The sequence below is a fragment of the Oncorhynchus mykiss genome, chromosome 16 (assembly GCF_057628025.1).
Source record: "Oncorhynchus mykiss isolate SJ-2025 chromosome 16, ASM5762802v1, whole genome shotgun sequence".
In the NCBI taxonomy this organism is placed as follows: Eukaryota; Metazoa; Chordata; class Actinopteri; order Salmoniformes; family Salmonidae; genus Oncorhynchus; species Oncorhynchus mykiss.
This window is the reverse complement of record NC_143037.1, coordinates 73000285-73071821: the sequence shown is the minus strand read 5'-3', so window position 1 is coordinate 73071821 and position 71537 is coordinate 73000285. Positions and strand designations below refer to the sequence as shown.

The following is a 71537-nucleotide window of genomic DNA, read 5'->3' as shown; positions in this document are numbered from 1 at the left end:
CTGTGTGTGTGTGTGTGTGTGTGTGTGTGTGTGTGTGTGTGTGTGTGTGTGTGTGTGTGCGCATGTGTCTTTTGTGTGTGTGTGTGTGTGTGTGTGTGTGTGTGTGTGTGTGTGTGTGTGTGTGTGTGTGTGTGCGCATGTGTCTTTTGTGTGTGTGTGTGTGTGTGTGTGTGTGTGTGTGTGTGTGTGTGTGTGTGTGTGTGTGTGTGTGTGTGTGTGTGTGTGTGTGTGTGTGTGTGTGTGTGTGTGTTTTTGTGCATGTGTCTTTTGTGTATCTGTGTGTTTGTGTGTGTTTTTGTGCATGTGTCTTTTGTGTATCTGTGTGTGTGTGTGTGTGTGTGCGTGTGTGTGCATTATCGTGACCAAACAAACCCCATATGAAGGACAAGGACATTTTACTGATACCAATAATTACGATAAGTAGTCTATACTCTAGAAATATTAAATAAGTCTACTAATATGGACGATTTCTAACGGTAAAATTGAAGTAATAGTTTTAAGAGTAATGTAAAAAGTAATTGAAGGACACATGTATGTATATGTGTGTGTGTGTGTGTGTGTGTGTGTGTGTGTGTGTGTGTCTGTGTGTGTGTCTGTGTGTGTGTGTGTGTGTTTAGAACCACCAAGACTTCACCTATAGCTGGCCGCCTGGCCAAACTGAGCAATCGGGGGTGAAGGGCCTTGGTCAGGGAGGTGACCAAGAACCTGATGGTCACTCTTACAGAGCTCTAGAGTTCCTCTGTGGAGATGGGAGAACCTTCCAGAAGGACAACCATCTCTTCAGCACTACACCATTCAGGCCTTTAGGGTAGAGTGGCCAGACGAAAGCCAGTCCTCAGTGAAAGGCACATGACAGCCCACTTGGAGAAACAAGATTCTCTGGTCTGATGAAACCAAGATTGAACTCTTTGGTCTGAATGCCAAGCGTCACATCTGGCACCATCCCTATGGTGAAGCATGATGGGGCAGCATCATGTTGTGGGGATGTTTTCCAGCGGTAGGGACTGGGAGACTAGTCAGGATTGAGGGAAAGATGAACAGAGCAAAGTACAGAGAGATCCTTGATCAAAACCTGCTCCAGAGTGCCCAGGACCTCCCATTCAACCTGACAGAGTTTGAGAGAATCTGCAGAGAAAAATGGGAGAAACTCCCCAAATACAGGTGTGCCAAGCTTGTAGCGTCATACCCAATAAGACTTGAGGCTATAATCGCTGCCAAAGGTGCTTGAACAAAGTACTGAGTAAAGGGTCTGAATGCTTATGTACATTTTTATATTTAACACATTTGCAAAAATGTCTAAAAACCTGTTTTTGTTTTGTCATTATGGGATATTGTGTTTAGATTGATGAGGGGGGGAAAATTGTTACTCATTTTAGAATACGGCTGTAACGTAACAAAATGTGGAAAAAGTCAAGGGGTCTGAATACTTTCCGAATGCACTGTATACAAAGTATTAACCCCTCTTGGAATTAAATTGGATTTTTGGGGGGTTTGTATCATTTGAGTAACACAACACGCCTACCACTTGGAAGATGCAAAACATTTTTTATCGTGAAGCAAACAAGAAATGAGACAAAAAAACAGAAAACTTGAGCGTGCATAACTATTCGCCACCTTTTGCAGCAATTACAGCTGCAAGTCTCTTGGGGTATGTCTCTATAAGTTTGGCACATCTAGCCACTGGGATTCTTGCCCATTCTTCAAGGCAAAGCTGCTCCAGCTCCTTCAAGTTGGATGGGTTCCGCTGGTGTACAGCAATCTTTAAGTCATACCACAGATTCTCAATTGGATTGAGGTCTGGGCTTTGACTAGGCCATTCCAAGACATTTAAATGTTTCCCCTTAAACCACTCGAGTGTTGCTTTAGCAGTATGCTTAGGGTTATTGTCCTGCTGGAAGGTGAAACTCCGTCCCAGTCTCAAATCTCTGGAAGACTGAAACAGGTTTCCCTCAATAATTTCCCTGTATTTAGCGCCATACATCATTCCATCATTTCTGACAAGTTTCCCAGTCCCTGCCGATGAATAACATCCCCACAGCATGATGCTGCCACCACCATGCTTCTCTGTGAGGGTGGTGTTTTTGGGGTGATGAGAGGTGTTGGGTTTGTGCCAGACATAGCGTTTTCCTTGATGGCCAAAAAGCTCAATTATAGTCTCATCTGACCAGAGTACATTCTTCCATATGTTTGGGGAGTCATGCCTTTTGGCAAACGCCAAACATGTTTGCTTATTTTTTTCTGGCCACTCTTCCATAAAGCCCAGCTCTGTGGAGTTTATGGCTTAAAGTGGTCCTATGGACAGATACTCCAATCTCCGCTGTGGAGCTTTGCAGCTCCTTCGGGGTTATCTTTGGTCTCTTTGTTTCCTCTCTGATTAATGCCTTTCTTGCCTGGTCTGTGAGTTTTGGTGGGCAGGGCTCTCTTGACAGGTTTGTTGTGGTGCCATATTCTTTCCATTTTTTTAATAATGGATTTAATGGTGCTCTGTGGGATGTTCAAAGTTTCTGATCTTTTTTTATAACCCAACCCTGATCTGTACTTCTCCACAACGTTGTCCCTGACCTGTTTGGAGAGCTCCTTGGTATTCATGGTGCTGCTTGCTTGGTGGTGCTCCTTGCTTAGTGGTGTTGCAGACTCTGGGGCCTTTCGCAACAGGTGTATATATACTGAGATCATGTGACACTTAGATTGCAGACAGGTGGACTTTATTTAATTAATTATGTGACTTCTGAAGGTAATTGGTTGCACCAGGTCCTATTTAGGGGCTTCATAGCAAAGGGGTGAATACATATGCACTCACCACTTTTCCGTTTTTTTAAATGTAGTAATTTTTTTTAAACATGTTTTTGTTTTTTGAAACAAGTTATTTTTTTAATTTCACTTCACCAATTTGGAGGAAAAAACGCCAAAGGGGGGGGTGAATACTTTTGCAAGGCAATGCATGTGTGTATGTTTATATGTGTGTCTGTGCGTGTGTGTGTGTGTGTATGTATGTGTGTGCATGTGTGTGTGTGTATGTGTGTGTATGTATGTTGGTGTGCGTGTGCATGTGCGTGTGTGTGTCATTATGTGTTTATCTATGTGACTGCATGTTCTGTATGTCACTCTGGATCAGTTTGATGTAGATGTACTGTACAGTACCCTGACTCCTCCCCAGTATTCACTCTCTCCACTTATTGGATGTCCCAGTTTGTCAGGATGCCCCATCGCAGCCACAGAGAAGCTGTCCAAGAGCCACAACCTTGACAAGCAGCATCTCTCCCAGCCAATCAGAGAGCACCTCAAAGAAAGTCCCAACAACAATGACAGAGTTTTAAGGTAAGGAACTGCCCTGTGATTGGTCACACCTCTTTCTATCTATCTATAGGAAATAAAGAAATACAAGTTGAGAAATTATTTAATGCAAATCCAGGAAGTCCAAACAGCCTAATTCCAATTCGAACTTGAAGATTGTTGAAATTCCAATTGAATTCAACATAAATTCTCCACTTCATGAGTGAATTCAAGAATTTAATTGGAATTTCAAATGAAATTGGATTTGACCCCAACCCTGTGTGTTACGCTCGTTGATAGAAGGAGACCAAGGCGCAGCGTGGTAAGCGTACATCTTATTTTATTTAGATGAACACCAAAAAACAACAAAAGAATAAACGAACGTAACATTCTGCAGGCTACACAGTAACTGAACAAAAACAAGATCCCACAAACTCAGGTGGAAAACAGGCTGCCTAAGTATGATCCCCAATCAGAGACAACGATAGACAGCTGCCTCTGATTGGGAACCATACCCGGCCAACAAAGAAATAGAACACATAGATTTGCCCACCCAAGTCACACCCTGACCTAACCAAAATGAGAATAAACAGGCTCTCTAAGGTCAGGGCGTGACACTGTGACCTTGCAGTGACTGAGCAGCACCACTCGTGTTGTTGTCGACCGCTCGGCAGGCGGAGCCCTTGTATGATGTGTCAATCAGGACATCCCAGTTTTAATCAGCACTAGTGCAATGATGTTTTTGTCATGTCACCTCAACATCCTGTTCTCTCCATTCACCCTCATCACGCTCAAAAGAATGATAATTACATTTAACGACTAGACAGAGGTATTATGCTAAGTACATCCTCATTTCTTGGTATTTTAATTAATAATGCCACCCGATAAGCTAATTATGCGAGTTAGAGGGTATTGTGAGGATAAGGGAAAATAATTGCTTTTCTTGAGGAACCTCGTCTGTGGTCCGACAAAGTGCCCAAGTATTTAAACATAATAAAGCTAGCCTTGTTTTTTCTTCATTGTCATTCAAATGAGATGGCCTTTTCTGGCTAAATAATCGACATGATATCATTGTTATAATGCTATCCACAATGAATAAAGAGAAAGGTTTTCCCAGTGCTCAATGGCAGAAAGCACACAGCTCAGTTCAACACTGTCTGTCTATGTGTCTGTGAACATGACAGAAGCCATTTCCTCCCAGACAGTCTGTGAGCCATGCGAGAGAGCATGTTGTTTGAGCCATTCCAGGCTACTGTCTGTGACCAGGGATATGGGATTGTACATGGTAGGAGCGGTGAGGGATGGGGTACTATACTCTGTGATAAGTAGAGGGAAATCACTGGACTACACTATCCCCTCCCAGGACCATTTGCGTGTGTCAGTGGATTTAACCCCAACAGGTCTGACAAAAGCCCTGGCACTCCAGGAAAACGAGAGGGTTTAAAGCTAATCAATTCCATGCTCTACAATATGCAAATGTGCCCTCTGCTGATAAGAGAGCTTTTAATCCTGCCTCTCTCCTCCCAAGCAGACTGTTCCTCTCACACACACACACCCCCTTTCTCTCTCTCTCAATTCAATTCTCTCTCACACACTCTCTCTCTCTCGCTCTCTTCTTTTCGCTCTCTCTCTCGCTCTCTCTCATTGTCTCTCTCTCACCCTCTTTCTCTCCCTCTCTCTCCCTCTCTCTCTCTTTCTCTCTCTATCTCTCACTGTCTCTCTCTTTCTCTCTCTTTCTCTCTCTCCCTCTCTCTCTCTCTCTCTCTCTCTCTCTCTCTCTCTCTCTCTCTCTCTCTCTGTCTCTTTGTCTCTCTCTCTCTCTCTTTGTCTCTCTCAATTCAATTCAAGGGGCTTTATTGGCATGGGAAACGTGTTAACATTGCCAAAGCAAGTGAGGTATATAATATACAAAAGTGTAATAAACAATATTTGTCTCTATTTGTCTCTCTCTCTCTCTTTGTTTCTCTCTTTTTGTCTCTCTCGCCCTCTCTCTCTCTCTCCCTCTCTCCCCTCCAGGCCCATGTGTTTTGTGAAGCAGCTGGAAGTACCTCACTATGGGCAGTACAGGCCCAATATGGTGCCTGCCACACCTCGTGCCAACCTGGCCAAGGAGCTGGAGAAGTACTCCAAGGTCTCCTTTGATTATGCAAGCTTCGACTGTCAGGTGTTTGGGAAACGCATGCTTGCTCCAAAGATACCGACCAGCGAAGCCTCACCCAAAGCCTTCAAATGTAAGGAAACGTTGTCCTATAGCCGTATATATCTTTAGCCCACACAGACAACCCCCCCCCCCCCCCCCAGACATACAGACACAAATACAGACACACAACAGGACATGATTATATAGCTAACATCTCTGTTTATCTTTTTTCTGCTCCCTCAGCTAAACTCTCGTCCCCCAAGTCTTCTTCTCCCAGCCTCAGCCTGCATGGAGGTTATGGAAAGACTGCCTCCTCTTCTGCCTACGACTACTCCCATGAAGCCCAGGCAGCCCACATGGCTGCCACCGCTATCCTAAACCTGTCCACACGCTGCTGGGAGAGGCCTGAGAACCTGAGCACCAAGCACCAGGACCTGGCTAGCAAGGTAGGCAAGCCCCCTATCTTTAGCCCTGCTTATACCTGCTGCTAACATGTATTCTTTGTCCTGATTGTGTCCACAAGTTACCCCCTAGACTCCTAGAGCTCACCTACTGCCAAGTTACCCCCTAGACTCCTAGAGCTCACCTACTGCCAAGTTACCACCTAGACTCCTAGAGCTCACCCACTGCCAAGTTACCCCCTAGACTCCTAGAGCTCACCTACTGCCAAGTTACTCCCCAGACTCCTAGAGCTCACCTACTGCCAAGTTACCACCTAGACTCCTAGAGCTCACCCACTGCCAAGTTACCACCTAGACTCCTAGAGCTCACCTACTGCCAAGTTACTCCTCAGACTCCTAGAGCTCACCTACTGCCAAGTTACCACCTAGACTCCTAGAGCTCACCTACTGCCAAGTTACCAACTAGACTCCTAGAGCTCACCTACTGCCAAGTTGCTCCCCAGACTCCGAGAGCTCACCTACTGCCAAGTTACATCCTAGACTCCTAGAGCTCACCTACTGCCAAGTTACCACCTAGACTCCTAGAGCCTACCTACTGCCAAGTTACCACCTAGACTCCTAGAGCTCACCTACTGCCAAGTTACTCCCTAGACTCCTAGAGCTCACCTACTGCCAAGTTACTCCCTAGACTCCTAGAGCTCACCTACTGCCAAGTTACTCCCTAGACTCCTAGAGCTCACCTACTGCCAAGTTACCACCTAGACTCCTATAACTCACAAACTGCCAATTAGCCATATATTTCGAGAGCTCACCTACTGCCAAGTTACCCCAAGACTCTTAGAGCTCACCTACTGCCAAGTTACCACCTAGACTCCTAGAGCCTACCTACTGCCAAGTTACCACCTAGACTCCTAGAGCTCACCTACTGCCAAGTTACATCCTAGACTCCTAGAGCTCACCTACTGCCAAGTTACTCCCCAGACTCCTAGAGCTCACCTACTGCCAAGTTACCACCTAGACTCCTAGAGCTCACCCACTGCCAAGTTACCACCTAGACTCCTAGAGCTCACCTACTGCCAAGTTACTCCTCAGACTCCTAGAGCTAAACCTACTGCCAAGTTACCACCTAGACTCCTAGAGCTCACCTACTGCCAAGTTACCAACTAGACTCCTAGAGCTCACCTACTGCCAAGTTGCTCCCCAGACTCCGAGAGCTCACCTACTGCCAAGTTACATCCTAGACTCCTAGAGCTCACCTACTGCCAAGTTACCACCTAGACTCCTAGAGCCTACCTACTGCCAAGTTACCACCTAGACTCCTAGAGCTCACCTACTGCCAAGTTACATCCTAGACTCCTAGAGCTCACCTACTGCCAAGTTACTCCCTAGACTCCTAGAGCTCACCTACTGCCAAGTTACTCCCTAGACTCCTAGAGCTCACCTACTGCCAAGTTACCACCTAGACTCCTATAACTCACAAACTGCCAATTAGCCATATATTTCGAGAGCTCACCTACTGCCAAGTTACCCCAAGACTCTTAGAGCTCACCTACTGCCAAGTTACTCCCTAGACTCCTAGAGCTCATCTACTGCCAAGTTACCACCTAGACTCCTTGAGCTCACCTACTGCCAAGTTACCACCTAGACTCCTAGAGCTCATCCACTGCCAAGTTACTCCCTAGACTCCTAGAGCTCACCTACTGCCAGGTTACTCCATAGACTCCTAGAGCTCACCTACTGCCAAGTTACCACCTAGACTCCTAGAGATCTAACTCTGTCAAGTTACCCCGAGGCTCCTAGAACTCACCTACTGCCAAGTTGCTCCCCAGACTCCGAGAGCTCACCTACTGCCAAGTTACATCCTAGACTCCTAGAGCTCACCTACTGCCAAGTTACCACCTAGACTCCTAGAGCTCACCTACTGCCAAGTTACCACCTAGACTCCTAGAGCTCACCTACTGCCAAGTTACCACCTAGACTCCTAGAGCTCACCTACTGCCAAGTTACTCCCTAGACTCCTAGAGCTCACCTACTGCCAAGTTACTCCCTAGACTCCTAGAGCTCACCTACTGCCAAGTTACCACCTAGACTCCTATAACTCACAAACTGCCAATTAGCCATATATTTCGAGAGCTCACCTACAGCCAAGTTACCCCAAGACTCTTAGAGCTCACCTACTGCCAAGTTACTCCCTAGACTCCTAGAGCTCACCTACTGCCAAGTTACCACCTAGACTCCTATAACTCACAAACTGCCAATTAGCCATATATTCCGAGAGCTCATCTACTGCCAAGTTACCCCCTAGACTCCTAGAGCTCATCTACTGCCAAGTTACTCCCTAAACTCCTATAACTCACCTACTGCCAAGTTACCACCTATACTCCTAGAGCTCACCTACTGCCAAGTTACCACCTAGACTCCTAGAGCTCACCCACTGCCAAGTTACCACCTAGACTCCTAGAGCTCACCTACTGCCAAGTTACTCCCTAAACTCCTAGAGCTCACCTACTGCCAAGTTACATCCCAGACTCCTAGAGCTCACCCACTGCCAAGTTACTCCCTAAACTCCTAGAGCTCACCTACTGCCAAGTTACCCCCTAGACTCCTATAACTCACAAACTGCCAATTAGCCATATATTCCGAGAGCTCATCTACTGCCAAGTTACCCCCTAGACTCCTAGAGCTCATCTACTGCCAAGTTACTCCCTAAACTCCTATAACTCACCTACTGGCAAGTTACCACCTAGACTCCTAGAGCTCACCTACTGCCAAGTTACCACCTAGACTCCTAGAGCTCACCTACTGCCAAGTTACCACCTAGACTCCTAGAGCTCACCTACTGCCAAGTTACTCCCTTAACTCCTAGAGCTCACCTACTGCCAAGTTACATCCCAGACTCCTAGAGCTCACCCACTGCCAAGTTACCACCTAGACTCCTAGAGCTCACCTACTGCCAAGTTACTCCCTAAACTCCTAGAGCTCACCTACTGCCAAGTTACATCCCAGACTCCTAGAGCTCACCCACTGCCAAGTTACTCCCTAAACTCCTAGAGCTCCCCAACTGCCAAGTTACATCCCAGACTCCTAGAGCTCACCCACTGCCAAGTTACCACCTAGACTCCGAGAGCTCACCTACTGCCAAGTTACTCCCTAAACCCCTAGAGCTCACCTACTGCCAAGTTACATCCCAGACTCCTAGAGCTCACCCACTGCCAAGTTACTCCCTAAACTCCTAGAGCTCACCTACTGCCAAGTTACATCCCAGACTCCTAGAGCTCACCCACTGCCAAGTTACTCCCTAAACTCCTAGAGCTCACCTACTGCCAAGTTACTCCCTAAACTCCTAGAGCTCACCTACTGCCAAGTTACATCCCAGACTCCTAGAGCTCACCCACTGCCAAGTTACTCCCTAAACTCCTAGAGCTCCCCAACTGCCAAGTTACATCCCAGACTCCTAGAGCTCACCCACTGCCAAGTTACCACCTAGACTCCGAGAGCTCACCTACTGCCAAGTTACTCCCTAAACCCCTAGAGCTCACCTACTGCCAAGTTACATCCCAGACTCCTAGAGCTCACCCACTGCCAAGTTACTCCCTAAACTCCTAGAGCTCACCTACTGCCAAGTTACATCCCAGACTCCTAGAGCTCACCCACTGCCAAGTTACTCCCTAAACTCCTAGAGCTCACCTACTGCCAAGTTACTCCCTAAACTCCTAGAGCTCACCTACTGCCAAGTTACTCCCTAAACTCCTAGAGCTCCCCAACTGCCAAGCAAATAGAATGTAACATCAGGTGGCGTTCATTAACAGGAAGAGGATGGTGTTGAGGTATTGTTGCATCACCTATCTTAATTTTTTCCCCTATCCCTTCATCCTTTTCATGTTGTTATTGAATTTGGCTGGCTGCCAGTTCCCTGGATTACCCTCCACCAGGTAGTCTATTTTCATTATCTGCCGGCCGAATCTCTCTGTTCCTCCCTCCCTTCCTCCCTCTGTCTATCTGTGCACAGGAGATGTAATTGGAGCAGCACTCTCACCCATACTGTGTTTTTTTAAAAGCTTTTTGCCTTTGCGGGGAGAGTGACTGTTTCATACTTTTTTGATTTCCTGACATGGTGTTGGGCGATAGAAAGGGAAGATAAATGGCCATAGTGGCTCAGTAGCAGTGCTCGTCAGCCAGGGACCGTTCTGGGACCAGGGCCCATTTTTTCTTGCTCCCCACAGCCAACGTGCCCGCGGCGCGTAACTCTTTGATTTCTCTGGCTCCTCTACAGCCAATATGAATACCATTTCAGATTAATACTAAAGAGAGGTTCTGTTTCCCCGGTCTTATAGATCTGACAATACAAACGGAGCCTGACCAGCTCTGTTGGCAATGTATGTCCATTCAAACGTGTTTAAGAGAGACAGGTGGGGCATTAAGATAACAGGCGCTGGGAATAGACTTGTCGTGATACATTGTGGTGTGTATCACATGAGACAATGTAATGTTATTGTGATTGTCAGCATTACCATAATTGCCCTCTGCAGAGCATGGACATCGAGGTGGACGAGAATGGGACTCTTGACCTGAGCATGAAGAAGCCCGTCAAACGAGAGGGCACCAGCCCTGGGGTATGTTCCCCGGACCCCTCCTCCTCTTCCTCCCTGCACCACGGAGGCAGCAGTGGCATGACCTCGCCCCACACGGGCCACGCCTACAAACAGGAACACTGGGAGGAGCCTCTGGACTACACCAAACCTAACCGCCAGCGGGAGGAGGATACAGAGGAGGTCTGTCCTCTACCTTCTTCTTCTCCTTCATCTGTCCTTGTCTCTTCTCCTCATTATGATCATTGAGGCTCGTTGCCATGTGTACACTCATGCGTAACCAACCATTTAAAATGTACTAAAGGATTCGGTTGTGTTTTCCACTCTTCTTGATTCCGTTTGATTGCACAGATGGAGCACCACACAGCGCAGTCGTTTGCCTCGTCCGACCCTGAGGACATGGACCTGATGCAGGACTACCCCGAGGAGAGGAAGTACCCTGGAGAGGTCACCACCCCAAACTTCAAGGTCCAGTTCCAGCAGCCAAAGGATTGCAAGAAAGATGTGCTCCTGTAAGTCAATGGTCTGTCTATTCTCCCTGGAGGAACGGCTTGTACAAAGCATCCTTTAAGTCCACCACGACAGTCTCTCTCTGATTTTCTGATCCCCTTTCCCCTGAGATACTGTCATTCACTCTCCTCTCCTCTCCTCTCCTCTCCTCTCCTCTCCTCTCCTCTCCTCTCCTCTCCTCTCCTCTCCTCTCCCCTCCCCTCCCCTCCCCTCCTCTCCTCTCCTCTCCTCTCCTCTCCTCTCCTCTCCTCTCCTCTCCTCTCCTCTCCCCTCCCCTCCCCTCCCCTCCCCTCCCCTCCTCTCCTCTCCTCTCCTCTCCCCTCCTCTCCTCTCCTCTCCTCTCCCCTCCCCTCCCCTCCCCTCCCCTCCTCTCCTCTCCTCTCCTCTCCTTCCTTTCCTATCCTCTCTGTTGTTGTCTCCAGGTGCCCCACTCCTGGCTGTGACGGCAGTGGCCACATCACCGGAAACTATGCATCCCATCGCAGGTATGGTATGCCCCTCTATATAGCACAAGCCCTGAGCCAATGATGTAGTCACACTGTATACCATAAACATAGCAGATAACTTAAATAACAATTTAGATTAAGATTGCATCAAAAATAGAATGTTTTCCTTGCTGGCTGTTTTCTATTTCCAAAGACTTTCTCAATAACCTTGAACTATATTTCGTCTTTGATTATTTTCCTCCCTCACTTTCTCTTTCTCTCTCTCTATCTTCTCTTTCTCTCTCTCTTCTCTTTATCTATCCTATCTATTTCTCTCTCTTTCTCTTTCTCTCTCTCTATCTTCTCTTTCTCTCTCTCTTCTCTTTATCTATCCTCTCTATTTCTCTCTCTTTCTCTTTCTCTCTTCTCTTCTCTTTCTCTCTCTCTATCTTCTCTTTCTCTCTCTCTATCTATCCTCTCTATTTCTCTCTCTTCCTCTCTCCCTCTCTCTTCTCTTTCTCTCTCTCTATCTTCTCTTTCTCTCTCTCTTCTCTTTATCTATCCTCTCTATTTCTCTCTCTTTCTCTTTCTCTCTTCTCTTCTTTCTCTCTTCTCTTTCTCTCTCTCTTCTCTTTCTCTCTCTCTTCCTCTCTCCCTCTCTTCTCTCTCTCTTCTCTTTCTCTCTCTCTTCTCTTACTCTCTCTCCTTTTTCTCTCTCTCTCTTCCTCTCTCCCTCTCTTCTCTTTCTCTCTCTCTTCTCTTACTCTCTCTCTTATCTTTCTCTCTCCCTCTCTCTTCTCTTTCTCTCTCTCTTCTCTTTCTATCTCCTCTCTCTCCCTTCAGTCTGTCTGGGTGTCCTCTTGCTGATAAGAGTCTTCGGTCCCTCATGGCGACCCACTCTGCTGAACTCAAGTATGTCTGTCTTCCACTGGGCTTTCTCCTTGGTTCTGTCACTACTGTATGCTACAATGATCCATTCTATTCACTTCTATTTCTGCTGTTTTTACTGGGACTGCTAACATCACTGTTACTGCATCTGCCCTTGTTATTCTCCTGCACCCATCTCCGCTGACAAACCAGAACTCATACAGCCTCACACCCATCAGTTGCTATGGTGCAAATGTGATGGTTCTAGTTTGTCGGTGTGCTTACATTTAACCCATTCCCCTTGATTTTCCCAGGTGCCCCACTCCAGGATGTGATGGTTCAGGACATAACACTGGAAACTACGCCTCCCACAGAAGGTACAGAGCTCATCAGTGGACTACCAACCTACGTTCACCATCCCTACCTACTTTCCATCTTGTATGGGAGACAGTCGCAAAACGACCTTCTCTCTCCCTCTCCCTCGCTCCTCCTTCTCTCACACACAGACACACAAGGCCAGTGAAGCTTAGAAAGAGATCATGGTAGTTTCAGGCAGGACTCATACACTCATACACTCATCCGCAATTGTGAAAAATCTAGTTTTATCAATTTTTGATATGCTTATCCTTTTAGTTTGGTTTTACTACGTTGTTGGATTTACTATTTAAAATAGCGTTTTTTTTTTTTTTTTTTGGTTTCTTTTATTTTAATTTAAAATGTTTCACTTTCTTTCGGGCATTAGAATAAAAAAAATAAGATGCTTCCATATAATGTTCCATCCCTGTTGTCAAACAGTAACGTCTCCACCATAAAAGACGATTGTTCAAGGTGTTTTTTCCACCCTTTTTTTATCAGCTTCATACTTTCTGTTTTCAGTTTGTCTGGGTGCCCCCGTGCCAAGAAAGGTGGATTAAAAACATCTCCCACCAAGGACGACAAGGAGGACTCCGAGCTCTTAAAGTTCGTACCACTAAAGAAAGCCACGGCCCTTTTTTCTTCCAATTAAGATTTACGGTAAAAGTCACATCCAAAATAGTAAAGGCAGTCACCCTGACCTCCGTGCAGAGGCAGGATGACCTGTCCCCAGTCTGTCTCCTAGAGATGACATCATCACAGCAGTACCACACCCAGACCAGCCTGAGACGCACTGCGCTGCCTGTGCTGACTCATAGTACTGTAGTTCATCGTAGAGTATTGCAGTGTAGATCATGTCTCAAAAAATATTACATTAATATTTCTCTGAAATTGTCTCTTTTCAACTGACGACAGCTAAGAAAAGACCTGGGTGTCTGTGTTTGTTGAATGTGCTTGCTTGGCTATGCTACCACAACATGATGCCAGGCAACAGGTACAGTACCTATAGCGGGGTACCAATAATATTAAACCTACAGCGATGAAGTAACACTTTGTTTTTAGTCGGGCAGGTTTTTGGCCTCACAGTGAAAGAGTGTTACATAGTGTTAAATAGTGTTACATAGTGAAATAGTGTTACACAGTGAAATAGTGTTACATAGTGAAATAGTGTTACACAGTGAAATAGTGTTACATAGTGTTACATAGTGAAATAGTGTTACATAGTGAAATAGTGTTACATAGTGAAATAGTGTTACATAGTGAAATAGTGTTACACAGTGAAATAGTGTTACATAGTGTTACATAGTGAAATAGTGTTACATAGTGTTACTTAGTGAAATAGTGTTACATAGTGTCACATAGTGAAATAGTGTTACATAGTGAAATAGTGTTACATTGTTACATAGTGTTACATAGTGTTACATAGTGAAATAGTGTTACATTGTGAAATAGTGTTACATAGTGTTACATAGTGAAATAGTGTTACATAGTGTTACATAGTGAAAAAGTGTTACATAGTGTTACATAGTGAAATAGTGTTACATTGTGAAATAGTGTTACATAGTGTTACACAGTGAAATAGTGTTACATAGTGAAATAGTGTTACATAGTGAAATAGTGTTACACAGTGAAATAGTGTTACATAGTGTTACATAGTGAAATAGTGTTACATAGTGAAATAGTGTTACATAGTGTTACTTAGTGAAATAGTGTTACATAGTGTCACATAGTGAAATAGTGTTACATAGTGAAATAGTGTTACATTGTGAAATAGTGTTACATAGTGTTACATAGTGTTACATTGTGAAATAGTGTTACATTGTGAAATAGTGTTACATAGTGAAATAGTGTTACATTGTGAAATAGTGTTACATAGTCTTACATAGTGAAATAGTGTTACATTGTGAAATAGTGTTACATAGTGAAATAGTGTTACATAGTGAAATAGTGTTACATAGTGAAATAGTGTTACATAGTGTTACATAGTGAAATAGTGTTGTATAGTGAAATAGTGTTACATAGTGTTACTTTGTGAAATAGTGTTACATAGTGAAATAGTGTTACATTTTGAAATAGTGTTACATAGTGAAATAGTGTTACATTGTTACATAGTGTTACATAGTGAAATAGTGTTACATAGTGTTACATAGTGAAATAGTGTTACATTGTGAAATAGTGTTACATTGTGAAATAGTGTTACATAGTGAAATAGTGTTACATAGTGAAATAGTGTTACATAGTTTACATGGTGAAATAGTGTTACATAGTGTTACATAGTGAAATAGTGTTACATAGTGTTACATAGTGAAATAGTGTTACATAGTGAAATAGTGTTACATAGTGTTACAAATTGAAATGGTGTTACATAGTGAAATAGTGTTACATAGTGAAATAGTGTTACATAGTGAAATAGTGTTACATAGTGTTACTTAGTGAAATAGTGTTACATAGTGAAATAGTGTTACATAGTGAAATAGTGTTACATTGTGAAATAGTGTTACATAGTGTTACTTAGTGAAATAGTGTTACATAGTGAAATAGTTTTACATAGTGAAATAGTGTTAAATAGTGTTACATAGTGAAATAGTGTTACATAGTGTTACATAGTGAAATAGTGTTACATAGTGAAATAGTGTTATATAGTGTTACATAGTGTTACTTCGTGAAATAGTGTTACATTGTGAAATAGTGGTACATAGTGAAATAGTGTTACATAGTGAAATAGTGTTACATAGTGAAATAGTGTTACACAGTGAAATAGTGTTACATAGTGTTACATAGTGAAATAGTGTTACATAGTGTTACATAGTGAAATAGTGTTACATAGTGTTACTTAGTGAAATAGTGTTACATAGTGTCACATAGTGAAATAGTGTTACATAGTGAAATAGTGTTACATAGTGAAATAGTGTTACATAGTGTTACTTAGTGAAATAGTGTTACATAGTGAAATAGTGTTACATAGTGAAATAGTGTTACATTGTTACATAGTGTTACATAGTGTTACATTGTGAAATAGTGTTACATTGTGAAATAGTGTTACACAGTGAAATAGTGTAACATTGTGAAATAGTGTTACATAGTGTTACATAGTGAAATAGTGTTACATAGTGTTACATAGTGAAATAGTGTTACATTGTGAAATAGTGTTACATAGTGAAATAGTGTTACATAGTGAAATAGTGTTACATAGTGTTACATAGTGAAATAGTGTTGTATAGTGAAATAGTGTTACATAGTGTTACTTTGTGAAATAGTGTTACATAGTGAAATAGTGTTACATTTTGAAATAGTGTTACATAGTGAAATAGTGTTACATTGTTACATAGTGTTACATAGTGAAATAGTGTTACATAGTGAAATAGTGTTACATAGTGAAATAGTGTTACATAGTGTTACATAGTGAAATAGTGTTGTATAGTGAAATAGTGTTACATAGTGAAATAGTGTTGTATAGTGAAATAGTGTTACATAGTGAAATAGTGTTACATTGTGAAATAGTGTTACATTGTGAAATAGTGTTACATAGTGAAATAGTGTTACATAGTTTACATGGTGAAATAGTGTTACATAGTTTACATGGTGAAATAGTGTTACATAGTTTACATGGTGAAATAGTGTTACATAGTGTTACATAGTGAAATAGTGTTACATAGTGTTACAAATTGAAATAGTGTTACATAGTGAAATAGTGTTACATAGTGTTACATAGTGAAATAGTGTTACATAGTGAAATAGTGTTACATAGTGAAATAGTGTTACATAGTGTTACTTAGTGAAACAGTGTTACATAGTGAAATAGTGTTACATAGTGAAATAGTGTTACATAGTGAAATAGTGTTACATTGTTACATAGTGTTACATAGTGTTACATAGTGAAATAGTGTTACATTGTGAAATAGTGTTACATAGTGTTACTTAGTGAAATAGTGTTACATAGTGAAATAGTTTTACATAGTGAAATAGTGTTAAATAGTGTTACATAGTGAAATAGTGTTACATAGTGTTACATAGTGAAATAGTGTTACATAGTGAAATTGTGTTATATAGTGTTACATAGTGAAATAGTGTTACATAGTGTTACATAGTGAAATAGTGTTACATAGTGAAATAGTGTTATATAGTGTTACATAGTGTTACTTAGTTAAATAGTGTTACATTGTGAAATAGTGTTACATAGTGAAATAGTGTTACATAGTGAAATAGTGTTACATAGTGAAATAGTGTTGCATAGTGTTACATAGTGAAATAGTGTTACATAGTGACATAGTGTTACATAGTGTTACATAGTGACATAGTGTTACATAGTGAAATAGTGTTACATAGTGAAATAATGTTACATAGTGTTAAATTGTGTTACATAGTGAAATAGTGTTACATTGGGAAATAGTGTTGCATAGTGTTACATAGTGAAATAGTGTTACATACTGAAATAGTGTTACATAGTGTTACATAGTGTTACATTGTGAAATAGTGTTACATAGTGAAATAGTGTTACATAGTGTTACATAGTGAAATAGTGTTACATAGTGTTACATAGTGAAATAGTGTTACATAGTGAAATCGTGTTATATAGTGTTACATAGTGTTACTTAGTGAAATAGTGTTACATTGTGAAATAGTGGTACATAGTGAAATAGTGTTATATAGTGTTACATAGTGTTACTTAGTGAAATAGTGTTACATTGTGAAATAGTGGTACATAGTGTCACATAGTGTTACATAGTGAAATGATGCCAGCTAATGCGACTCAAGTAATGGCAGTCTTACACATTCATTTTTTATATGAAATTATGTTATAACTATATTTACCATACACTTTGTGCTTTACATCTCATCTCTCTCTACAAGTCACATATCTATAGATATACTAAAGTTACCCCTCTCTCTCTCTGTCACTCTCTCTCTTCCCTACAGATGCCCTGTGCCTGGCTGTGACAGCCTAGGTCACATCAGTGGGAAGTACGCCACGCATCGCAGTGCCTATGGGTGCCCGCTGGCTGCCCGCAGGCAGAAGGAAGGGATGCTCAACGGTAACCCTTTTTCCTGGAAGGCCTTCAAGACGGAGGCCCCCACCTGCCCCACCCCAGACTGCGATGGATCAGGACACGCCAACGGCAGCTTTCTCACACACCGCAGGTAAGGACCAATCACAACACAGAACACAGGCCAGCTTCCTCACATATCGCAGGTAAAGGCCAATCACAGGCCAGCTTCCTCACACACCGCAGGTAAAGACCAATGACAACACAGAACACAGGGCAGATTATTACCCCTGGTTGCATCATCAATCTAACTGTATCATTTTGTGTTTCATTCATGGTTTCAAATACTCAACTTGATGAAATGGACCATTTTTATTCCTCCTGTTTTGTAGTCTCTCTGGCTGTCCCAGAGCCTCCTTTGCCAAGAAGAAAGCCAAGTTCCCTGGAGAGGAGTACCTGAGCACCAAGTTCAGGGCCAGCGGCGGTAAGAGAACAACGGAATAGTGGCAGTCAATGTCTAGTCAATACAGTATTTCAAACTAGAATGTTTGTTCATCTGTGTCTTTTCTTTTTCTATTCAAGCTTTTTTTCAAGTTGGTTTAATAAAATAATGAGTTTTTTTAATGGCGAGAGAGCATTGCGTCGTTTCGTTTTTCAAACTATGATGTTGTCCCAGTTTTCATGTTCTCTCTTATTTATTTGACCTTTATTTATTTATTTATTTGTTCTTAAACTTAAGAACAAATTCTTATTTTCAATGACAGTCTAGGAACAGTGGGTTAACTGCCTGTTCAGGGTCAGAACAACAGATTTGTACCTTGTCAGCTCGGGGATTTGAACTTGAAACCTTCCGGTTACTAGTCCAACGCTCTAACCACTAAGCTACCCTGCCACCCCAAATGATGACATCATGTGTCTCTCTCCTTTCCATCCTGTAGTTCTGGATAATGACGAGGACATGAAGCAACTCAACAAGGAGATCAATGAGCTCAACGAGACCAACAACGAGATGGAGACAGACATGGTGAACCTGCAGACACAGGTGTGTGTGTGTGTGTGTGTGTGTGTGTGTGTGTGTGTGTGGTGTGTGTGTGTGTGTGTTTAGAACCACCAAGACTTCACCTATAGCTGGCCGCCTGGCCAAACTGAGCAATCGGGGGTGAAGTGCCTTGGTCAGGGAGGTGACCAAGAACCCGATGGTCACTCTGACAGAGCTCTAGAGTTCCTCTGTGGAGATGGGAGAACCTTCCAGAAGGACAACCATCTCTTCAGCACTTCACCATTCAGGCCTTTATGGTAGAGTGGCCAGACGGAAGCCAGTCCTCAGTGAAAGGCACATGACAGTGTGTGTGTCTTTGTGTACATGTCACATTATTGAGCCAATATCTAACAGTTTAACATTGTGGTTTATTGCAAAATGACTGAGCTCAAGTAAATGTATATACAGAATGTGTAAATAACTGTTGGGCTGTGGTGCAGATCTCATCCATGGAGAAGAACCTGAAGAACATTGAGGATGAGAACAAGCTGATTGAGGAGCAGAATGAGGCTCTCTTCGTGGAGCTATCTGGCCTCAGCCACGCCCTGATCCGCAGCCTGGCCAACATACGTCTCCCACACATGGTGAATACATTTACATACAGTACAGAAACAGCTGTGGCCGAGGCTTGAACATGCAGACACAAACAAATACACACACTAACACAAACTACTACACACACTAACACAAACTAATATACACACTAACACAAACTACTACACACACTAACACAAACGAATATACACACTAACACAAACTAATACACACACTAACACAAACTAATACACACATGGACAGAAACACACTAAACAGAAACTGTATACTGTACAAACAAACTGAAATTCCTTGTTTTTCGCATCACAGCAGGAGCCAATCACTGAGCAGAATTTCAACAGCTACTTGAGCACCCTGACTGACATGTACACCAACAAGGAGTGCTTCCAGAACCCGGAGAACAAGGCTCTGCTGGAGAGCATCAACAAGGCTGTGAAGAGCATCAAGGTGTGAAAACCTTGAGAGAAAAAAAAAGAAGTGAAAAACATGTAAAAGGATGGAGATGGAGTCAAGAGACCACAGTATATTTACCGAGAATACGAATACAAAAAGGGCATTCAGGTTTTATAAACGACAACTTAAATTAAACCCAGGGAGCATTCTGTAAAGAAGAAAAACTTAACTAGGACCAAAATCCAAACCTGCTGCTGCTGGGATCGGAAGGAGGAAGTGAAATGGAACCAAATCCTTCAGTTTGAATTGATGAGAAAAAAAATCTATATCTGGGGATTTGTTTGTTTGTGATATGTTATCTTTTGTCGTTTTCATGTCTGTCCTGTTTTGGAGGTGTCTCATTGACTGTCCCAATGTATACTGTAATTCAAGCTTTAGTTCAGCAACAATTTGGAGAAGAACGAAATAAATAAAGATGGGAAGTAGTGGGTCAGACCTGCCTACATGAGGTGAAGAAAACCGTTGAGGAAATATCAAAAACCGAGCCGATGAAACGCCAACTAAAGGCTTCATTCAGAAAGGTTGCTCTGGGGCAGGATAAGGAGAGCGTGCTTGTGAGCGGTGCAGCAACCCCTATTGAGGAGAAGCAAATGGAGAATCACTGAACTCTGAGGTCTTCTTGAGCAATGGTTCATGTACTTATTGTTGTTACTATTGCAGCAAGATGTCAACACGGCTCTAATGTCTCAAATCAGCGGAACAACTGTTCAAATGAAGATTAAGTCACAAATCACGGGGGAGTTTTTCTCTTCCGAAAATCAACAGTACAGCCTGTACTATATTTTTAATGGAACAACTGGTGTATGAGAGCAGCAAATACAGCCTTCTTTCCTTGAACTGAATGATGATAGTAATGGTCAATTCCAGTTAGTCCTATCAATAGTTTTTATGAACATAGAAATTGCACTTCATTTCAATGAATAGTTTGTGGTACAATAATTCTTGTTATATAAATTATAAAACATTTGTGAATGCACAAAATTGTAATTTATTGCCATTTTATGTTAAACTACTTGTATTTATTTAATGTTATCTATTTATTCACTTTATTTTTTTGTTTTGTGAAACACAAAATGCAACCCTGCTGGTCTATCATGGCCATAAAGATTTAAAACAGGGAGTCTTCGACATCAATATTTAAAAATCTCTATAGATAACTGTTCACACTTAATTATTTTATATATCTTATTTTATTTTAAATATTTTTTTTTTAAAACATTTTTAAGTGCAGATATTTTATAACTGACAAAAGTTTTGATAATTTTATAAAAGTGTTTTCATTTCTGTTATTTCTGGTAAAGTATCTTCAGAAGATCCACGGCTTAAAAAGAAAGTATGTATTTATTATTTATTTAATATTGAGGAAATTGACTGTCACATGGTTGTATATTTATTTAGTCATTTCTGTGTGTGCTGTGATGGCTGAGTCTTAGTAGTCTTAAAATCCATTGCTAATATTTAAATAAAGAAAAAACATGGCCCGAAAGAAAATCATAGAATATTGTTTGATTTGCTTTCATAGATATACCAGCAGTTATTCCTAAGCAGAATAACAAACAAAAACAGTCACTGTTCTGTTGGTATCAGATTGTCTTTGTGTCAGCAAGGAGTTGTTTGCGTTTTGTCAGGAAAAATAAGGCCAGAGAAAATAGAAGGATAAAATGTTTCTTCCCCGAGCGCTTTGTAGTGGCCAACACTGGCTAACCCAAAACATCTTTAATGTACCAGAGATGTTTTAATGCCTTTTGATCAAATATTTTTCCTCTGTTTATTCTTTTCTCTAAATGTCTTGGGCAGAAGCTACATAGAGCTCTGTTCCAGTGTGTTCTAGAGCTCTGTTCAAGTGTGTTCTAGAGCTCTGGTCCAGTGTGTTCTAGAGCTCTGTTCAAGTGTGTTCTAGAGCTCTGGTCCAGTGTGTTCTAGAGCTCTGTTCAAGTGTGTTCTAGAGCTATGTTCCAGTGTGTTCTAGAGCTCTGTTCCAGTGTGTTCTAGAGCTCTGTTCCAGTGTGTTCTAGAGCTCTGGTCCAGTGTGTTCTAGAGCTCTGTTCCAGTGTGTTCTAGAGCTCTGTTCCAGTGTGTTCTAGAGCTCTGGTCCAGTGTGTTCTAGAGCTCTGTTCAAGTGTGTTCTAGAGCTCTGTTCCAGTGTATTCTAGAGCTCTGTTCAAGTGTGTTCTAGAGCTATGTTCCAGTGTGTTCTAGAGCTCTGTTCAAGTGTGTTCTAGAGCTCTGGTCCAGTGTGTTCTAGAGCTCTGTTCCAGTGTGTTCTAGACTAGATGTCTGGGTCTAAAACACTTTAAGGAAAAACTAAACCATCAAGGAGAATGACAACTAATATCAGATCCACTACGCCCATGTAGCCTTATTTTAGATTTCATTTGTTGATGCACAAAGTGCCACAAACCCCTCACTTTCTTTCCTGATTCTTTGCATTCTGCAATGTACAATGTCTAGTCACGTGACATGACCAGGGCGTCAGACCGAGAGTTGGGATTGTTTCAGATGCCTTTGTTTCTTTGCCAAGATGGCCACTGTATATACATTCTGTATAAATAGACATTTAAAAGCTATATGAATAGAAACATGCATATATTTTTCCAGTGTAATTGTTGCCTCTTTTCCTCTTCTGTTAGCTTATCAGAGGAACTACACCTGTCTGAGAGTTGTGACGAATAGAGGCGGATATGACTGTGGCTTTTTAGGTTTCCTTTTCGTTGGATTTCTCTCTATCTTTGATCCAGACATGGTGAAAATGCTAACGCATGTTGTAGTGAATCTGAAATGCTAACGCATGTTGTAGTGAATCTGAAAAGCTAATGTATGTTGTAGTGAATCTGAAATGTCTGTAATCTTAACTAAATGGTTGGCTCTTCGTTCAAGTGTCCTGTGAGTGAGTTCATGCATAGAGGCCTCTTTGGTCACATTGGCGTTATATTGTGCCGTACTGTGTCGTTGTGATAAGATTATGATAAGGTCAGCTCTCAAACACAGATCACAACGTTAAAAAGCCAATAGGGAAAGTGTAGTACTTGCTCTGAGTGATCTGTTGCAACTAGTAGGAGACCCTGTGAAAATATGATGAGGTAACCTAGTGGGAGACCCTGTGGTAATATAATGAGGTAGCCTAGTGGGAGACCCTGTGATATTATGGTGAGGTAGCCTAGTGGGAGACCCTGTGATAATATGATGAGGTAGCCTAGTGGGAGACCCTGTGATAATATGATGAGGTAGCCTAGTGGGAGACCCTGTGGTAATATAATGAGGTAGCCTAGTGGGAGACCCTGTGATAATATGATGAGGTAACCTAGTGGGAGACCCTGTGGTAATATAATGAGGTAGCCTAGTGGGAGACCCTGTGATAATATGATGAGGTAGCCTAGTGGGAGACCCTGTGATAATATGATGAGGTAGCCTAGTGGGAGACCCTGTGGTAATATAATGAGGTAGCCTAGTGGGAGACCCTGTGATAATATGATGAGGTAGCCTAGTGGGAGACCCTGTGATAATATAATGAGGTAGCCTAGTGGGAGACCCTGTGATAATATGATGAGGTAGCCTAGTGGGAGACCCTGTGATAATATGATGAGGTAACCTAGTGGGAGACCCCGTGGTAATATAATGAGGTAGCCTAGTGGGAGACCCTGTGATAATATGATGAGGTAGCCTAGTGGGAGACCCTGTGATAATATAATGAGGTAGCCTAATGGGAGACCCTGTGATAATGGGTAGTGTAATTAGCTTTCAGAAAGTGTAATGAAACTCTCTTGTGTATTTTTTTTAAACCATTGAAAGTGCCAGCGTTTGAGTATGGACTTCTAATAGCACACTGGGTTATGGCCACTAGGAATGTACTGGTACTCACCCCAGCAGAGTGAGAAAAAGAGAAACAAAGACCTGTATATTTACCCTGTTTGTGTTTTAATGTACAGTACCAGTCAAAAGTTTGAACACACCTACTCATTCAAAGGTTTTTCTTTATTTTGACTATTTTCTACATTGTAGAATAATAGTGAAGGCATCAACACTTTGATATAACACATATGGAATCATGTAGTAACCAAAAAAAGTGTTAAACAAATCAAAATATATTTTAGATTGCAGAATCTTCTAAGTAGACACCCTTTGCCTTGATGACAGCTTTGCCCACTCTTAGCATTCTCTCAACCAGCTTCACCTGGAATGCTTTACCAACAGTCTTGAAAGAGTTCCCACATATGCTGAGCACTTGTTGCTGTGGGAGTCATGCTGGTTAAGTGTGCCTTGAATTCTAAATAAATCACAGACAGTGTCACCAGCAAAGCACACCCACACCATCATACCATCCACATCCTCCTCCATGCTTCACGGTGGGAACCACACATGCAGAGATCATCCGTTCACATACTCTGCATCTCACAAAGACACGGCAGTTGGAACCAAAAATCTCACATTTGGACTCATCAGACCAAAGGACAGATTTCCACCAGGTGTGTCCATTGCTCGAATTTCTTGGTCCAAGCAATTCTCTTCTTATTGGTGTCCTTTAGTAGTGGTTTATTTGCACCAATTTGTCCATGAAGGCCTGATTCAAGCAGTCTCCTGATGTTGAGATGTGTCTGTTACTTGAACTCTGTGAAGCATTTATTTGGGCTGCAATCAGAGGTGAAGTTAACTCTAATGAACTTATCCTCTGCAGCAGAGGTAACTCTGGGCCTTCCTTTCAAATCAAATCAAAGTTCATTTGTCACGTGCGCTGAATACAACAGGTATTACAGTTGAAATGCTTACTTATAGGCTCTAACCAATGGTGAGATGTTATGGGATGAGTTGGAATGCAGAGTGAAGGAAAAGAAGCCAACAATTGCTCAGCATATGTGGGAACTCTTTCAAGACTGTTGGAAAAACATTCCAAGTGAAGCAGGTTGAGAGAATGCTGGTTCCTGTGGTGGTCCTCATGAGAGCCAGTTTCACCATAGCACTTGATGGTTTTTGCAACTGCACTTGAAGAAACTTTCAAAGTTATTGAAATATTCCGTATTGACTGACATTCATGTCTTAAAGTAATGATGGACTATCATTTCTCTTTGCTTATTTGAGCTGTTCTTGGTCTTGGTCTTTTACCAAATAGGGCTATCTTCTGTACACCACCCCTACCTTGTCACAACAGAACTGATTGGCTCAAACGCATTAAGAAGGCAAGAAATTCCACAAACTTTTTACAAGGCACATCTGTTAATTGAAATGCATTCCAGGTGACTACCTCATGAAGCTGGTTGAGAGAATGCCAAGAGTGTGCAAAGCTGTCATCAAGGCAAAGGGTGCCTACTTTGAAAAATCTCAAATATACAATATATTTTGATTTGTTGAACACTTTTTTTGGTTACTACATGATTCCATATGTGTTATATCAAAGTGTTGATGCCTTCACCATCTACAATGTAGAAAATAGTTTAAAAAAAATAAGAGAAAAACCCTTGAATGAGTAGCTGCGTCCAAACTTCTGACTGATAATGTAAATCCAAACACTGTTTGAGATGTATAATTCCCTTTGCATCAGTGTCCGGGGTGTTTGATTCAATGAATGCTATCGCGTGTTTACACATGGCAGTAATACTTTTCAGACCAAAATCTTTTGACCATCCCCTCTGCCGGGGCGGCAGGGTAGCCTAGTGGTTAGAGCGTTGGACTAGCAAGTTCAAACCCCCGAGCTGACAAGGTACAAATCTGTCGTTCTGCCCCTGAACAGGCAGTTAACCCACTGTTCCTAGGCCGTCATTGAAAATAAGAATTTGTTCTTAACTGAGTTGCCTAGTTAAATAAAGGTAAAATAAATAGAGGGGATGCAGGGTTTGTGCTCGCAGGTTACTGGAAAGAACTGACTAAATCTACAAAATAAATACGATACTAAGACATTAGCCAAAGCATGCAGCGATAGCAGGGATTGACTCAAAGCCCTCCAAGTGAAGAGAGAGGAACGTGTGGGAGTGGAGATTGATTTGCAGCGCTAGAGGTCTCCCTCTTGGTTTGAGAGAGAGAGAGAGAGAGGCGTTTGTTCCATAAATATGTGTCCATCACTTAGAATGTCAAAACCTTTAAAGGCTTTTGTCTTGTGTGACTTTTCCTCAGGAAGGAGTTCTTGATACATTTGATTAAGAAAGTAGCTTATTCTTCCACCTCCCTTTAATGCACATGCATACTACACTACAAGAGTATACAGGTTACGATTATTCTCATATCTTATTCGATATGGTATGACCCCTTTTAAACTGCTTGAACTGCACTGAGATGTAAGATTAAATGGCTAAATGGCAGTCCAACACATTTATAAAGCTAGGTACAAAACTTAATGTAATCAAGTGTTAACAACAACAGCTTGTTCATTTGATAATGAGTGATGAACATATTCTTCCTATAAGGAGTTTCTGTCTTCTGTATTTGTAATGTTTTATTTTTTTCCTAATTGGCCAATTGTCATGGGTATAGAAGCACTGAAAATGTTGGACTGTGTCAACTTGGCACAGGGTAGAGTGTATAAAATACATGGTCATGTTACGCCAGCCAATGTAACGCTGTGTTGACAGTTTTTATTTCATTTTTTATAAACACTACATTTGACTACATGGATGATAATGGTCATGTGTACGTACGAGACAGGATGGAGGAGCATGGTGACATATTGTACCATGGCATGTGATTTGGCCATGACATGTAAAACGATCCATTTCCAGTTACTAGTTGTGAATGGATGTGGTCTCATGTAGTGGTTGTAAAAGTACAGTGTTGCATGAGAAAGCAAGAAGTCTCTGTTTGCTCTGAACAAAAGTGATCACACACCTGTGAATCCCCCTGAATAATGCAGAATATAAAACCAATTATCTAATATTGCAGTTTGTGGTAGGCCAGGGTATACAAAGATGCTTAGTGTCCTCTCTTTAATGACCTTTGCCCTTCCTTCATCAGTTAAAGTGAGGACAGACAGAGTAGAGTAACCTGTAAACATGATAAAAGATAGCCCAAAGCACCCTATTCTGAGATTGGTACTGTACACATCTGAAGGCCCCTGAGATTGGTACTGTACACATCTGAAGGCCCCTGAGAATGGTACTGTACACATCTGAAGGCCCCTGAGAATGGTCCCCTGATTCTGTTCTGTCCAGCAAAGGGAGGTAGCCAATCATTAGGTGCCTATACTTCAAACATTATCATCCAATTTAAAAACACAAAACATAACAAATCAAAGTACATACATACCACACTAACATTTCCAGGAGAAAATCATATCTGGTAGAATGGTAAAAAGGTGTCATTTAGCTAATCAAACCAAAACCAAACTCCCTCTGTAGGTACTGTAGCTTAAAGCTGTGTGCTTTTATCATGTGTGCCTTTCTCTCTCCACTCATTGCAGGCAAAGGTATGTTTACATTTTAAGAAGCTGGCTCAAATCCTGCTCAGGAGGTTGGCAGAGGTGAAGACAACATTTTCAGGGGATCAGGGAGGATTGGGGGGGCTATTTAAAAAAAGAAAAACATATTAAATGTGTCTTTGACAGGCAGTAGAAGATACTATTGCTGTTGCCGTGGTGACACATTCATGTTGTTACAGAGACACAAAACATCAATATGATATAATGATAAGGAAACTGTGATCTAATTACGATGATTCAGGTATCTAACTGTATGGACGATTTCTGTGAAGGAAATATCCAAATGAGCATAACCTTTATTATAGATAATGCATTAGTGTTTAGGGCATTATTTTGAAGAAGAAATGTGTTTTTGTTGAAGTCTCTGTACATATTTGTATTTAAGGAACAATGTTATTGTTGTTGTATTAAAAGAAAATTTGAGAGAGAGAAAAAAAAAGTTTGTGACTAAATGCACAGCCAAGGGTTGTCCTGCTAAGCCCATTTTTACAGAGATGAGCTATTTTTACTGGGGATTTTCTAGGCATTCATATTATTAATACCCTTTTGAAAATTACAAACTTCCAAAATTACAAGCACTTCCACAATGATAGATAGTAAGGATTTTTGTTACTTTTGTAGAGGTGGTTGTTCTTTTGCTACCATTTTGTAAAGCAGGACAGGCCTTGGCTGTATGGCCTCTGGGTCTCCTGTTTTCTTTTGGAGGTTAACTCTGTAGTTGGGCTGAAATTGTGACTCTGTGTTTTGTGTACTTGTGTACATGTTCCCATGTTCCCGTGTCAGTATTATAAACAGGATAAGAGATGTCAGTTATTGTTGGGGGTATCAACCATGTTATCTATGAAAAACATTAATAAAGAATTATAGACAAGTGCATCGGTCGCTGGCGTTAATTGGTGTGTGTGTGTGTGTGTGTGTGTGTGTGTGTGTGTGTGTGTGTGTGTGTGTGCGTGTGTGCGTGTGTATGTGTGTGTGTGTGTGTGTATGCCATACACTGTAGGCTATGGGTTGCCAGAGAAGAAAATAAAATAAAAAACATCTCTCTTGTTTTGTCGTTTGCCAAAATGGAGGACAACGTTTGATGACAGGCTGCACGTCACATGACATGGTTGACCACTGCCATCTGCGGGGGCTACATGAAATAGTGTGCCACAGTCACGTGACATGGTTGACCACTGCCATCTACTGGGCTATAGTGTGCCACAGTCACATGACATGGTTGACCACTGACCACTGCCATCTGCTGGGCTATAGTGTGCCACAGTCACATGACATGGTTGACCACTGACATCTGCTGGGCTATAGTGTGCCACAGTCACATGACATGTTTGAGTCAGATATTTGCCAGGTCGTTATAGTAAATAAGAATTTGTTCTTAATTAATTGACCTGTCTAGTGAAATAAAAGTAAAATACATTTTAGTCAGTGAAATCTCCTCAGACTCCAGTAGCCTATTTTCTATAACGTGAACAAGCATGAACTACTATAACCTTTTAAAAGGCATGTTGCTGTTTGTGTATACATATAAATATAAATTACTATATGCTATTTAATTTAGACTACTATAATAGAACAGGCAGCATATATAATTCCGCTCTGATAAAATATGATTTGCGTCATTTAGCTTCATGTCCACATCCTAGTTCAATCCTAACCCTATCCCTAACCTTAACCCTAACCTTAACCCAAACCCTAGCTTCATGTCCACATCCCGGTTAAACCTTAACCCTAACCTCAACCCTAACCCTAACCTCAACCATAACCCTAACCTTAACCCTAACCTCAACCATAACCCTAGCTTCATGTCCACATCCCGGTTCAACCCTAACCCTAACCTTAACCCTAACCTTAACCATAACCCTAACCCTAGCTTCATGTCCACATCCCGGTTCAACCCTAACCCTAACCTTAACCCTAGCTTCATGTCCACATCCCGGTTCAACCCTAACCCTAACCTTAACCCTAGCTTCATGTCCACATCCCGGTTCAACCCTAACCCTAACCTTAACCCTAACCTCAACCATAACCCTAACCCTAGCTTCATGTCCACATCCCGGTTCAACCCTAACCTTAACCCTAACCTCAACCATAACCCTAACCTTAACCCTAGCTTCATGTCCACATCCCGGTTCAACCCTAACCTTAACCCTAACCTCAACCATAACCCTAACCATAACCCTAGCTTCATGTCCACATCCCGGTTCAACCCTAACCTTAACCCTAACCTCAACCATAACCCTAACCATAACCCTAGCTTCATGTCCACATCCCGGTTCAACCCTAACCCTAACCTTAACCCTAACCTCAACCATAACCCTAACCTTAACCCTAGCTTCATGTCCACATTCCAGCTCAAGCCTAATCTTAACCCTAACCTCAACCATAACCCTAACCATAACCCTAGCTTCATGTCCACATCCCGGTTCAACCCTAACCTTAACCCTAACCTCAACCATAACCCTAACCTTAACCCTAACCTCAACCATAACCCTAGCTTCATGTCCACATCCCGGTTCAACCCTAACCCTAACCTTAACCCTAACCTCAACCATAACCCTAACCTTAACCCTAGCTTCATGTCCACATTCCAGCTCAAGCCTAATCTTAAAGATAAATATAAAGCTTGCATTCAACAGATTGATGTGCTATGTTAATCAAGATTATACATTTTTTTTTAAATCATAGTATTTCTATCCTATTCTGTAAACATATTTTATCTAGCAGCCTGCACCACATTCACTTTGGTGCACATTTACAGGTGGGCTTGTTCAATTACTATATTGTATGTTTAGGCCCATGATTTATTTTATTGTATCAATCAATAGCCAATCAAAATGATAATCAGATCTACATTGCTTTTTCTTACGTATGACGTAAGCGCGTCGACTGGTTGAACGTTTACATCGCAAATCAAAAGGTGTTTGTCATCTGCTCCGAATACAGCAGGCAACCCATTAATAAACCAACAATGCAGTTTTAAGAAAATATAGTTAAGAAAAATATGTAATAAATTAACTTAAGTAAAAAAGTAACGAGGCTATCGGTACAGGTTAGTTGAGGTCATTTGTACGTCGGTAGGGGTAAAGTGACTGCATAGATAATAAACAGCGAGTAGCAGCAGTGTACAAAAATCTAAAATATTTTTTTTTAACTGAAAGGTGGGGGGGTTCAATGCAAATAGTCTGGGTAGCCATTTGATTGTTCAGCAGTTTTATGGCTTGGGGGTAGAAGCTGTACCGTTTTGGGGGTAGAAGCTGTAACGTTAGCGCCTAGCTAGCAGTGAACTATCTGAGCGCTACCGAACAAAAGCCTTAAAACAAGCTGATTTGCAGCGGCCATCGATATTTTAACACGGAAAATTTTGATTATCAAGTTCTAGGTAATTATATTTTCCAATTAACGTTATGTTAGCGTGTGTCTGTCGACCTTGCCTAACGTTAGTCCCGAATCTTTGTTCTGCTTGCGTGGAAGACCCAGATTACGATTGGCTTTTTTTCTTCTTCACATTTCCAATGTGTCAACCACTTAAAAACCATTTAGATGCTAACTAAACTACTTAATTGACATGATCTGACACGTTTGCATATTTGTTGTGGATATTTTGGACTCAACATCGGGTTAACTTGCGCACAAATAGTAACTGCAACGTGTCTCGCGAAGGTCATCGGATGCATGTGGGGTAACGTTATTGTAGTTTTGACATTTCTTGCTAAATCATATGCTGTTTTTAGCATGGTGTGGTTGTTTTTCAAGGTTTGTGTTAGAAAACGCAGCGTTCTTTTACAGGAAATAGTGTACTTTTCTCTTAAAACAAGGCAAAGGTCCAAGTCCCACAGCGCCATCTTTTGGTCGTGTATTTGTAATCGCTGTTGAAAAATAAATTCATAATGTTATTCAGAAATATTCACTACCATCGAGGATTTTCTCAAATAATTTATTGTGCATAAATTAGTCATTTTGCAATCAAACACAATGGCTGTTTTAGGCATCAAAGGAACCAAGCATCATTAAAGTGGCCAGGCTCCTTTGTTTTCTATTGCTTTATGACACAGCAGGCCAACTCAACATTTGGCTTGTCATCTCCCCATTGGCATTGTTCGCAGGGGCAGGCCACAGGAACAGCACTCACACCTAATGTGCTGAGGAAGTCTTTTCACAAAGCACTTTCAGTATGTCATTGGAAGGCAAAAAATGGGGATTGTTTACTCTGAAATGTACAAAATGTGAAGTGGAGGATTATGTTTTGTTAGTGGTGGCAATGCAACAAACTCTTTCAATTCAATTGCACACAACCTGTTTCTGTTCTTCAGATAAAGGCTCAGAAGTTTCCCCTTCTCTCTCGCCAGTCAAGATGGGAGGAGCTGTGAGCGCTGGCGAGGATAATGACGAGTTGATTGACAACCTGAAGGAGGCACACTACATCCATTCAGACCTGGTGGAGCGGGCCTTCAGGGCCATCGACCGGGCCGACTACTACCTGGAGGAGTACCGTGACAGTGCCTACAAGGACCTGGCCTGGAGGCACGGCAACATCCACCTATCAGCCCCCTGTATCTACTCTGAGGTGATGGAGGCCCTGGACCTGCACCCTGGCCTGTCCTTCCTCAACCTGGGCAGTGGGACGGGGTACCTCAGCACTATGGTGGGACTCATACTGGGTGAGTTGTTGTAACTGGTTTAGCCAGCAGCATACCACCCTGCATCCCACTGCCCGCTTGGTTCTGAAGCTAAGCAGGGTTGGTCCTGGTCGGTCCCTAGATGGGAGACCAGATGCTGCTGGAAGTGGTGTTGGGGGGGCCATTTGGAGGCACTCTTTCCTCGAGTCAAAAAAATAAATATCCCAATACCCCAGGGCAGTGATTGGGGACTTTGCCCTCTGTAGGGTGCTGTCTTTCTGATGGGACGTTAAACGTGTGTCCTGACTCTCTGGTCACTAAAGATCCCATGGCACTCGTCATAAGCGTAGGGGTGTTAACTCTGGTGTCCTGGCTAAATTCCCAAGCTGTCCCTCATACTGTCACCTAATCATCCCCAGCTTACAATTAATCTCATTCATCCCCCCTCCTCTCCCCTGTAACTATTCCCCAGGTTGTTGCTGTAAATGAGAATGTGTTCTCAGTCAACTTACCTGGTAAAATAAACACTCTGGGCCTGGGTGAGTTACTGTAGCAAACAGTACAACCACTCTGGGCCTGGGTGAGTTACTGTAGCAAACAGTACAACCACTCTGGGCCTGGGTGAGTTACTGTAGCAGACAGTACAACCACTCTGGGCCTGGGTGAGTTACTGTAGCAGACATTACAACCACTCTGGGCCTGGGTGAGTTACTGTAGCAAACAGTACAACCACTCTGGGCCTGGGTGAGTTACTGTAGCAAACAGTACAACCACTCTGGGCCTGGGTGAGTTACTGTAGCAGACAGTACAACCACTCCGGGCCTGGGTGAGTTACTGTAGCAGACAGTACAACCACTCTGGGCCTGGGTGAGTTACTGTAGCAGACAGTACAACCACTCCGGGCCTGGCTGAGTTACTATAGCAGACAGTACAACCACTCCGGGCCTGGCTGAGTTACTGTAGCAGACAGTACAACCACTCCGGGCCTGGCTGAGTTACTATAGCAGACAGTACAACCACTCCGGGCCTGGCTGAGTTACTGTAGCAGACAGTACAACCACTCCGGGCCTGGGTGAGTTACTGTAGCTGGACAGTACAACCACTCTGGGTCTTGTTGGAGTTGGAAAGGGGGAAATCAGCAGGCCAACTGATTGGAAAAGTTGATTGAAATGCATTGTGGATGTTATTTTTCTGTTGTAATCCTGGTTCCAGGTCCATTTGGTGTGAACCATGGGGTGGAGTTATATGCTGATGTGATTGAGTATGCCTATCAGAAGCTAGACTACTTCATCAAAACCAGCGAAAGCTTTGACAAGTGAGACTCTACCTCTGATTGCCTTTCCAGTCTACATCAGCCTTGAAGTTCTCTCTCTTGTCAGTAGACATCGTGGCTAGTTGAATATCAGGTGGGAGTGTGTAGCCTGTAAAATCTATTGTTTTTGTTTATACTGTATTTGTGTTGTTTTTTTTTTAGGTTTGAGTTCTGCGAACCTTCGTTTGTGGCGGGGAACTGCCTGGAGATCCCCCCTGAGAGCAGGCAGTATGACAGGGTGTACTGTGGCGCGGGAGTGCAGAGAGACCATGAAGAATACATGAAGAACCTGCTGAAGGTGGGGGGTATTCTGGTACTGCCTCTGGAGGAGAAGGTGTGTATACTCACACTAACTAGGTTTCCATCCAACCTTTTTATGCTTGTACTTGTCGGATAGAAAATGTCAATTTGTCGGTAAACTCAGCAAAATGTCGACAAAATAAAATACGCTAGAGGTGGTGTGATCTTTTCGTCTGTAAAATGTACTATGCGATAAATGGTGGCGGAAACGCCTTTATGCGCAAATATTGATATAATAACCATTGAATTGGAGTACATTTGGAGTCACACCATGATATGCTGTGTGGTCCTCCCACTACGACTCAGGCATGCGGTTTATTAGGCTACAGATGGAATAAGTGGTGATGAACTTCACAGCGTGGTCAACGTGCACGGTGATGAGCTTAAAGATAATGTGAAGGAAACCCATTGTATTTTTTTTATTCGTGGGAATTGAACAGCAAAATTATTATTATTTTTTTTAATGTGCAATACGTCATCATTGGATGGAAACACCCCTCTGATGAGAAAAATGTGCATATTTTAAAATATAATGCATGAAAATCTGTAGCCAATAGGATGGAGACCTAGCTACTGAAATACATGTAATTATGTCCCTTACACAAATAGGATGTGCTCTAATGCAGGGCTTCCCAAACTCGGTCCTGCCCCCCCACCCTGGGTGCATTGTTTTGACCTAACACTACACAGCTGGTTCAAATAACCATCTCATCATGGGGGGGGGCAGGACCGAGTTTGGGAAGCCCTGCCCTAATGTACCCTATTCTTGTACTCTTCCTAGCTGACCAAGATCAGGCGTACAGGCCAGAGCAGCTGGGAGACCAAAAAGATCATTGCTGTGTCCTTCGCTCCACTGGCACTGCCCCAACATAACACCAATGGTGAACCCAAGACAGTCCCACTACGTGAGTAACCTTGTCAGTTTGGGATTTTCTAACATAAAAGTCAGAAGAGATGAGTGAAAAACGCTAGAACCCCCTCCCCCCCCCCCCCCCAGACATTTTGATCACCATCCAAAGCATACTAACGTTCTCTTAATTCTCTCTCCTTGCTGATCTCTGGTGACCCACGGAGCAGCCACGTTTGAGGTGCGGACGCTGCAAGAGCTGGCTCGTATAGCCATCCGCCACACCCTGAGAGTGACCACGGACAACGGGGGGGGTCAGCCACGGGGTCGGGGCTCTTTTGGAGGAGGCAGGGGCCTGGGGGTCAGTGGGCTCCACAAGTACGGCCCGCGTTTTAAACGCCGGCGAGTTCACCACCGCCGCCACTGCACCTCTGTAGTACTGGCACACAAGCCTGTGGTGAGCAATGCTGACCCCACCCCTGCTCCCCTGGACAACAACAACAATAACCACGGGGGGCAGGAGGATGGGCAGCGAAGGGCAGCCCGGGAGGAGGAGGAGGAGGAGGAGGAAGCAGAAAAGGAGACAGGGGAGCTACTCCCAGCAGAGCCACCTATAAACATCCTGAGAGAAAGGATTCTCGTTTTGCCCCTCCCGGAGCCTCTGAAGATGTACCTGCTGTACTGCTGGGAGAAATGACTTTTCCACAGATGCAGCACCCAGCAGAAACCAACAACCCCTGACTGGGTCTCTGTCTCTGACTGGGTCTCTGTCTCTGACTGGGTCTCTGTCTCTGACTGGGTCTCTGTCTCTGACTGGGTCTCTGTTACTGACTGGGTCTCTGTTACTGACTGGGTCTCTGTTACTGACTGGGTCTCTGTTACTGACTGGGTCTCTGTCACTGACTGGGTCTCTGACTGGGTCTCTGTCTCTGACTGGGTCTCTGTCTCTGACTGGGTCTCTGTCTCTGACTGGGTCTCTGTCTCTGACTGGGTCTCTGTCTCTGACTGGGTCTCATTTTCTGACCCCTGAATGGGTCTCTGTCTCTGACTGGGTCTCTGTCTCTGACTGGGTCTCTGTCTCTGACTGGGTCTCTGTTACTGACTGGGTCTCTGTTTCTGACTGGGTCTCTGTTTCTGACTGGGTCTCTGTTTCTGACTGGGTCTCTGTCTCTGACTGGGTCTCTGTCTCTGACTGGGTCTCTGTCTCTGACTGGGTCTCATTTTCTGACCCCTGAATGGGTCTAATTTTCTGACCCCTGAATGGGTCTCTGTCTCTGACTGGGTCTCTGTCTCTGACTGGGTCTCTGTCTCTGACTGGGTCTCTGTCTCTGACTGGGTCTCTGTCTCTGACTGGGTCTCTGACTGGGTCTCTGTCTCTGACTGGGTCTCTGTTTCTGACCCCTGACTGGGTCTCTGTTTCTGACTGGGTCTCTGTTTCTGACTGGGTCTCTGTCTCTGACTGGGTCTCTGTCTCTGACTGGGTCTCTGTCTCTGACTGGGTCTCTGTCTCTGACTGGGTCTCTGTCTCTGACTGGGTCTCATTTTCTGACCCCTGAATGGGTCTCATTTTCTGACCCCTGAATGGGTCTCTGTCTCTGACTGGGTCTCTGTCTCTGACTGGGTCTCTGTCTCTGACTGGGTCTCTGTCTCTGACTGGGTCTCTGACTGGGTCTCTGTCTCTGACTGGGTCTCTGTCTCTGACTGGGTCTCTGTCTGACTGGGTCTCTGTTACTGACTGGGTCTCTGTTACTGACTGGGTCTCTGTTTCTGACTGGGTCTCTGTTTCTGACTGGGTCTCTGTTTCTGACTGGGTCTCTGTTTCTGACTGGGTCTCTGTTTCTGACTGGGTCTCTGTTTCTGACTGGGTCTCTGTTTCTGACCCCTGACTGGGTCTCTGTTTCTGACTGGGTCTCTGTTTCTGACTGGGTCTCTGTTTCTGATCCCTGACTGGGTCTCTGTCTCTGACTGGGTCTCTGTCTCTGACTGGGTCTCTGTCTCTGACTGGGTCTCTGTTACTGTTTCTTACTCAATTCCTTTCCTGTCACTGTAAGGAGGAGACATATTTGACCAGTATGGGAAGGGTTTCACCTTGGATAGAAAGGTGTCTCTAGGCGCTCTGGTACTCAGTAACTTAGCTTTCTCAATGTTGAGGATGTTTAGACAGCCAAACAGATCAATTATGTGAATGGATTTTTTTTTTTTGCAGTAGTTGGGAAGGGAGGATCTTTGTGATTTAACTTTTTCACTCAACCCAACAGAAGTTGTTTCCCTCTTAAGCTGTGTGTGAGAATGGGATCCATATATTCTGTGCTGAGTGAGCCCTAGACCTATGCAGGTGTCTGTTATCTGGTTGGAAGACCAAACTCTACTTATTGGACATCACCTGCAGCCACATGTGGACCAACGTGCTCTGGGACATCTTCTGTACCACGAGAGACTGGAAGAACCATCTGAGATTGCTATCGAGCCTTGTGCTTCATAAATGGAAGGAGAAGATGGGATAGTGTCAGAGTGGAGGAGAAAGTTTGTCATTTCAGTAGTGTCCAGAAGCCAGAGAGATGTTTGACCTCTGAAGAGAGGTGGTGTAGAGGTTGTCTGTTGATGAGGTGGTGTGGAGCTGGTAGCATGATGCCTGTGGTTTAGAGACACTTAAAGCGATATTATTGTTTGACTCTATTTTGTTAGCAGACTGGCAGTGGATATTAGGTGTTGTTTTGAGTTAACTTTCTTGAGAATAAATGCAGGAGACACTATGATGCCATGATCATGTCCAGCAGTCGTTTCAGTTTGAACATGACAGACTAGGGTTGACCATGCTTCTTCCATTGTTATGATGGATTCTGCTCAAATTCTCTTATATTTGTAAATGTTTACTTTTCCCTCTAAAATGGTTCAGTTCCATTTTTAATTCAGTCAATTCTGGAAAATAATTGACGTTTGATTCATAGGTAGATAAAAAAAAAAAAAACTGGGATTTTTTTCACAATGAATTTCATTACCTTCTGAATTCATTTAAGATCAAATTAACGCCAAACTTGACATGTACATTTATCCAAAGCTGGTATTTTGGTTTACTCTGTAATCAATAGTGAAAGAAAGTTAGTTTACAGGGGATCATGTTTTTTTTTCTACATAAACTGTATATACAAAAGTATGTGGACACCCCTTCAAATTTGTGGATTCAGCTATTTCAGCCACACCAATCTCCATAGACAGACAGTCAGTAGAATGGCCTTACTGAAGTGCTGACGTCTGTGCCACCGTCATAGGATGCCACCTTTCCAACAAGTCAGTTCGTCAAATTTCTGTCCCGCTAGAGCTGCCCCGGTCAACTGTAAGTGCTGTTATTGCGAAGTGGAAATGTCTAGAAGCAACAACGGCTCAGCCGCGTAGGGGTAGGCCACACAAACTCCCAGAACGGGACTGATGAGTGCTGAAGCGTGTAAAAGTTGTCTGTTCCCGAGTGTAACACTCACTACCAAGTTACAAACTGCCTCTGGAAGGAACGTCAGCACAAGAACTGTTCATCGGGAGCTTCATGAAGTGGGTTTCCATGGCCATGCAGCCGCGCACACAAGCCTAAGATCACCACCATGCACAATGCCAAGCATTGGCTGGAGTGGTGTAAAGCTCGCCACCATTGGACTCTGGAGCAGTGGAAACGTGTTCTCTGGAGGGATGAATCACCCTTCACCATCTGGCAGCCCGGTGGACAAATCTGGGTTTGTAGCACTACCTGCCCGAATGTATAGTGGCAACTGTAAAGTTTGGTGGATGTGGAATAATGGTCTGGGGCTGTTTTATATGGTTCGGGCTAGGCCCCTTAGTTCTAGTGAAGGGAAATCTTAACGCTACAGCATACATTGATATTCTAGGTGATTTTGTGGCAGCAGTTTGGGGAAGGCCCTTTCCTGTTATAACATGACAATGCCCCCGTGCACAAAGCCAGGTTCATACAGAAATGGTTTGTCGAGATCGGTGTGGAAGCACTTGACTGGCCTGCAACAGAGCCCTGACCTCAATCTCATCGAACACCTTCGGGATGAATTGGAACGCCGATTGCGAGGCCAGGCCTAATCGCCCAACATCAGTGCCCCATCTCACTAATGCTCTTGTGGCTGAATGGAAGCAAGTCCCACAGTAATGTTCCAACTTCTAGTGGAAAGCCTTCCCAGAAGAGTGGAGGCTGTTACAGCAGCAAAGGGGGGGGGGGGACCATCTCCATATTAATACCCATGATTTTGGAATGAGATGTTTGAGGAGCGGGTGTCCACATACTTTTGGCTGTGTAGTGTATCATGCCACTGCTGTAAACCTGTGAGAAGACAGGACAGGAAATGCATGTAGCTACTGTGTGCTGTCAAAACAGCAGAGAAAATAAACCTTTAATTTCTGACTTATGAAGGTTTAGTTATACATTACGTGTGGTCTTCTGCATATAAATACAATTTTATATATAGATTCTTTAGCTCATACTTGCTACAGATACCTTACAGACTGGATGTTAACTTATAGTCAGCCTCCAGTGTCACACCTACAGTATGTCACATGAAATTGGCATAATGGTCAAAATTATTCTGATTTGTCCTTTTAATATAACGCTTTCACATTGATTTCAAATGTTAAGTGATACATCTTTACTCCCTTGGCCAGGCAGATTGTCTTGTGATTTTTTTTTTTTAATATTTCAGTACTGTGGTAGAATGAGCAATTAAAAGGTATTTCCCAGTTTGCTTTTATACTGTAGAACCATTCCTTAAGTTCTGACAAATGTGTGTTGTGTTTACGGATGTTATTTTGGAATTTGAGCTGTACTTTTTGACTGCTGTTAATAAAAGTTTATTTTATGCAAAAGTTGAATGTTTGTGAGATCATACACTTTAACTCCACCACACATCAGTTTCACTCATTTAAATTAAAATAGATCAATGTGTAATTAGGTCATCTTTATTAAAACTTTTTTTTTTTTTTTTTTTACAAAAAGAACAGTTGAGGACTTCTGCATTGCCAGTCACACCGATAGTAGTGCATCTGCATAATTTTAACATTTGGCAAAAACAATATCTGAATCATCTTATACATAAAGTTTAGATACGGTGACATGACAACGGGATACATGTAGGGATTAATTTTAAATGCCGAATTCTATGGCTTGGTGACGTAAGAATTTTCTAGAAATCATGCTTAATTAACCCTATGGTCAGAAGTATTTAAAAAAAAATAGGGGCTAACCATTGTACAAAGATAACCATCTCATGCCAAATGCATACAAGTCTCAACACACAGAATCTGAGTGAACATCACATTTTAGGATAGAACGCATCCTTCCCATAAAACATCGTGCAACAGTTGATCCGACCTTAAAACAAACTCAAACACTAAAGCCATTTGAAATGCACGTAACAGAAAATTAAAGTGCACTTAAAATTATACAAATCCAAAAATAGTCCATTTCAAAGAAGACAGTGTTTTAAAAAAAAATGGTATCTACATATGTATAAAAATGAAATAAAAGTTAACCTTTTTCAGTATTACATTTTTTACAACTGCAAAAGGTGATATAGGACTTTCTATATCATAGTATACGCATATACTGTCACAGGGTAGTATAACCCTGCAGTAGCAGAGAGGGAGTGGGGGGGCAACGCTCAGATGCAGGTGTAAAAACAGTGAATTAAGAGACTGCATATTTATCCAAAACATACAAGAAAAACTACCTTCATTTTTTTCAGACCAAGTCCCATTTTGATTGAGGCCTCTTGACATAAACTTTCTACCTAAGGTACAACAAATCAGTTGATTCCAAGGAACACTCAGAGCCAGATCGAGAGGTCGGTAAAGAGGAGGTTGAGGCAACACACAGCTGCCTACCTGCCCCTCCTTTAGCCAGCCGCTGTAGGTCTGTAGAGTCTGGAGAATCTAAGGCACCTCAGAACCCTGATAGATGATTTGGCTTGTGTTGACCTCTAGTTCCCCTCTTCCATATCCCTGTCACCATATGTGCTCCAGGAAGAACAGCATGTTGTGATTCCAGCAGCGACCGGCCACATCGCGTGACGTGACAGACGTGTTGCAGCGTGCTTCACCCTCCGGCCTGTACAGTTAGTTCACCATGCAGTACAAACAAAACACTCCCCTACTTATTGAGGACAACAGAGACTTAAAGCACAACTGTGTACAGACAGACCTGGATAACAGCTTGTAAACCTAAAGTAGGGACATTGACAACCACAAACACTTCTGGGCAGACAAACCCCCCCCCCCCCCCCCCACACAGCAAAGCATTTAGATCTGTCCTTTCCGATGCCAGCCCCCCCATGTCCCACATCTCCTCTCATCACACTGTAGAGCTAGGAGGGGCCCAGGAGGACACATGCATAGTAGTGAACTAGAGCTCAAAAAATAATTGGTCTAGAGGACACCGTCCTTATCTGTTAACATTAAGAACATGTGTGGGCCCCATAAGGGAAGGTAGTATTCAACCGCTTGTCTCTGGAACATCACGCACAGATGGCATAGTATTGTACTGCAGTAACCATGTGGGTTGGAAATTTAGATACAAATCTCTTTAAAAAAATGATAAGAGCTATGGTCTCAGGTAAAATAAAAATATATTTAAAAAAATAATTTTACAAAAAGTGCTTGAATCAGTCTGGAGTCTCTGTCACTTTCCCATGCTGACAGCAAAATCAGTCTGGAGTCTCTGTCACTTTCCCTTGCTGACAGCAAAATCAGTCTGCAAGACTCAGTAGAAAAACAAAACAAAAAGCAGTCTTCTCAATTTTGGGTCCAAAAACAGGAAATGTGTGGAGTTATCACTTGGGCACTAGCCCGCGGGATTGTGGGTATAAAGGATGTCCTGGGCTGGAGGGGCTGTATGGAGAGTTGGGGGTGCGAGAGGTAGGGGTACCAGTCTTCTTACCCGTTTTAGGTCGGCTGGTTGGAAGAGAAGAAGATAACGTTTTTTGTGTGTGTGTGTGTGTGTGTGTGTGTGTGGGGGGGGGAAGACATCGATGTGGAAACATCATTGGATGGCTTCTAAATTTGCTTATGATTATTGCTTTATAAACCCTGTGGTATCGAGTAGACCTGTTATACTAAACAGGAAGAAACCCTCCCTACTGAAATAACTAAGGACAAAACCCAGAATGGCACTGGAGGGAAGTGACCATTTTATAGCTCCTGACCAATTATGCTATTTTTTTTGCGCTGATCGTAACTTTTCTTTGCACATAATGTTGCCGTCATTGATTCTTATGACAGAAAAGAGCTTCTGGACATCAGAACAGCGATCACTAACCTCGATTAAGAACGAAGATTTCTACTTCGAATGAGTCGGAGGTGAAAGACATTGGTTATATTTCAACCACATAAAATATGCATCCGGCCCAAACTGAACTCTTTTTTTTCAGAAACATTGGGTCGTTTTCACAGCTTTCTACTTCCATACAAAACAGTTAAAACTAATGTCCAAACGACATCAGTTTGTTTCTATTATTGTCTTTTATCCCCGGTCCCTAAACGTCTTTGCTCCACAAATGAAGATGACATCTATGAAGTTTCTGTCAACTAGATTGAAGCATTCATTCTATAAAATGTATGACATTCTGTTGAGTAATGGTTTATTTAATCTTCTAGGGCAACATATAATGACCGAAGAGAAGCTGCATGGATCTAATTATAGACAAGTTGACTAACAAATAGCCTACAGAAAATGTTGGAAATTACAAGCAGAAACATATCTAAAAATAAATAAATTAATAAATACATTTTAAAAAATCTGGGAAATTAAAAAAAAATATTCTCCACCCCATCAAATATTTGTTCCACCGACTGACTGTAGCCTGCAGTGCATTTTCTATATTAGCAGGACAGGGTTTGGTGTGGGCCTTAGGTTTTCACATGTAGTCAGGCGGTTGCGGATGGGTTATTAGCAATTGTGGGTGGGTGCAGCTAAATAAACAGCTGACCCACGCACCACATTATTTACCAAGAGATTTTCTTTATTTTTTGTAGCTGTCCATTTACCACCACTAAGACCACACTCAAAGAGCGGTATAGGGCCATAAGAAAATGCTCACCCAGAGGAGGCGCTCCTAGTGGCCAGTGACTAATGCAGGGAAACTGAAAACCATTGACCTAATTTCTACCAGCATGTCACCTGTGCAACTAGAGGTGGGGGGGAAAAAAAACGGACGTACATATCCCAACCAGAAGCCATGGATTACAGGCAACATCCGCACTGAGCTAAAGGCTAGAGCTGCCGCTTTCAAAGAGCGGGACACTAATCCGGACGCTTATAAGAAATTATTCTACGCCCTCCAACGAACCATCAAACTGGCAAAACGTAAATATAGGACCAAGATCAAAACCTATTACACCGGCGCGGACGCTCAGAGGTGGCAGGGCTTGCAAACTATCATGGATTACAAAGGGAAACCCAGCCGCGAGCTGTCCAGTGACACAAGTCTACCAGACGAGCTAAATACCTTGCTTTGAGGCAACCAACACTGTGGCAAGCAACACAGCACCAGCTGTTCCGGACAACTGTGTGATCACGCTCTCCGTAGCCGATGTGAGGAAGACCTTTAAACACGTTAAACCTTCACAAGGCTGCAGGACCAGATGGATTACCAGAACTCAGAATGCACTGACCAGCTGGCAAGTGTCTTCACTGACATTTTCAACATCTCCCTGACTCAGTTGGTAATACTTACATGTTTCAAGCAGAACACCAAAGTCTCGGTGCCCAAGAACGCCAAGGTAACATGTCTAAATGACTATCGCCACGTAGCACTCACATTTTTTAGCCATGAAAAGCTTTGAAAGGCTGGTCATGGTTCACAGCCTGGACCCACTCCAATTCGCATTCCGCCCCAACAGATCCATAGATGATACAATCTCGATTGCACTCCACACTTCCATTTCCCTTTTGGACAAAAAGGAACACGTTGGAATGCTGTTTATTGAAGGCTGAGCTGAGGTCAACACCATTGTCCATTCCTCTCCAAGCTCAGCACTAGCTAAGGACCCTGGGATTAAAATACCTAATCACTAAGGAATTATCATGGTCCACACACACCAACAGTTGTCAGGAGGCTGAAAAGATTTGGCATGGGCCCTCTGCAGCTGGGCCTTCCGAGTGGCGCAGCAGTGCTAGAGGCTTCACTATAGCCCCGGGTTCGATCCCAGGCTGTGTCACAGTCAGCCATCACCAGGAGACCCATGAGACGGTGCACAATTTGCCCAGCATCGTCCGGGTTATGGGAGGTTTTGGCCGGCCGGGATTTTCTTGTATCATCGCGCTCTAGCAACTCCTTGTGGTGGGGCTGTGCGCCTGTAAGCTGACTTCGGTCGCCAGTTGTACACCGTTTCCTCTGACATTGGTGCGGCTGAAGAAATAAAAGCTGAAATAAAATCAATCATTCTCTCTACTATTATTCTAACATTTCACATTCTTAAAATAAAGTGGTGAGCCTAACTGACCTAAAACAGGACATTTTTACTAGGATTAAATGTCAGGAATTGTGAAAAACTGAGTTTAAATGTAGTTGGCTAAGGTGTATGTAAACTTCTGACTTCAACTGTACGTCAGAATGCTGTTCATTGACTATAGCTCAGCCTTCAACAACATAGTACCCTCAAAGCTCATCATTAAGCTCGAGGCCCTGGGTCTGAACCCCGCCCGCCCTGTGCAACTTGGTCCTGGACTTCCTGACGGGCCGCCCCCAGGTGGTGAAAGTAGGAAACACCACTTTGCTGATCCTCAACACAGGGGCCCCATAAGGGTGCGTGCTCCATCCCCTAATGTACTCCCTGTTCACCCATGACTGCATGGCCACGCCTCCAACTCAATCATCAACTTTGAAGACGACAACAGTAGTAGGCCTGATTACCAATAATGACGAGACAGCCTATAGGGAGGAGGTGAGGGCCCTGGCAGTGTGGTGCCAGGAAAATAACCTCTCCCTCAATGTCAACAAAATGAAGGAGCTGATCGTTGAAAAAAGTGGAGGGGGCACGCCCCGATCCACATCAACAGGACCGCAGTGGAGAAGGTGGAAAGCTTCAAGTTTCTCTGTGTAAACGTAATTGACGATCTGAAATGGCCCACCTACACAGACAGTGTGGTGAAGAAGGCTCAGTGCCTCTTCAACCTCAGGAGGCTGAAGAAATTCGTCTTGGCCCCTAAGACCCTCAGAAACTTTTACAGATGCACAATTGAGAGCATCCTGTCAGGCTGTATCAACGCCTGGTACGGCAACTGCTCCGCCCACAACCGTACGGCTCTCCAGAGGATAGTGAGGTCTGCACAACGCATCACCGGAGGCAAACTACCTAGTCACTTTAATAAGATTTACATACTGCTCTAATAATTTAATGTGTATATACTGTATTTTAGTCAATGCCACTCTGACATTACTCATCCTAATATTTATATATTTCTTTATTCTATTTTACATTTGTGTATTGTTAAGATACTACTGCACTGTTGGAGCTAGGAACACAAGCATTTCACTACACCCACAATAACACTTGCTAAGAATGTATGTATATGTGACCAATAAAGTTTGATTTGAATAGTTAGTCCGGGTAGTTATTTGGTTATCTGCATTAACACTTTTTGCACCAAATATTTTGACTCATCACATACGATGTGGTTAATGTTTATTATCTCTCCTGCTGCCTAGTCACTTTATTCACTACATTAGTAAAAGTATGTAGACACCTGCTCGTCAAACATCTCATTCCAAAACCATTCATATGAAGTTGCTGCGGGGACTTCCTTTCATTCATCCACAAGAGCATTTCTGTGGTCGGGCAATGATGTTGGCCGATTAAGGCTGGCTCGCAGTAAGCGTTCCTATTCATCCCAAAAGGTGTTCGATGGGGTGGAGGTCAGCGCTCTGTGCAGACCAGTCAAGTTCTTCCAAACCGATCGACCATTGATTTCTGTATGGACCTCGCTTTGTGCACAGGGGCAATGTCATGCTGAAACAGGAAAGGGCCTTCCCCAAACCGTTGCCACAATGTTGGAAGCACAGAATAAATGTTGAATGCCATTGTATGCTGTAGCATGAAGATTTCCCTTCACTGGAACTAAGTGGCCTAGCCCAAACCATGAAAAACAGCCCCAGACCATTATTCCTCTTCCACCAAACTTTACAGTTGGAACTATGCATTGGGGCAGGTAGCATTCTCCTGGTATTAGCCAAACCCAGATTTGTCAGTGGGACTGCCATCACTCCAGAGAACATGTTTCCACTGCTCCAGAGTCCAACGGGTGGTGAGCTTTACACCACTCCAGTCCACGCTTGGCATTGCGCATGGTAATCTTAGGCTCGTGTGCGGCTGCTCGGCCATTGAAAACAATTTCATAAAGCTCCCGATGAACAGTTCTTGTGCAGATGTTGCTTCCAGAGGCAGTTTGGAACTCAGTAGTGAGTGTTGCACTCGGCGGTCCCGTTCTTTGAGCTTGTGTTGCCTACCACTTTGCAGCAGAGCCGTTGTTGCTCCTAGACCTTTCTACTTCACAGCACTTAGCTCACGTGGACAGTCTAGCAGAAATTTGACAAACTGACTTGTTGGAAAGGTGGCATCCTATGACAGTGCCACGTTGAAAGTCACAGATCTTCAGTAAGGCCATTATAATGCCAGTGTTTGTCTGTGGAGATTGCATGGCTATGTGCTCGATTTTATGCACCTGTCAGAAACAGTTGTGGCTGAAATAGCCAAATACACTTATTTGAAGGGGTGTCCACATACTTTTGTGTGTGTGTGTGTGTATGCATGTATGTATGTATGTATGTATGTATGTATGTATGTATGTATGTATGTATGTATGTATGTATGTATGTATATATATATATATATATGTACATATCTACCTCAATTATCTTGTACATCCATTAAGGACTAGTACCCTGTGTATATAGCCAAGTGATCATTACTCATTGTGTATTTATTCCTTGTGTTACTTTTTTCTACTATTTCTCTATTTACATTTTATTTCCCCCCCCCCTTGTAAGCATTTCACTTTTAGTCTACACTTGTTTACAAAGCCTGTGACAAATACAATTTGTACAGAATGGGACAGAGCCTTACCCAGACTTTGGTTTCTTGACTGCCCCAGTGCTGGTGTGCTCGAGGCTGCTGTGGAACCTGGAGGCATCCACCTGGATCGCATCCTCTTCCCGCAGAGCATCCTCCAACGCTGCTGCTACCGTGGGCGCTATGACTGGCCCCTCGTACTCCTTAGTGGTCCGAGCGGGAAGGTCCATCTCCAGCATCAGGATATTCTCAGACTGGGGAAACAGACAGAGAGGAGGGGGACTGCTACCACTCAGAGGACAAGGCGTGAGTCACAGTCACCAGGGACAGAGGGACGGGAGAGAGAGCAGAGGGACGGGAGAGCAGAGGGACGGGAGAGCAGAGAGAGAGGAGAAGACAGAGGGACGGGAGAGCAGAGGGACGGGAGAGCAGAGGGACGGGAGAGCAGAGGGACGGGAGGAGAGCAGAGGGACGGGAGGAGAGCAGAGGGACGGGAGGAGAGCAGAGGGACGGGAGGAGAGCAGAGGGAATAAAGAAGATCATACCTTGTATCTGACGTCAGCCATCATCACCATGGACGTGCGGGCGTGCTGACTCAGGGGTCTTCTGTAGCCCACCGCTGACACTGGTCTGGTCATCATCTGCTGGTCACTGTCAAAAAGACAGCCATACAATTTGTATGTGTTCCTTCCTACACGAGGGATTTGCCAACCACTTAGGTCAAACCCTGTGCATGTATGCATTACTGCAGCGTGTTTTGTACACATATTTGACCATGTGTATGTCTAACTACTACTGCATAATTCATGTGCACATACTCCTCTATGCGTGTGATGGGACGCATCTTCCAGTGGTCGTCTTCCTCGTCGAACAACGCCCTGTTCACAATCTTATTCTTCTCCACCATGGGGATGAAATTCTCAATGATGAGATGCCTGGCAGACAGAATAACAAGGTCAGGGGGATCCTCCTAACAGCCTGAGGATACTATTACTGATAATAGGACGAAGCCTAGGCAGTCATGGGACGGGGGGAACCAACCACAGTACAAAACCTCATCTAGAACAACTCTCCTTGTTACTTCCTGATATTCAAGGAAAAATCCAGGTCAAAGCTAATCACTCATGTTTATTCCAGGAATGTACTCATTGTCAGAGGGGAACAACTAAAATAGACTACATTGATTTTTTATTTTAATAGGGTGTGTGAAATGAGAGATGTGTGCTGGTTGGTTGCCTGACAGGGTCCATACTTGAGTTTGAGGTCCCTGGTCAACTCGTTCTGGGTCTGTTCCAGCTCCTGCCTCTCCTTGATGTGGAACTCCTGGACCTCATAGATCTCAGTTTTCACTGCCTGCAGCTTCGCAAACAGCTGGAGAAAAATCAGAGGGATAATGAGACCGAGCACAACAGGAGACGAAAACACCATAGTTTCAGTGTAAACAAACAAATGTTCCAGGGAAAACTGAACACGTTGTGCATGCCACAATCTCATTTGAACTCTAGTGAACTGACAACGTAAAGGACAGTTTTCTATGGAATCAAAAGGTGCTATTTTGCTACAGTTCCTGATCGACCTTTTTCAGCTTCTTGGTCTTGATGTCTACTTCCTGTTGTAGAGAGCTGTACGTCTCCTTCAACTCCAGGGTCTCCTCGTCACGATTCTCCACCTGCTGTTTCATCTCCCTCTCTCTGCGTTTCTACACTCACACACACACGCACGCACGCACGCACACACACACAGTAAGGGCAAGGATGTGTAATCCCACAAAGAACACTACTCACATAAATCATTTAACTCTTCCGATCAGATGGCAAATGAATACTATACAATTGAATGTTCAATTGTCTCCATCAATAAAAGTCCATCCATACACACATATCACCTGCTCAGCAATTTCCTGTCTCTTCTGTTCCAGGATCCTTTGTTGTTCGTTGGTGTGGTCCACAATGTTCTTCCCACCCATCAGAAGCTTACTCTCCATTGCCTGGGTGAGGACACAATCATGAGGTGTGAGGGGAAACACACAAAATAGCAGTGAAACGTTTGGACACACCGACTCATTCAAGGGTTTTTGTTATTTTAACCATTGTCTACATTGTAGAATAATAGTGAAGACAAACTATGAATTAAACACATGGAATCATGTAGTAAACAAAACAAAAACAACAAAATAAGTGTTAGACATTCTTCTAAGTAGCCACCCTTTGCCTTGATTACAGCTTTGCACACTCTTGGCATTCTCTCAACCGGCTTCACCTGGAATGCTTTTTCCCCCACATATGCCGAGCACTTGTTGCCTGCTCTTCCTTCACTCTGTAGTCCAACTCATACCAAAGCATCTCAATTGGGTTGAGGGCTGGTGATTGTGGAGGCCAGGTCATCTGATGCAGCACTCCATCACTCTCCTTCTTGGTCATATAGCCATTACACAGCCTGGATGCATGTTAGATCATAGTCTTGTTGAAAAACAAATGATAGTGGGACTAAGCGTGAACCAGATGGGATGACGTATCGCTGCAGAATGCTGTGGTAGCCATGCTGGTTAAGTGTGTCTTGAAATCTAAATAAAATCACAGACAGTGTCACCAGCAAAGCACCCCCACACCATCACACCTCCTCCATGCTTCGCTGTGGGAACCACACAAGCGGAGATCATCTATTCACCTACTCTGCATCTCAAAGACACGGCGTTTGGACCCAAAATCTCAAATTTGGACTCATCAGACGAAAGGACAGATTTCCACCGGTCTATAATGTCCATTGCTCGTGTTTCTTGGCCCAAGCAAGTCTCTTCTTATTGATGTCCTTTAGTAGTGGTTTCTTTGCAGCAATTCGACCACGAAGGCCTGATTCATGCAGTCTCCTCTGAACAGTTGATGTTGAGACGTGTCTGTTACGAGAACTGTGAAGCATTTACGCAATTTCTGAGACTGGCATCTCTAATGAACTTATCCTCTGCAGCAGAAGTAACTCTGAGTCTTTCTTTCCTGTGGTGGTCCTCATGAGAGCCAGTTTCATCACAGCGCTTGATGGTTTTTGCGACTACACTTGAAGAAACGTTCAAAGTTCTTGAAATTTTCCGTATTGACTGACCTTCATGTCTTAAAGTAATGATGGACTATCATTTCTCTTTGCTTATTTGAGCTGTTCTTGCCATTATATGGACTTGGGCTTTCTTCTATATACCACCCCTACCTTGTCACAACACAACTGATTGACTCAAATGCAATAAGGGAAAAATAAATTCCACAAATTAACTTTTAACAAGGCACACCTGTTAATTGAAATGCATTCCAGGCGACTACATCATGAAGCTGGTTGAGAGAACGCCAAGAGTGTGCAAAGCTGTCATAAGGGCAAAGGGTGGCTACTTTGAATATCATTTTTATTTAATTTGTTTAACACTTTGTTGGTAACTACATGATTCAATAGTTTTGAGGTCCCCACTATTATTCAGCAACGTAGAAAATAGTACAAATAAAGAAAAACCCTTGAATGAGTAGATGTGTCCAAACGTTTGCCGTGTACTGTATAGAATAAAAAAAGAGAATGTTGGGGTGAAAAGGACCAGAATGTAGTCTCCTCACCTTGACTTTGGCAGTAAGCATCTCGCCTGCTTCCTGCTCCTTTTTCAGGGCGTCCATCTTCCTCTCCTTCTCCTTTAACAGCCTCTGTTTCTCCTCCGCCACCAGACTGTGATCCTCCATGATGGCCTTCCTCTCCCTCTCCAACTTCTCCTGCTGTACACGCCAATAATCTGCACCCACTTTATCAGCTGGTTCTACACCATCATCATCATCCTCCTCCTCCGTCTCTCCATCCTCTATGTCCTCTTCTAGTTCATCCCCAGCTTCTCCAAACCCCCTTCTCCTCCTCCTCTTCTTCCCTGAGCGTTTCCCTAACTGTTCTTTGAGCCGAGCAATCTCTTCCTGGAACTCTCTGAGCAGAGCATCTTTAGGGTCCTCGTTGACGCGGGGCTTGTTCTTAATGTTCTTGGCCCGGTTTGAGTAGCGTAATGTGGTCAGTGTCTCCTCCACGTTGTAAGATGCTGGTCCGATGTTAGCCACCATGACTGTGTGGGCATTGCCCCCCAGGGAGTCCTGTAGCAGGCGGGTGAGCTTGGAGTCACGGTAGGGGATGTGGGTGCTCCTGCCATCCACCAGGGCAGAGATGACATTCCCCAAGGCTGACAGGGACAGGTTAATCTTGGTGGCTTCCTTCAGGCGCTCTCCTTGGGCTCCTGTCTTGGTCTGCCTCTCGCTGCCAGCCAGGTCCACCAGGTTCAGTTTGCCCACTCGAATGTGGTTCTCTCCGTCGACGCCCAGCTCGCTGCACTCGATGGTAATGACGAAAATGGCATGTGACCGGGAACTGTGTTCATTCATATTGGTGGAGCCCACTGAGCGGTTCTGGTTCCCCACGTTCATCACGTGCTCTATTTCTCGTACACTCTTAGTGACGAAGGAGGACAGGTCCTTGACATATACACCCGTGTCTGGCCTCTCTTTCAGCTCCAGCCGGTGGGACTGGTCCTTGGACAGCAGGTCCCTGATCTCCTCCTGGTAGATCTCCAGGTACGAGGCCCTCACCAGGTACTGCTGGTTCTGGGAGCGGGATATGTGTGTGAAGACGTGCTCAAAGGAATTGGGGATTACACCCCTTCTCTCTGGGTCATTGCGCACCCCCTCCATAGTGTAGGTCTTTCCTGTACCCGTCTGGCCGTACGCAAATATGGTACCATTGAAACCAAGTAAGACAGAGTCCACCAGGGGCCTGAAGGTTTCATCATAGAGATCCACCTGTTTGGAGTTCCAGTCGTACACAGAGTCAAATGTAAAGACCTTGGGGTGTTCGTGGGCTGCAGCCCCCCGGGGGTTTCGCACAGCCACCTGGCCCAGCTTCACATCCACCTGCACCACCCTCTCAAAGTTAGCTGCCTGCTCCTTCTCATTCATGGGTCGACAGCGAACCACCACCTTCACCGACTCTCTGGTCTTAGACATCGTGACTGGTCCCCAGGCAAACTGGCCTTGTGTTTCTTTCCTTCAAGTATTGTACAGAGTCAAGAGTTCACAATATCAGAGATGCCAACATCAGAATCTGTAAAAAAAAAATATATATTTTTAAACACATATGATTATTTTCAAATAGCTATTGCCAACACGATTAGTTCATGTTTTCTTTTGTGATTATGAAGAACTTTCTGCACTGTGCATCAAACTTGCTTCCTGGCTACAACGTTTTCAGACAGATAGTTAGCAGCTACAAAACATGGCTAAGAGTACGTGGACACCTGCTTGTCGAACTTCTCATTCCAAAATCATGGTCATTAATATGGAGTTGGCCTCCCCTTTGCTGCTATAACAGCCTCCACTCTTCTGGGAAGGCTTTCCACCAGATGTTGGAACATTGCTGCGAGGATGTGCTTCCATTCAGCCACAAGACCATTTGTGAGGTCAGGCACTGATTGGTTGGGGGATTATAGGCCTGGCTTGCAGTCAGCGTTCCAATTAATTCCAAAGGTGTTCGATGGGGTTGAGGTCAGGACTCTGCAGGACAGTCAAGTTCTTCCACACCAATCTCGACAAACATGGACCTTGCTTTATCTACAGAGGGATTGTTCTTGTGCTGATTTAGCTTCCAGAGGCAGTTTAGAACTTGGTAGTGAGTGTTGCAACTGAGGACAGACTATTTTTTAGCTTGTGTGAGCTTGTGTGGCCTACCACTTTGAGGCTGAGCCGTTGTTGCTCCTAAACATTTCCACTTCACAATAACAACACTGACAGTTGATCGGGGCAGCTCTAGCAGGGCAGAAATTTGACAAAGTGACTTGTTGGATAGGTGGCATCCTATGAAGGTGACACATTGAAAGTCACTGAGCTCTTCAGTAAAGCCAGTCCACTGCCAACGTTTGTCTATGGCTGTGTGCTCGATTTTATACACTAGCCAGCAACGTTTTTTTATTTTATTTAACTAGGCAAGTCAGTTAAGAAAATGGTCATAATTTACGATGACGGCCTACCCGGCTAAACCATAACGACACTGGGCAAATTGTGCACTGCCCTATGGGACTCCCAATCACAGCCCGTTGTGATACAGCCTGGAATCAAACCAGGGACGCCTCTAGCACTGAGATGTGCCTTAGACCGCTGCGCCCCTCGGGAGCTGAAATAGCCGAATCCACTTATTTGAAAGGGTGTCCACATACTTTTGTCAATGTAGTGTAGTTAGCAAGCTAACAAAACAACACAGCTGCCCGGGTACCAGCTTGACCTTTCAGTGACATTGCTAGCTAGCTGGTTAATAAAACTAACTAGGCAAGAACACAACATAATTAGGTTAGCTAAACTAGCTACTGTTGTTAACGTTAAGTAATTTCGCTAGCAAAACTTTGAAAAAAGCATTAGTTATTGGCACACACAAAGTCACGTTAGATTGGCAAACTAACTTGATAGTTATCGGTCAGTGCTCCTTAGTGAAAGCGTCGGAATATAATCAACTCTGGTACTTCCTATGCTAGCTAGCTAACGTTAGTTGATTTACGGTAACAAGCTAGCTAGCCAGTTCATCGCTGTGCACAGGCTAAAATAACAAAAATAGTCAAGGCTTTACGCTTATGATAATTATGGCAATTATAGCAACAATAAGATATCTAGCTAACAAAATTGGAGAACATGTTCACATCATCCGGAAACAAATTAGAAAATGTGATTTTGCAAGCCAACTCGTTCACAAAAGACTCGGGACAGCACCCCTAACAACCCTCGATCGGACGGCCTAGCAACGGAAAACGAACACATCCTTTCTCAGGAAAGGACAGTTTGATGATGGGAGGCATCTCCATGTACGAGAACAAACACACAATTAAGGTGAAACTCAGTGACATTGTTCACTAGCTATAATGCAAAATTCACGACAGCATTAACATTGTCCGCTAGTTACCAGTCAATCCAGTGCTTCCACCCAGTCAGCCATTAGAGCAGCCGTTCCTTTGCATCCCAGAAAACTGTCCCGGATGGAGAGGTGCCGGTTATGGCTTTTAACAAAGCAGCCAATCGGAGTCTTTGTCTTGTTATGTAACAGCTAAAGACCTCTCCTCATAATAAATTGAAACAAATATATTTTACAAAATCGTGTCAATATAACTTGGGATATTTTTATATTTTAAAAAAATGCATAGAAAAATTGAACATCTAAAAAGTGAGAACGTGCATTAATTAGTTTAGGCTACAGACATGTATCACCAGTGAAGCCTGAATCTTTTCCATGTCTCTGCACTGTGCACACGCAGGAAGCTCAGTCATCACCACATTTCAGGGTTACTTGCATAAATGCCACGTTACAAGTAATTTTCATCGAAGAGCAATAATACAACTAGTTGGTAGGTACAAAGCTTCAAAACATCAGAAACAGACACAGTGATCATGTTGTACACAAGTATAGTAAACATTTACTGTTGGCCTTATTAGTAATATCACATTACAAGAACGTATGAGGAAGACTGTCAACCTCCCACTATAACTAGTATCTGCAGGATCCGTTACTGCACTCCTGAGAGGTTTATTTTACACCCTCATCCACCAGGTCCAATTTACACAGTATTAAAGAGGAAAAGTAAGACAGTGACATTACACTGGAAGTCTTCTCCACCCAGGGTTCAACAGGGTGAACTGTTGGGGGTGGCAGGTAGCCTAGTGGTTAGAGCGTCGGGCAAGTAACCCGAAAGGTTGCGAGATTGAATCCCATTGCTGACAAGGTAAAAATCTGTCGTTCTGAACCACCCACTGTTCCTAGGATGTCATTATGAATTTGTTCTCCCAAAATAATAGAAACGCTTGAGTAAATGAGGGATACAAAGTATATTGAAAGCAGGTGCGGTGCCTGAGTAATTAACATATATAAATCATTTATAAAAATACTGGGTGGGCCATTGTTTTGGCTACGCCCCCATAGGATGACAATGGAGCATGAGTGGTTTGATGAAAATGTAAACCATATGCCAGGGCCATCCATCTCAGTCACCAGATCGCAACCCAATTGAACACTTATGGTCGATTCTGGATCGGTGCCTGAGACAGCGTTTTCCACCATCATCAACAAAACACCAAATGATGGGAAAATGGTGTCACATACCTTCAATAGAGTTCCAGAGACTTGTAGAATCTACGCTTCAATTGAAGCTGTTCTGACTCATGCCTGTATTAAGAAGTTGTTGGTGTTTCCTGTATTTTGGCAGTGACTTGTTTATAGCTGTGGCTATAAATAAAATACATTTTTATTGGTCACATACACATGGTTAGCAGATGTTAATGTGAGTGTAGCGAAATGCTTGTGCTTCTAGTTCCGACCTAGCAGTAATATCTAACAATTTCACAACTACTTTATACACACAAGTGTACATTAATGAATAAGAATATGTACATATAAATATATGGGTGAGCGATGGCCGAACGGCATTGGCAATAGATGGTATAGAGTACAGTATGAAATGAGTAATGTATGGTATGTAAACATTATATAGTGGCATTGTTTAAAGTGACTAGTGATACATTTATTACATCCAATTTTTAATTGTTAAAGTGGCTAGAGATTTGAGTCAGTATGTTGGCAGCAGTCACTCAATGTTAGTGAGGGCTGTTTAACAGTCTGATGGCCTTGAGATAGAAGCTGTTTTTCAGGCTCTCGGTCCCAGCTTAGATGCACCTGTATTGACCTCGCCTTCTGGATGATAGCGGGGTGAACAGGCAGTGGCTCGGGTGGTTGTTGTCCTTGATGATCTTTATGGCCTTCCTGTGACATCGGGTGGTGTAGGTGTCCTGGAGGGCAGGTAGTTTGCCCCCGGTGATGCGTTGTGCAGCATAGAAGTTATTGCGGAAATTGAACTTTTTTTTTTATTGAACCTCTATTTAACTAGGAAAATCAGTTAAGAACAAATTCTTATTTACAATGACGGCCTACCCTGGCAAACCCCAGGCGATGCTGGGCCAATTGGGCGCCGCCCTATGGGACTACCAATCATTGCCGGATGTGATGCAGCCTGGATTGTTGATGCTATGAAGAGTATAATAATGTCATGTATACAGCGTGTGTAATGATGCTACTGCTTGTTTAATAGCAGTGGTGTTGTGGAGGGTAAACACACATGCATTATTTTGCGTAAGGGTTTAGAGGAAACAAAATGGGAGCTTTACTTTATTTACCGCGAGCGGTGATCAGAGTTGACTAAAAAACATTTTTATCACTACATCACTGTAATAGTGAGTATGGATCACATTCCTACACTGCAATGTCCTCCTCCTCACCCAAGATTAAAAAGCCATTCTAAAAGCAATTTGTCATGGACTCCCCAGGAAGGGCAAATCTTCACAGCTCGTCTTGCTTGTTACATTTTCCAGCTTAGTCCCTTCCCGAAGAAAGACGACGGCCGGGCATGGACATCACGGTCTCGTTTGACAAAAGCAGGAAGAGGAGGACACACAATTCCCAACAAAGTGGTCAGACTGGCTTATGATGTACAAGTCCATCTGGGCCAAGTCTGGCTTGAAGCTCACCACCTTCACCTGGGCTTGGACAGAAACAATGATACACTGAATATAGCAGTATACAAAGCATGTTAACCAACAGCTCAACACCTGTGAAAAATGGATGTACTGGGTATTTGTATTTATTTTTACTGTGAAGGGAGTCGTACACAGCCTTCATTTCCCAGAACAAGAATAGACTGACAGGTTTCAGAAGGCAATTTTGGTAATTTTTGGTAATTTTGAGCCTATAATTGAACCCACAAATGCTGACGCTCCAGATACTGAACTAGTCTAAAAGGCCAGTTTTATTGCTTCTTTAAATCAGAACAGTTTTCAGCTGTGCTAACATAATTGCAAAAGGGTGTTTTCTAATGATCTATTATCCCTTTTCAAATGATAAACTTGGATTAGCTAATACAACGTGCCATTGGAACACAGGAGTGATGGTTTGCTGATAATGGGCCTCTGTACGCCTATGTAGATATTCCATTTTTTGTCATCTGATGTTTCCAGCTACAATAGTCATTTACAACATTCATGTCTAAAGGAAATTTCCCCAAACTTTTGAACGGTAGTGTATGTAAACTAATTTGTGAACTAAATTTGAGAGAAATGTTTTTTTGTGCTTATGGAACATATCTGGTTTCTTTTATTTCAGCTCATGAAACATGGGGACCAACACTTTCCATATTGCAATTATATTATTGTTTAGTGTAGATGGTATGTGAGAGATGTGTGGGTAAATACAGTTATAGTAACAGTCCACCAGGGGGCAGTGTTTAACTGTGCCATGGCATTCTTTTCATAGGCATGAACACCACCGAATCAATGAATTAGTTACAAGAAAGGAATTTAAATTTGATATAAAAAGACAGACTGTCTGAATGCTAGGTCATGGAACAATCTCTCTGACCAGTTTCAAAGTGTATTTTTTTGGTAACTAGGCTCAATACCTAAACAACAGTCCTCAGTAATCATCTCTGACTCTACACCTCAATCACAACACTCACCTTCATGGGGCAGGACTTCTTGTCTTACACTCCTCTGTGCAGCTGACTAAGTAGGCTGCCCTTAGGCCAGTGTTGGGGCCAGCTGCTTCATCAAGTGCTCTAGGCTTACCACGCAGTGGTAGTGGGTCAGGGCCTCTAGCTGGAAGAACTCACTGTAGGGGACATGTACCTGTTAAAATGGGGACACAGCTGTGAGCGTGAGATTGAATCCTTCCTGCGTCTCATTTCTCCCAAAGTGTGCACTTGTTCACATCACTTCATGGATTTAAAAGGACCGGACTGGTGAGATCAACACCAGGAAACGTGATTTCGAAAAGGTACATTTGATTCTGGAGGAGCGTGGTGGCGGCACACTGTCATTGTGCAACTCAGCATTTTTTTGAGAATGTCAAAGACCCCAGAAAGTAGTCGGCTTGGTTTCCAAATCGACCTGAGGAACCAAATTGGCATTAGCAATTAATTATTTGAATTGGCTAGGCTATAGTTACACCAACTTCAACTATGAAGTTAGCTGGTTAGCTATAAATCACAATTTATATATTTGTAAAAAAAAAAAAAAAAAAGCTAGATAGCAATAAATACATTAATCTGCATGAATAAATCAAAGTTAAATAAACTTGACGTTGTAGGCCGTCACTGTAAATGAGAATTTGTTCTTAACTGACGTGCCTAGTTAAATAAATACAACCATAGCCCACAAATCACCAGACCATTATTTAAAAGACATCGGAGTAGCAAACGTTAATGTTTACAAGGACAGTTAAAACAGTTATTACCCATGCAAGGACAATATAAATGTAGCCATTGTCGTCACACGTTAACTCTGTAGCAAACGTTAGACTAATTTGTAGCAATATTGCTGTAAGGAAATAACAGACCACAAAAAAAGTTGCGAGTGATTCAGTTTCGCCGCCATTGTGCTTCATTCTCACATCCCAGAATGCATTGGATACTGAAAAAAAGTTTAACCCCCGAGGTGCTGATCTCCTTGTTCAGCTGCATCACTAAAACTTAAATTGATGTGGAATTGGAAATTCATATGATCTTCGATGGTATTTGGAATCTTTAGACACATGTGTGAAAGAGAGAGAGAGAGAGAGAGAGGGGGGGGGGGGGGGGGGTACTTTGGTAAAAACGTTTGATGAGATTATCACAGGATTTGTATGTGTAAGGTAAAACCAACCCATACCCATAGACTAGTAACACTTTGTTTGGGTGTGGCCTCAAACCACATTACATAAACTCTTAGAAAAAAAAACGGTTCCAAAAGGATTCTTCAGCTGTCCCAATAGAAGAACCCTTTTCCTGTTCCACGTAGAATCTTTTTGGGGTTCCATGTAGAATCCTTTGTGGAAAGGGTTCTTCAAAGGGTTCTCCTATGGGGACAGCTGAATAACCCTTTCGGGTTCTAGATAGCACTTTTTCTAAGAGTGTAGTGCTGTGTGTGTGTTTAAGAGAGAAAGAGTCTGCCTGAATATTTGTGCATTGTATGGGGCATTAAAAACCCTCCCTGTCAATACTGCTGTCAATGAAGACATATGGTCTAATTGGGTGATAATCTAATCTTGTTTTATAATTATTGTAATTTAGAAGACAGCAGAAGTTACGGAGGTGTCTTTAGCTTTAAATGTTACACTGAACAAAAATATAAACGCAACATGCAACAATTTCCACTATTTCGCTGAGTTACAGTTCATAAAAGAAGATCAGTCAATTGAAATGAATAAATTAGGCCCTAATCTATGGATTTCATGTGATTGGGTAGGGGTGCAGCCATGGGTGGGCCTGAGAGGGCATAGGCCCACCCACAGCCAATCAGAATGAGTTTTTCCCCACAAAAGGGCTTTATTACAGACTGAAATACTCCTGTTTCATCAGCTGTCCGGGTGGCTGGTCTCAGATGATCCCGCAGGTGAAGAAGCTGGATGTGGAGGCCCTGGGCTGGTGTGGTTACCTGTGATCTGTGGTTGTGAGGCCGGCTGGATGTACTGGCAGATTCTCTAAAACGATGTTGGACACTGCTTATGGTAGAAAAATGAACATTCAATGCTCTGGCAACAGCTCTGGTAGACATTCCTGCAGTCAGAATGCCAATTGCATGCTCCCTCAAAACTTGAGACATCTATGGCATTGTGTTGTGTGACACAACTGCTCATTTTAGAGTGGCATTTTATTGTTCAAGGTGCACCTGTGTACTGATCATGATGTTTAATCAGCTTCTTGATATGCCACACCTGTCAGGTGGATGGATTATCTTGGCAAATGAGAAATGCTCACTAACAGGTACTGTATGTAAACAAATTTCTGCACAAAATTTGAGAGAAATGCGCTTTTTGTGCATAATGGAACATTTCTGAGATCTTTTTTTTTTCAGCTCATGAAACATGGGACCGAGACTTTACACGTTGCGTTTACATTTTTTGTTCAGTATAATAGACAGACTAACCGTGAGCAATTGATATGTTCAGTGGTGAAATCTCCCAACCCCCTTCTTCCGCAACCATGTGCAGATATGCCTACTCAAGCAGACCAGATACACACACACACACACACACAGATATGCCTACTCAAGCAGACCAGATACACACACACACACACACACAGATATGTGTACTCATGCAGACCAGATACACACACGCAGATATGCGTACTCATGCAGACCAGATACACACACACACACACACAGATATGTGTACTCATGCAGACCAGATACACACACACAGATATGCATACTCATGCAGACCAGATACACACACACAGATATGCCTACTCATGCAGACCAGATACACACACACAGATATGCGTACTCATGCAGACCAGATACACACACACAGATATGCGTACTCATGCAGACCAGATACACACACGCACACACACACAGATATGCGTACTCATGCAGACCAGATACACACACACAGATATGCATACTCATGCAGACCAGATACACACACACAGATATGCATACTCATGCAGACCAGATACACACACACACAGATATGCATACTCATGCAGACCAGATACACACACACACACACAGATATGTGTACTCATGCAGACCAGATACACACACACAGATATGCATACTCATGCAGACCAGATACACACACACAGATATGCGTACTCATGCAGACCAGATACACACACACAGATATGCCTACTCATGCAGACCAGATACACACACACAGATATGCGTACTCATGCAGACCAGATACACACACACACAGACATGCATACTCATGCAGACCAGATACACACACACACACACACAGATATGTGTACTCATGCAGACCAGATACACACACACAGATATGCGTACTCATGCAGACCAGATACACACACACAGATATGCCTACTCATGCAGACCAGATACACACACACAGACATGCGTACTCATGCAGACCAGATACACACACACAGATATGCCTACTCATGCAGACCAGATACACAGATATGCGTACTCATGCAGACCAGATACACACACACAGATATGTAGGTACAGACTTTCCTCAAAATCCTTCTGCCGTTCTATATGTATGTGAACCTTTCTTACTCTGAATGTAGTTCACTCATTGAGGTCCATGACATGTATGTCACCGTGCAGAATACCAAATGAAATATGTGCTGTAATGAGCTCTGGTCAATCGCTACCAGGTTGTGGAACTTGATGGATTGGCTGTTCGTCCCATTACTTGAGAGGAAACTGCTCAAAGCCCACTCTTACAGGTTCAAATTCAGTCATCGCAATTCAAGGTATTTTCTCAGTCTCTCTTTCATGTGTTTTCTTCTGTCTCTTCGCGGCCTCTTTCTCTGTCTTTCTCCGCTCCACCCCCATCTCTTGAACACACACTGTTTTTCATTGTTAGAGATGACAGTGATGATAAGAATGCAGAGAGACACAACTCCCCACCCTGAGACCTCCTTCAGATGGATAACTGAAATAGATTAACAGACGACGGGCGGCGTATGTTTGTTATTTATATTTATGTCTCTTGTCTCTTTTAGCCTCACTATTTCTCTATTTTAGCTTCATAAATGAGAGATTTACAAATGCTAGGTATGGGAACTTTAAGCCACAGGTAAGGTTGCAGAGCACCGATAAGACAAAAACATTTCCATAATCTGCAAACCTCTATGTATCTATTTGCATTAAAAAAATACATTTTATGTGGATGTCTTTCCATCTGTTTCTATGCTTACTATTGTCTTATCTACCCATCCCCCTCTCTCTACCTTGTCTCTATGTAGTCCCCCTCTCTCTACCTTGTCTCTATAAAGTCCCCTCTCTGCCTTGTCTCTATGTAGTCCCCTCTCTCTACCTTGTTTCTATGTATCCCCCTCTCTCTACCTTGTCTCTATGTAGTCCCCCTCTCTCTACCTTGTCTCTATGTATCCCCCTCTCTCTACCTTGTCTCTATGTAGTCCCCTCTCTCTACCTTGTCTCTATGTAGTCCCCTCTCTCTACCTTGTCTCTATGTAGCCCCCTCTCTCTACCTTGTCTCTATGTAGTCCCCTCTCTCTACTTTGTCTCTATGTAGCCACCTCTCTCTACCTTGTCTCTATGTAGTCCCCCTCTCTCTACCTTGTCTCTATGTAGTCCACCTCTCTACCTTGTCTCTATGTAGTCCCCCTCTCTCTACCTTGTCTCTATGTAGTCCCCCTCTCTCTACCTTGTCTCTATGTAGTCCCCTCTCTCTACCTTGTCTCTATGTAGCCCCCTCTCTCTACCTTGTCTATATGTAGTCCCCTCTCTCTACCTTGTCTCTATGTAGTCCCCTCTCTCTACCTTGTCTCTATGAAGCCACCTCTCTCTACCTTGTCTCTATGAAGCTCCTGTCTCTCTCCAACAGAGTCTTATGTCCTCCTGCGTATATGGAAGAGGTGGTTGACCTTTGACCTTTCCTCCCCGTCGACTAGCAGTGATGTCACACCGTCCTTGCTTTATTAACACTCCCCAGAGGACCAAAGAGGACAGCATGTAGACTGAATACTTTTTTAAAGCTATACTTGTGTGCTCAACACACAACACACTACATTGCTAGCATGGAAAGAGACTGAGCGATAAGGAAACCAGGTAGATCAAAGATATTTATCTTATTTCAGTGTTGTACTTTACTGACATCAGGATTGGTTTCCCCTCTTGCGGCATGACAAGGTTATGATGTATTTCTGGTTTGACAGGCAATACTGGGTCCACCCTTTTGCCTTATCAACCTACCGCAGACTGCTGGTGTAGACCGTCTCTTGATGATACCACACCTCATCAAAAGTACTCAGTCACTATTAACCTCTCTCACGATACCTCCCTACCTAGGTCATTACCAAGCCAACTCAACAAATGTAGGGGTATGTTGTCATTGTGAGTAACTATTACTTGTTACCATACTACCACTACGTTATTACATATTTATTCTGCCTTGTAATATAAAGTGTGCACTTCCACAGAAAGTAACATTCATTCAATCTGACATCAAAACAAGGTCTCAAACCCTGTTTAACAGTCACTCCTAAAGCAAGGTCTCAAACCCTGTTTAACAGTCACTCCTAAAACAAGGTCTCAAACCCTGTTTAACAGTCACTCCTAAAACAAGGTCTCAAACCCTGTTTTACAGTCACTCCTAAAACAAGGTCTCAAACCCTGTTTAACAGTCACTCCTAAAACAAGGTCTCAAACCCTGTTTAACAGTCACTCCTAAAACAAGGTCTCAAACCCTGTTTAACAGTCACTCCTAAAACAAGGTCTCAAACCCTGTTTAACAGTCACTCCTAAAACAAGGTCTCAAACCCTGTTTAACAGTCACTCCTAAAGCAAGGTCTCAAACCCTGTTTAACAGTCACTCCTAAAACAAGGTCTCAAACCCTGTTTAACAGTCACTCCTAAAACAAGGTCTCAAACCCTGTTTAACAGTCACTCCTAAAACAAGGGCTCAAACCCTGTTTAACAGTCACTCCTAAAACAAGGTCTCAAACCCTGTTTAACAGTCACTCCTAAAGCAAGGTCTCAAACCCTGTTTAACAGTCACTCCTAAAACAAGGTCTCAAACCCTGTTTAACAGTCACTCCTAAAACTAGGTCTCAAACCCTGTTTAACAGTCACTCCTAAAACAAGGTCTCAAACCCTGTTTAACAGTCACTCCTAAAGCAAGGTCTCAAACCCTGTTTAACAGTCACTCCTAAAGGGATTTAGGAAGTTATTTCGCCACCTCTCCTGAGTGTAACCAAATATGTTTTGTGAAGAGACCTGCAGCTGAACTGCTATAATTTCCTTTGTGTCTCCCTTAGTGGCTTACAAAGTGTATGTGGCTCTATTGTATTGGTTGGTGTTACTCAAAAGGGCTTGTGTGTGTGTGTGTGTGTGTGTGTGTGTGTGTGTGTGTGTGTGTGTGTGTGTGTGTGTGTGTGTGTGTGTGTGTGTGTGTGTGTGTGTGTGTGTGTGTGTGTTTGAAGTCTGAATTCATGCACAAGTACAGTTGCTAGTGTTCCACTGTTGCTAATTACAGCTTTAGCCTAACTTGTGTGTCTGTTGAATATTGTTAACACTGAATGAAAGTGATTTTGGGGGGTGGAGTGACGCGTTCCCTATAGAATCACAGCCAAATGAGCCAACATGCTACTGTCCTGTCACTGGAAAACCATTGTCTAAACACAATTCTGGGAACTAGTGTCACGGTCGTGTGTAGAAACGGACCAAGGCGCAGCGGATGTTGTGCTCCACATGATTTATTATAGTGAAACTTAGCACAAAACAATATCCCACAAACACAGGTGGGAAAAACAGCTACTTAAATATGATCCCCAATTAGAGACAACGATTACCAGCTGCCTCTAATTGGGAATCATACAAAAATAAACTAGAACACCACATAGAAATAAATAAACTAGATCACTCCCATTCATGTCCTGACCTACTTCACCATAGAGAAACAATGGCTCTCTATGGTCAGGGCGTGACAACCAGATACAGGTGATTGAGGGAGGGTTGGGAGAAAAGGGTGAGGGGAAAGAAATTCATCAGTGTCTCCTGACCCCTCCTGTCTCAGCCTCCAGTATTTATGCTGCAGTAGTTTATGTGTCGGGGGGCTAGGGTCAGTTTGTTATATCTGGAGTACTTCTCCTGTCCTATTCGGTGTCCTGTGTGAATCTATGTGTGCGTTCTCTAATTCTCTCCTTCTCTCTTTCTCTCTCTCGGAGGACCTGAGCCCTAGGACCATGCCTCAGGACTACCTGACATGATGACTCCTTGCTGTCCCCAGTCCACCTGGCCGTGCTGCTGCTCCAGTTTCATCTGTTCTGCCTTATTATTATTGGACCATGCTGGTCATTTATGAACATTTGAACATCTTGGCCATGTTCTGTTATAATCTCCACCCGGCACAGCCAGAAGAGGACTGGCCACCCCACATAGCCTGGTTCCTCTCTAGGTTTCTTCCTAGGTTTAGGCCTTTCTAGGGAGTTTTTCCTAGCCACCGTGCTTCTACACCTGCATTGCTTGCTGTTTGGGGTTTTAGGCTGGGTTTCTGTACAGCACTTTGAGATATCAGCTGATGTACGAAGGGCTATATAAATAAATTTGATTTGATTTGATCAAAATCTGTTTATTTTGCTCTCTCTGAAAGTGTAACACAATGTCTTCATTCTTACTGTACATGACGTAGTGTACATTATCTTACTGTACATGACCACAACCATGATTACCGAGCATTAGAATTCTACGAAAACATAGCAATCAAACACATATGAATATGAGCTGGGGAAATACGTTTCTCACATCCATTGAAGCATAAGCAAGGCTGGGAACACATTTACTCAATATGTGGGATAGAACAACCAGGGCAAATGGCAGATCCTTCTTGCATTGTACATGGACAGAGAGCCAAACACTTTCCCTCTCACCGTATCCTAACATCTCTGGCGCTGGCAGGCGGTGATGGCTCTTTTGGTGGTTATGCTATGCGTCTAAGCTGTTTATCGCCAGCCTCTGGTAACATAAACCACCCGTCTGTTTTAATACCAAACACATAAAAAATTCAATAAAAAGCCAAACTAATTTCCCAACAATCGAGTACTCTGGGCCTAAACGAAGGGATGGTTGAGTATTCCACTGTTGAGGAAATACACTCCAGATGGGAACAAATCGTCCCCTACTAATTGCCATTGTATTCATTGATGCCTGTTTTTCTGGCTTTTTATTCTGAGATGGCAAGGGGGCCTGGGAAGGGAACACCACCAGTTTGGGATGTGGCTGATGTTTAGAAAGAAGCTCAAAGTAGAATGTGAGGAAGAGGTAAATTGGGATAACACTAGAAACCGTTTGGGATTAGACTACTGCATGGCTACTGATCTTTACAGATTGGGATTAGACTACTGCATGGTTACTGATCCTTATAGTTTGGGATTAGACTACTGCATGCATACTGATCCTTACAGTTTGGGATTAGACTACTGCATGGCTACTGATCCTTACAGTCAGTTTGGGATTAGACTACTGCATGGCTACTGATCCTTACAGTCAGTTTGGGATTAGACTACTGCATGGCTACTGATCCTTACAGTTTGGGATTAGACTACTGCATGGCTACTGATCCTTACAGTCAGTTTGGGATTAGACTACTGCATGGCTACTGATCCTTACAGTCAGTTTGGGATTAGACTACTGCATGGCTACTGATCCTTACAGTTTGAGATTAGACTACTGCATGGTTACTGATACTTACAGTCAGTTTGGGATTAGACTACTGCATGGCTACTGATCCTTACAGTTTGGGATTAGACTACTGCATGGCTTCTTATCCATAAACACATCCATATGTTCCCAATGCCCCACAACTCTATTGGGTTTATTTATGCAGGTCCCTTTCTTGTCTCTTGTCATCATTGCATCTGAAAGCCCAAAATGCTGGCGTCCCAGACCCAACATTTTATCAGAGTTAATTAGGTGTGTGGTATAGGCTGGGCTGAGACTGGGGAGTGCCTGCCCTGCTTTGAAACTCACTCTACTCTTGTTGTTCATGGTGGTTTGTATGAGCAGTTTTGGGATGGAGAGAGTAGGGAGGAAGAGGAGCTAGCTACCATGGCAGGCACTATGTGACGTTCCATAGGGTAATTTAAAATCGATCTACAACTCTAAATGACAGACCACCACTCAACAGCAATCAACCTGAATGTGGCCCAACCACACAGTAAGAAATAACCAGTCACATAATGAAAGCAGACATGTTCTGCTGGGAAATCGTTTCTCTCTTCCTCCTCTCCCCACTCTCTCTCTCTCTCTCTCTCATGTATTCTTAAAGAATATATATCTATATATATATATATATATATATATATATATATCTTATTCTACACTTTCTATTCGGTATTTAGAGTCTTGAAGGGGAAAGTAGCACAAACATTTTCACTAAGTAATGTGGGAACCTTTATGTAAAACAGCAGCAGCAGCAGGGGATAAATTAGTTTGATACACAAACAGACTTGTTTCTGTCTACACGCTTAGAAATCAAAGAGTGCTATGTGGCACCACTTGTCCCTGTAGGAAAACCCTTGAAGTCTTTTCGGGTCAGATAGAACCCGAGGTTCCAAATAGAAACTTTTCAGAGGATTTCCCTACATGGACAAGCGGTGTCAGACAGCACTCTGTTTTTTTAAATGTGTTATTTTCTGAGAGTGTAATGTGTGTGTGATACTCACCCATCTCCCACGTCAGTCTCTCAAAATCTTCCTGTCAAAAGTTGTGCTGCGGGATAGATTTTCTATTGTCCTCTTCTTTAACTACAAGTATCAGAACATATTAACTGTTGGAATCACTTTACTGGGATATTAATATCCTACATTCACATGTTTATGTTACTGTAACATATGTTTAGCATAAAGCGATTTGTCACTATGGAATTTCTTATAATTGATTTGAGAAGTTTAATTGTTTGAATTAGAAGAGTTTTGGAATCTAAAACCTCTCTTGGTGTGGTTTAGTTTGTTATATACTATTCTATTACTTTTTAAGGTTTTTAAAAGGCTAAAGGTAAGGTGTGAATTTCTTCATCCACACTGTAATCTCACTATAAACTCCTCCGTAATAGAATCTCATGTTGAAGTTGGTAAACTCCATTTTAAACATTGTAAAATAATAATTAATAGCCTATAGGTGTTTGATTACTAAATAAAATACAAAATGGATCACAAAAGGGACCTCTCAAATGAATAAAATATCAATACATTACTGAAATGAAACAGATTTTTATTATAGTTATTATCAAAATTGTTATGTCCTTATGATTTGTCAGTTACATCAATTCAGTGAATGACAGGGAATCATAAATAGTTCCTGTATGGTACATCCCATGATTCCACGTTCCAAATTCTATCCAACCAGTTTAACCTAGATCCAAATATTTTAAGGGTTAAGAATCCCAATATTTAATGGGAAACATGAACATCAGAGATATTCATCATATTAGTACTGCAACGACTTTAATCACACAGAGTACAAAGAAATAGATTCCCTACCACAGTACTTCTTTCTTAATCTTACCTTTAAAACAAAAATACTCAGCTCATTTGAAAACATTTTTTTTTTCCTAACAGGTAACTTTGTACAAGACATACAAGGAACAAATTACTGTAAAACGTCATTTCTATAAAGCCATGAGAAGGTATGAAGATCGTGTTGAACAATTCACATTCTACTTGTTGAAAGATGATTTAGAATAGGCTATTAGTTGGTTTGAGTTGGAAATAAGTATGGGCTATTTGTTACAAAAATATGTTTCTATCGATACTTTCAAAACTTAATCCAAATACATGTATATTTGCATAAATTACGAATTCGTTTAGGCTACAGTAGACTATTCATGATGCTGTGTATTTATCCAGATCTGCCACTAGTGTGGTTCGTGACTACAAACTATACATTTTAGTTTTCCAAAAGCTCATAAATACGCAAAAGTGAGTTAAAAGTGATTTAAAGTCGTTTGACATAGTTCTTCCGAACATTTCTTCCAATTACAACACATATCAACACCACCTTTTCAACATAAGCCTATTTTGTCCCAACAAACCCCCGACTATTTGGTGTCCAACTATCAGATGTTTTTATCAGTCCAAATTATGAATCGTTGTCTTGATACTTTTTAATTTGCCTTTGGACAAGACATTGCAATTTATTATCTTGTTATCCATATTAGTGAACACTGTTGGAACAGGTAAGCTAATATGGTTAGGAGGTATTTCCTTGGCTACCAACAAAAATGTGTTTTCCTCCACTCCATTGAACCAAAGGCTTATTGAAGACTTGCTCCCCCACCCCCTACTCTCTCTCTCTTATACACAAACACATCCATCCGCGGTTTGGAAGCGTATGGGGAGGGGGGTTGGGGTGATGAGGAAACGGGTTGATATGCCCTGGAAGTAATTCTTTCGCCCCAAAACACAAGGTGAAATGGGACCACCAGAGCATCGCACGTGGGACCCGCACTACACATTCCAGAGCTGATGGCATTTGAGTGAAGAGCTGAACTTCTCGCACTTCTGTGTGTGTGACCTTCTGTGTGTGGTGTTATTTTTGTAGCAGTGAATTTAAGTCCCCTAAAATATGAAAAGTTGCTGGAGAATAATACATGTTTAGATGTGTTCATTATGTTAAAAAAATATACATCATAATTTAGCTACTCAATTTAGTACAATGTCTGATGGTGTGCATGCACAGTTAATTAATGAGTTACTTATGAAATTACATGAGACGAGATGTCATACCCTTAAACATTTTAATAAGCTTTTTTTTTATTTTTACAATTTTAAAACATCTATAGGCCACTTCAAATTATATTTCGAAGAGTTACTTAATGAAATTACATGAATTATGAATAATTCCACAAACTTTAATCTCTATATATATTTCTAAATGATTCGTTCAGTATTATAAAACATAAACATAAACGAATAAACAGACCAATATGAATAAAGCAATGAGTGTAATTACTTGCAAAGCACAGAAGTAGGCTATTAGTTAGTCAAACATAGGCTACCTACAGGCCTATACACTTTCCTCTGGATATAATCCATGTGTAATGGTTGATTAAGCAATATTGTCCAAATATTTGAGATAGGTGTTTTGACATAAAACACGTCTTTATTCAATACATATGCCTCACTTATCATATTCACCACAAACAATTCCAAATCAATAGGCTATAATAAAATTGACATCGAAAATAACATTAATATTCTTCAAACATATAGGCCTAGTGATCAGAATAATATATAGATTATAATTATTATACATGTGAAATTGTAATATAAATGCTTATTTATCTTGCTTTGTTTACCAATTTATTTATTATCATATTAAGTCTGTCTAAAGTTTAAATATCTCTGTTAGTTATGTAGGGTAGACTGCAGTTGAATCAATTATATATTGCCATAACAGTTATTGGGGAAAAACCAGTCAATCTAGCGACAAAAAGAGTAATCTGCATGTCCCTAGTAAAAAAAAGTTTGCGAAAGTGGCCTGACGTCACACTCCCACAATGCTCGCGCCCCTTAACTCTGCTGCAGCCTCAGAGCGAGACAGACAAACTCAGGCCCAGAATATAGAAAAATTATTGAAAAATTTTGAAAAAAATAATAAAACAACAGATCGAGGGGAGAAAGACCGTGAAAGGTGGCGTGGGGTCTCCCACCGTAGGTTTGCGAAAAGTCGGTGATGGAATGTTACCGGGGTTCCATGAGAAATTGACTAATGCGGCGCTGGAAACTTTTTGGTGGGTAACTGCTCGTTTTTTTTGTAAGATCTCATAATGTGGCTGCACGTTCTGATGTGTGCATGTTTTGTTTAATAAGATTTCAGATTATTAAAGCAACTTTCTTCAATGATAATCGATAGATTGACGTTCACGACATTTTAATTAACACGGATCTGTTGTAGATGTTCTGCAATCGGACATGTTTTAATTTAGCTTATTTTGTGGAAGTATGTAAGCGTCGGGGTATTTAATTTTTAATTACCCGATCGTCTCTTCGCTCGAAGCTGTGTCGATAAATGTGTTACAAATGTAAATCATTTAAGTTGTAAACATTATGCATTGTGTCAATGATGGCTTTGGGAATGATGATTGATGTTCGGTGCAAGTTTTCTGCGTATGGCAGAATTTTAAACAATTTCCGAATATTTATGGTGGTGAGCATGCTACTGCAGAAGAGCGAGTGAGATAGAAGAGGGGACGTCCCTGTTGTATTTGAAAGAGTAAACAACTCTGAAAAAAAGTACCTACACATGTCACTTTCGATGTATCCTTATTCGTGGAAGTTGTTGCTTGATTTCTAGGCGCTCAAAAGGCGTCACATTATAGAAGTGAAGAACTATTTCAGTGTTTTCCTTCGACTGTTCGTCCATGCTGTAATGGCTTGTGTCATTTGTTTTTGTCGCTGATCGGATGTTTCTGGCGGATTGAGGGGCTATGCGACTTTTGTGTCTCTTGCCTTGTATGTTCCTTGTAAGGGCTACATAATATCCCTTTGGAAGGGGGCAGGGTTATGTTATGGATGTGGGGGCTCAGCTCATTTAATTTCATATGCACACTAATACATTTGTGATTGTTTTTGCTGTTTTGTTGTTCTGTTGTTGAACTTTGCTATTTCGTTTCTAACTGTTTCGTCAAACAACATTAGGCTCTAAGAAAAAAAACACATTCTGAGAAGCAGAATGTCAGCAGTGGATAATCTATTTAAATAGTTTGAATATTTTAGACATTAGGCCTACTTTTGTATTTGGAAGTGTTTTAGATCACTTTCGTGTTTTGATGTAGCCTACATTATACACGCAAACCCTAACCCTAATTATTATGTCAAGGATCAAAATATTAGTCTAATATTACGTGCATTACGTTGTAACAACAGAGAACGTAGTGTGCTGATAGATACGCTGTTTGATTAGTTGTCATCAATTGGACCAACCCACGTTGCAATAACAGAATGGAGCCTGAAACATTGAGCAACATGTCAAAACTCCTGTGACTTAGTGCCTGTTTGGAAACTCCAGTTTACTTTTAGTATTTCCAGTAATTTTGACGTTACTAAACTAGTCTACTTTATTATTAGGCTGCTAACTGCTTATTGAGTGTTCGACGACCTATACAGGCTATGCTTTCCGCGTGAAAGTAAGGCTAACATACTTGCTTTAAAGTAAGCCTTTAGTTACAATGTTACTTCATTTGGCAACAGTGTTGCTTCATTTGGCAACATTGTATGCTAAATAAACAACACGCGTCCTTGAAAAATGAAACAGCCTAATGTAGGCTACATTTATGGTTAGTTAGCCCAATGTCTAGCCCAGCCTTCCTACTAATCACCACCAAGTCTTGGAGGCAACAACAAAAAATCCTCCTCGCCGCCATGGCAGGTCTGACACGAGCATGCTCCCTCCGTCAAGGCCTCACTTCCACTGCCTCGAGACACATAATAAGGAAATGGAAGTGAGAACGTCACGAGACAATGCTTTTGTTATTGACAATAACAGTACAAGTACAAGTTGAGACGCATATGTAGTTTGTTGTTTTTCCACATTATTTCTGTGTGAGTATACCCCCCAAAAAAGACCCAAATTCTTGACAGCAAGACTTAGATCAAACTAAAGTTTTTTTTAAACTACAACAACAACAAAAAAAACGTGTTAACATGATGCACGTGTATGCTACAAAGTCATATTGAATAGATACATATATTGTGGCTATAGTCTACTTCTGCAAAAGTATATTTGTAACTCCACAACAGATTAACTACGTTCCCCCCCCCTCTCCAATAGTCAAAACTAACCATTGTGACTAGGACAATTTGAACAGAAATGTTTATTTACACATTTCAAAGTTAACAGCTTTTAGAAGCACATGTTCTTTGT

The 71537-nt window shown here is 42.6% G+C and overlaps 4 protein-coding genes and 1 long non-coding RNA gene across 17 annotated transcripts in view; 3 read left to right on the top strand and 2 right to left on the bottom strand.

Annotated features, from left to right (window-relative positions):
- LOC110492649 (myelin transcription factor 1) overlaps positions 1–21082 on the top strand; it is a 153117-nt gene extending 132035 nt beyond the window's left edge. For 4 of the 7 annotated variants that reach the window (XM_090203902.1, XM_036947691.2, XM_036947694.2 and 1 more), the window contains 14 exons: positions 3190–3318; positions 5290–5504; positions 5657–5859; positions 10344–10586; positions 10755–10915; positions 11336–11398; positions 12182–12250; positions 12520–12582; positions 13082–13165; positions 17477–17698; positions 17937–18028; positions 18483–18586; positions 19024–19167; positions 19448–21082. In XM_090203902.1, the coding sequence (XP_090060028.1) occupies positions 3190–3318; positions 5290–5504; positions 5657–5859; positions 10344–10586; positions 10755–10915; positions 11336–11398; positions 12182–12250; positions 12520–12582; positions 13082–13165; positions 17477–17698; positions 17937–18028; positions 18483–18586; positions 19024–19167; positions 19448–19591 (1936 nt within the window). In that variant the 3' untranslated portion in view covers positions 19592–21082. The remainder of the gene's footprint in view (positions 1–3189; positions 3319–5289; positions 5505–5656; positions 5860–10343; positions 10587–10754; positions 10916–11335; positions 11399–12181; positions 12251–12519; positions 12583–13081; positions 13166–17476; positions 17699–17936; positions 18029–18482; positions 18587–19023; positions 19168–19447) is intronic. The other 3 variants (XM_090203903.1, XM_090203905.1, XM_090203904.1) reach the window with 3 other exon arrangements.
- Positions 21083–29878: 8796 nt separating this feature from the next.
- On the top strand, positions 29879–35403 carry LOC110492660 (protein-L-isoaspartate O-methyltransferase domain-containing protein 2). Of its 4 annotated transcripts, none has more exons than XM_036947687.2 (6): positions 29879–30369; positions 31301–31648; positions 32819–32921; positions 33081–33252; positions 34000–34123; positions 34296–35403. In XM_036947687.2, exons 2-6 carry the CDS (start codon positions 31342–31344, stop codon positions 34760–34762), a joined length of 1173 nt encoding a protein of 390 aa, XP_036803582.2. In that variant the 5' UTR covers positions 29879–30369; positions 31301–31341; the 3' UTR covers positions 34763–35403. The 4 variants fall into 4 exon arrangements, with proteins under 4 accessions (XP_036803582.2, XP_036803585.2, XP_036803583.2 ...); XM_036947690.2 differs by having other exon boundaries at positions 29887–30369; positions 33081–33216; positions 34296–34930; XM_036947688.2 differs by having other exon boundaries at positions 29934–30039; positions 34296–35282.
- A 3593-nt stretch (positions 35404–38996) lies between these two features.
- LOC110492650 (kinesin-like protein KIF3B) lies at positions 38997–53151 on the bottom strand. The gene is made up of 9 exons (XM_021567080.3): positions 53062–53151; positions 49707–51219; positions 48002–48103; positions 47693–47815; positions 47369–47487; positions 46935–47051; positions 46662–46767; positions 46171–46370; positions 38997–41001 (listed from the first exon to the last, which is right to left on the bottom strand). Exons 2-9 carry the CDS (start codon positions 51120–51122, stop codon positions 40881–40883), a joined length of 2304 nt encoding a protein of 767 aa, XP_021422755.3. The 5' UTR covers positions 51123–51219; positions 53062–53151; the 3' UTR covers positions 38997–40880.
- Positions 53152–54668: 1517 nt separating this feature from the next.
- LOC110492666 (uncharacterized) lies at positions 54669–57619 on the bottom strand. 4 transcript variants are annotated; one of them, XR_016487529.1, is made up of 3 exons: positions 57532–57619; positions 56654–56822; positions 54669–55679 (listed from the first exon to the last, which is right to left on the bottom strand). It is a non-coding gene; the product is annotated as an uncharacterized LOC110492666 (long non-coding RNA). The 4 variants fall into 4 exon arrangements; XR_016487528.1 differs by having other exon boundaries at positions 57430–57607; XR_002469054.3 differs by having other exon boundaries at positions 56654–57083; positions 57430–57600.
- An 11549-nt stretch (positions 57620–69168) lies between these two features.
- Positions 69169–71537, top strand: part of LOC118936543 (zinc finger protein PLAGL2) — a 49514-nt gene continuing 47145 nt past the window's right edge. Inside the window, exon 1 of the mRNA XM_036947683.2 lies at positions 69169–69405. The gene's annotated coding sequence lies outside the window, so the exon portion shown is untranslated. The remainder of the gene's footprint in view (positions 69406–71537) is intronic.

Coding starts and splice junctions, on each gene's coding strand:
- LOC110492660 (XM_036947687.2), top strand. CDS start 31,342: ATGGGAGGAGCTGTGAGCGCTGGCGAGGATAATGACGAGTTGATTGAC. Junction 31,649..32,818: donor TATGGTGGGACTCATACTGG/GTGAGTTGTTGT, acceptor TCCTGGTTCCAG/GTCCATTTGGTGTGAACCAT. Junction 33,253..33,999: donor TACTGCCTCTGGAGGAGAAG/GTGTGTATACTC, acceptor TACTCTTCCTAG/CTGACCAAGATCAGGCGTAC.
- LOC110492650 (XM_021567080.3), bottom strand. CDS start 51,122: ATGTCTAAGACCAGAGAGTCGGTGAAGGTGGTGGTTCGCTGTCGACCC. Junction 47,488..47,692: donor AGACCAAGAAGCTGAAAAAG/GTCGATCAGGAA, acceptor ATTTTTCTCCAG/CTGTTTGCGAAGCTGCAGGC. Junction 46,371..46,661: donor TGGCTGACGTCAGATACAAG/GTATGATCTTCT, acceptor CTGTTTCCCCAG/TCTGAGAATATCCTGATGCT.